Below are 67706 nucleotides of genomic sequence, written 5' to 3' on the forward strand. Positions count from 1 at the left end.
GATGAAAGGTTGAGATGCTCCCTTGTGACAACAATTTAGGTTAGGCTTCTGCCCATAAGACATGAGGTTTTTCTGTTACATAACTCAATCATATTTAGTAAGTTGCTCATCTGTTTCATTCCTAGAGACACTGATCAAAGATCCCTGCAAGCCAAGGGAATTTCCTGGCAGTCCAGTGGTTAGGAATCCACGCTTCCACTGCTGGGGGCCCGGGTTCGATCCCTGGTCAGAGAACAAAGATCCTGCAAGCTCTGCGGTGCTGCCAAAAAAAAAAAAAAAAAAATTCCCTGCAAGCCGACACATCCTGATTCTTACTTCATCCTGCCTCATGTTACAGTAAAGGCCCCCGCCTTGCCTCAGGCAGTTCAGCTGCTTGGCCTCTTCTCCTCTAGGACCCCATCATCCCCAGTGAAGTCAGGGAGCCCATCTCAACAGTGCCTCCTTCAATATCCAAACCACAGAGGACACCCACCATAAAATTTTTCAAGGATACTGATGCTGCTGTCACTAATGCTTATCTCAACACCTAGGTGAAGAATTATTCTCTGAGCCCTCTTGGGAATGTACTTGTTGGGAATAGGGAGTATATGCAATTTCATGTGCTAAATCTTCTCCAACATTCCTATCTTTTTAGACATCAGATACATTCACCAGGAGAATGCTGGTATCTCCACCTCACAGAATACAGGTCACGTTGAGTACTAGGTTCAGTCAATCGAACAAGCCAACTATGAGAGCTACTTTCAGCTGCAAAAGATAACATATTAAATCTAGACTCTCTTGTAAGGGCGCTCGTAACAATAAAATCAGTCTGATCCAGTGTTGTAGTCTTTCCTCCTTGACTCCACCCCAGCTCTACTCAATTAGATTCTCCAAGGAGGGAGGCCTGGCATCTGTCTTGTTAACAAGCATCCCAGGGAATTCCCTGATGGTCCAATGGTTAGGACTCAGAGCTTTCACTGCCAGGGAACTAAGGTTCCGCAAGTCGCCCAGCACAGCCAGAAAAAAAACATCCCAGGTAAACTTCATGTAGCCAACTGGAATCCACCCAAGGACCAGCTTTGGGGAACCACTGGTCTGATCCACTTTCCTCCTCTTAACAGATCAGAATCTGAGGGTGGAGAGAGAAAGTGACTTGCTCCAGACCAAAAGTGAGTTCATGTCCAAGTCAGGACCATAACTTTGGTCTCTTGACTCCTTATGGGAACTTCTGCTGCTCTTCCAGGCCAGCTTTACCACAAACCTGGAAATATCTGGTCAGCATACCTGAGAAATTAGTGTGGAGATGGGTTGGACTGGTGGGCAAACCAAGGCTGTACATGTTCAATGCTACAGGCACTGGGATGAAGGTGACCTAGTTTGGGAGAGAATGATGTGTTTCCTTCTGGTTGATCTTGGTTGTAAGGGACTAAAAAAATCAACCCAACAGGGTTAAGCCAAAAAGAAATGTACTGGCTTACCCGGTGTCAAGACCACGTGTAGGTTTTCTTCACACGTGATGAGATATGGAGGCTCCACTCATCCAGGTTGGTTTTCACTGTCTGTTCTCTGCTGACTCTGTCCTCGGGCAGGCTGTCCTCTCAGGGCTCTGTCTTCCCAGTTTCTTGCATAGCAGAGAACAGAGGGAAGCTTTGTCTCAGTCGTCACAGCAAAAGTCTCATCGGCTGTAATCAAGTTACATGTCCAGCTTTAAATGACGTACTGTAGCCAGAGAAATGTGATAGGCTTTTTGACCCACACTTAGGTCAAGTGCCCCACTGAGTCATGTTACCCCACTCTGGGAGCACAGGGACTGAGAGTGGGAGAAAAGTGGCCAAGATCAGGGTAAGAGTGCCAGAAGAAAGATGAGTAATTGCTGAAAGGTCAAAACTGCAGATGTTCCCAGTCCTAGGAACGATGGGGAACCTGACAACGGCCCTAGAGAAGGTGGCGGTTACAATCCGGTGGTGATGTTAAGGTGTTGGTTATAATGCTATGGTGGTGTGAGAGACGGTGGTTATAATGCCCACCTCTTGGGGTGTCCGCCTAGTCCTCAACCTCCACTTTCTCTGGGAATTGCCCTATTCACATATAAAAGGGTAGGTCCTCACCTTCGGGTATGTTCAGTGTGACACAACACCTCCGTGGCCATAGCTCAGTGCTACATTTACAAGTGACCAGAGAGGCTCCCACCCACAAAGGGCCCTTGATATAAAAAGTACCCCAAAAGTCATTTATTAAGGACCACATGGGCACCTGCCACTCAGGACACAGTGCTCAGCGCTGCACAGTATAAACTCAAACCCTCAGCATCTACTCAGCCCTGACACCATTCGGCCCCAGGGAAACAGATGCTTCTCCACACCTCTTGCCTCATCCTCCAAACAAAAGACGATTGCATCGCTCTGCCGGAAGGTTTCCACTGCTGCTGAAATTGCAGACAGCCACTGTTTGGAGTGTGGGGGAGACTGGGGAAAGCCCTTAGGTAAGAGAAAATGCAGATTAATTAACTGGTCAAATCTTTCCTCTCAGAGAGCATGAATGTGTAGATTCCTTCATAAGGGAGTATTGTTTCCCAGAAAATGCTAGCATCCATTTTCTTGCTTCACTTCGTGTTCCAGTGGGTAGCGTGGTATTTGCAATAGTAGCGTATGATGGCTGAGGAAGGTTCTGCAACATTAAACAATGCATTTTACACTTAAATTTGTAAATGAAGGTGAAGCATAATATGGAAGAAGTCTTCTTGCCAATCCTTTACTGTTATGAATCTAGACATTGCTTAATGAGATGGTAAAAGTCGTGATATAAGATATAGGGATTTATATGATGTCATTAAGATACATTGTAATATGTTCTGTGCCGATGATAATTTATCATATACACACCATTTAAATATTTGAACATGTTATGTAACACTTATAATTCATCTCTAAATTTAAGTATTAAGTATTAAGATTTTATTTTCAATTCTAACTGCTACTACCTCAGCAGAACAAAGTTTCCTCAAATTGAAATTTTAAAAACCTGAAAGAAAAATAACCAGACTAAGGAAAGGTGGTCTAATTAGACATTGCTATCAGCAGAATACAAATTATGTGAAAATTTAATTATAGCAACACAATTGGTAATTTTGCTGAAATCAAAGCAAGAAAACTAGGTTTTATGGAATGAAGATATAATAATTTATTAATTATTCACATCTTTGTTTTTTCACTCATCTACCATTGCTGACCCTCGTCTAACAAAACACCCCTGTATGCTCAATGATAATTAAATTCAATCATCTTTGGTACTTTGATGACTTTCTCTGTATAAAAAAACCAAAACATATTTTTCAGTGTGTCCTTATGAAAGTGTATTTGTCAAGGTAGGAGGATAGATTTCTTGCCATTGCTTTCTGTGAGAAGCCCCTGATTCCCTTCCACGTGTTCCTCTACGTTCCTTAGTGTAGACTGGATGCTTTTTGTTCCTTGTGCTCTATCTAAAGGCCACTCAGTGAAGACAGTGGTGGAAGGTGGAATGCTGGAGATGTTGTTGATAAAGATGGGATGATGCAAGTGTACGTGATAAGGCCTGGAGCACAATGCAGTTGGGGCTGACCTCCTTCCCATCCTTGCTTGGGTCCAGAAGACTTGAAGTCCTGCCCAGCCAACAGAAAAGCAAGGCAGAAGGGCCAGCGGGCAGGGAGAGCAGACTTGCTTGAGCCCCGCCTGAGGGGTAGAATCGAGGCAGGCTGTGCTGCTCAGTGGGTAAGAGCCGGCTCTGGAGTCCCAGCTCTACCATCTGCAAGCTGTGTGACCCTAGGTGAGTTACTTTGCCTCTCTCTGCCTCTGTTTGCTCACCACGTCACGTGGGGTTTTGTGAGGAGTAAGAGAGGTACTGAGAGTCAAGCACTTAGCAGAGCGCCTAGCACAGAGTAAACCCTCAGTAAATGCAGTTGGTTTTGTTCTAACTCTAGGTTGTAAGCCCCTGAGAGCAGAAATCCTATCTGTTTTATTTCCGTTGTTCGTTAGCATCTTGTAGGTGTTCCGGGGGAAAAATGTTTAAGGACACCCTCCTCCCCTCTTCGGCCGCCCCCGCGGCGAGTAGCGGGCAGCAGGCGGCGCCGGCTCTGCCCAGAAGCCACACCCCTCGGAGGGAGAGGGCGCGGGAGCCAGGCTATTGTTGTGGTCGAGATTCCTTCCGAAACGGAAAGCCCGGAATTAGGGGATAGCGGCTCTAATCTGTGCGGGGCTCACCCACGGCCGGCGCAGGAGGGGCTCCTCCTGTGGTGCCGGGCGTTACAGACCCCACCCTGAGCCCCTCCCTCTCTCTGAACTCTCCACCTCCCCCTGAACCCCAGTCCCCTGCCCTGAGGCCCCACCTCTCCTCTAAGCCCCCTTCTCTCACTGAGCCTGGCTTTGCTCGGTGTCCCCGTCGCCTCCCTGCACCCATCTCCTCACAGAAACCCCTCTCTTCCCTGCACCCCCTCTTCTCTCTCAGCCCTCTTGAGCACCGGCCCCCCTTCCCTCTCAGCAGCCGCCTTCCCTAGCCTCTTGCCCTCACTGAGACCCGGGTTCCTGCCGTCCCCTTAGCCTCTGCCGTCCCCTTAGCCTATTGCTCTCACCATCCCTTCCTCAACGACCCCCCACCCCCGGACCCTGCCCTCTACAGCCTCCCCTCCCTCCCATCCCACCCCCATCAGAAATCCCCCCCAGACCCAGATCTGATACCCCCTTCTCTTTGAAAGCTTCCCACCCCAGCCCAGGCAGAACAGATGCCCCCCATGTGCCCTGCTTTGTTCAGCTTTGTAACAGCAGCGCTGCTCACACTTGAGCTGTGATCAGTCCTTCACACTTCTGTTTCCCCCACCCCTGCAGCAGGGTGAGCTCCCTGAGAGCAAAAGCCAGGTCTGACCCATCTGCTTGCACAGGGCAGTGTTCAAAACGACTTGGTGATGTGGCTGAGAGTGAGACTGTGGGATTAGAAAAAAAGACTTAGGCCGTCAGTGTCGGGGAAGGCGCTGGAAGGCGGGACCTGAGAAGCCAAGACTCCTGAAATTTACAAGCACCTGAGGCACCAGGTGCTTTCTCAGGCACCGCTTCTTTGTGCCACACAAAAGCTGGTCTTACTCTCATTTTACACAGAAGGAAACTCAGAGAGGTTAAGTTCTTGCCTGAGGCCACAGAGCCAGTGACTGACTGACCAGGATTAGAATCAGAGGCACCAAGGTGTGGTTGCCTGTGGTGAGGGGGCAGTAGCTGGCTGGTGAGGGAAGTGACACATTTCTCCTCTGCGACAGTGTGGATCTGGCGCCTGAGGCTGGAGCTGAAGGGTCTCCTGACCTGTCCTCATCACTCCTGACACTGACCAGAGATGTGTCCCCATCCTCCCACCACCCTCTCCTGGAAGGAGCCAGTTCTGACTCAGCCATTCCCATCTACCCTCATCTTCAAGGTGATCCAGGAATGAGCTCGGAAATAGGAAGGAAACATCCCTCGGATTTGGCCTCCCCCCTCAACAAAGGTCCTGGCTCTAGGGCCAGAAGGAGTCACTTTAAGGCTCTCCCTGGGGACCCATGACCAGAAAGACAGATGATCCGATTCAAGTCAAGTGTGACCAAGAGACAGGCAGGGCAGGCAGCTGGATCTCTCATGATCTCCTCCACCTCCCACCTCTTTCAGGGCTGACTCCTTCAGGGCTCTCTCAGCCGAAAGCCAATCCATTCAAACCTCGCCCCCACGACTCTGCTCTCCAGGATGGTAGTATGTGTCTATTGACATCTTGGGATAGGGTACCGTCACCCCTCAGACTGGGAGCTCCTGAAAGCAGGGCTCTTTGACCAGTCCCCACCCCCAGACTCCTGAGGGCATGGCTGTGTCTGGCCCTTCTGACTGGGGACTCCCAGGGCTGGGGCTGTGTCTCCCTACTCTGAGCACTCCTGAGGGGAGGTGGGCTCACTTTTAGTCACCCTCATCGGACTGGGGGCTACCCCAGGGCAGCACCTGCATTGTACTCTGGATCCCCCTCTTTCTGTAGCCCAGTATCTGTCCGGAGCTGAGAAGGAGGCCCCTGCCTGCCCTGCCACCCAACCCGGATGCTCCTTTAAGACCAAAGGGATGGGGGTTGTATAAGAGTCAGACACAACAGCCCCATCCTCCCCCTCCTTCACAGGCCAGGTTTCCTGCCATTGACAGCATCCCAGCTGGGCCCTGCCCGGCCTCATGCTTAACCCCTTCATGACCAGATCTCAGGGCTACGGGCCTGCACCTGCAACCTTCATTTATAAAATTAGGAAAATAATTGGGTTGTTTTGAGGATTAAATGTGTTAATCATTGTGTGAAGTACTCAGAACAGTGCCCTAGGATATATTAGTCTCTCAATAAAAATTAGTTCTTCCTAACTGTGTGAGCTTGGGTGAGTCATTTCACATATCTGAGCCTCAGTCTCTTTAGCAGTCAAATGGAGGAAATAACAAACCTACTTCCGAAACATAGTCCTGGGGATGAATTGTGATAATGTATATGGGAGCATTTTGTAGAGTGCTGTAACAACACAATATGGAACTATCTATCGTGAACAACAAAAAAAATACTCCCTCTAACTAGGTAATAAAAATCTCTTACCAGGAGATGGGCCTTCTGGTTTTCAGACTTACTACCTTACTTGACAGGCAGAGGGTGCATTGGAAAGAGTGGATTTGGGGCTGGAATTAAGTACCCCCCTTTAATCCTGTTTCCTTACCCATAAAGTAGGGTGGTCACTCCTGCTGGGTCCTCTGTTTAGGGTCCTTGGGAGGGACAAAGGAGATCAGAGAGCACAGGTGTGAATGTGCTTTGCAAACATTAAAAAGTGCTAGAAGGGAGGGAAAGGGATTTGTGAAAAGTGGCCATGGGGTGGTGGTGCAGGAACCCCTTGGCAAGGACATTGGTCTTTGAGCTCTGGGTACTGCAGAGTTTACCCACTGGGGAGAGAAGAGGGGCTCTATTGGAACCAGCATTGTGGAGCCAGGGCTCCCCCTGAAGACATGAGGTGTCAAATAAGAAGCTGTGCTAGCTCTAGAATTTCCCAGTGGGGGCAGAGAAGGAAGGAGGTCCTTTACCCAGGCTTGGCCCCAGAATCATCCCTTCTTCACCCTCTTCCCAGACAATCCCATTTGCCATCAGAGGACCTTGAGCAGAGGCAGCTCCAATGGGCTCCCTTGTGACCTTCATGACAAGACTTGCTGGGAGGGGCTCACCCGGCACATCTGCAGCACCACTGCCCCCCGCCTTTAGGTTGCAGATTCCTGGCCTCACCCCTCAGGAGAGCAAGCTTGACACCATCCACACACCTGGACCAGGACAGGTCTAAACCTGCTACAGAGGGAAAAAGCTGGTTAACTAGAACCCTGCGCCTTCTCATCTGATTGAGGATGATCTGCCAAGGCCCAGCAGAGGGGGCTGACCCCACGTGAATCGCATGTCCCCACCCCAGGCCTCTGGAGGAAGCTTGGGAATCAGGAGACCTTGTTTGGGGTGCTGGTTGTGCCCCAAGCTCACTGTGCCTCTGTGCAAATCACTTCACCTGTCAGGGACCGTATGACCATCCCTAAAGTAAAGGAGCTGGACGTGGTCCAAAGGTCCTCTCCAGCACTGAGACTGTGACCAGGAAGGAGTTAACAGAGGCCAGGCTCCAGGTCAGGAAGGCAAGGGTTAACCTGGGGGGGTGGAGGCTCTCTTGGCTTTTCCTGTGTAGAGTGAGGTTTGGCTGCCACCAAAGTTACTTCCAGTCCCTGCTGTCCCTCCTGCCTTCAGTCTGGACCTGCCTGGGGACGCTGGCATTCAGCCCCACCATGCAGAGGTGAGTCCATCCTGAGCCCAGGGCTGGGGTGGGAGGGCACCCAGGGACCCAAGGGCAAGGAGGCTGGCACCAAGCCAGTGAGCACAGTCCCCTAGCCTGCATCGCTATCCAAAGCCAAATGCTTGGGCAAAGTTCGGACCCACCGACCCCAGTACCGTGAGAGGGTGGGCAAAGGGGTGGCGGGCGCAAAGATGTCTGCCAGGCTTCTAGGGTGGAACGTCTGTGGTTGGGCACCAAGGCAGCGCGGAAGGCAGGGAAGAGGCAGTGGACAGCAAACTATTTTGGTCCCTGTGTTTAGGAACATTTTATAGCCGCCTGCTCAGGGCTCGGAAGAGTAGGAGGGGACGGGAGGGTACCCTTGAGGTCAGACAAGCACAGTGCCCTCCTGGGACCTTGGAATCTGACCTATCGCCAAGTTTAGTCCTTGGGAGGCAGGAAGGAGGGCACTGCCAGGCTTTCCTTGTTGCCTGGTTTCCCAGTCACCAACTACCTATGGACTGACTTGCTAGACCCTAGATGGGTGTGTGTGTGTGTGTGTGTGTGTGTGTGTGTGTGTGTGTGTGTGTGTATACACACAGGCTGCCCTGGGGTGGGTAGGGTTGGCAGTCTCTGCCCCAAGGCCCCTTACCAAGGCTCCCCTTCCCCCATCCCTGGCAAGTTCTGTTCCTTTGTTGCCTGCAGACCTGAGGTCTCCTCAGCCCCCAGAACTGATGTGTCCCTCTCAGCTGAATGGAGGATGGGGGGAGCAGGGAAACAGGGATGGGGTAGAGTGTACTGAGCCGTGTGGGTGGCCCATTCTGTTACTGCCAGGGGAACTGTCAACTCTTGATTTACAACCCCTCCGGCCCCCCTTCCCCAGCAGAAGGGAGCTGGATGAGAAGGGTCACGGGGTTTTAGGACGAGGGACCCTGAGGGCAGGTTTCTGGGAGCGCAGGTTATTGGGAAGAATTAGTGGAAGGAAATTTTTAGTGAGATAAGGGGCCAATCTCTAGCAGAAAGTGCTTGGTTTTATAGCAGCAGGAATGGAAGCAAAACATAGAGGAAAGTTTTGATAGGCAAGTGAGATACTCATTTGGAACTAGTTCTGGACTGTAAAGCAAAGAGATCTGGGTTCCAGTTCTGGGCCCAAACTCTCAGTAAGACCTGAACAAGCCTCCTCCTCTCTGGGCCAGTTTTCTCTTCTATGAAATGGAAATGCAGAGGTAAACAAGGTGATGTATGCAGTTGGGCATTGTGGAATTCCCTTCGCAGGGGCACAGAGCAGGTGGCAGGTAGCTGGCTGAAGTGACCTGGTGACCACCTCCCTCTCTTTCCCTGATGGCCCTGCTGGGCCTGGGCAGGGCAGTTGGCTGCAATTACTGGAGGCTCCTACCCTGTGGTTATATCCCTGACCTCTGTGTTTGGGGGCGGGATGGGTGGGTCCTGCTGGAGCCAGCATGTGGCTGGGAAGCCTCCTTGTCTTGGACTCAGAGTTGCTAGGTTGGGAAGAGGTATTTTTTCCGGTTGAGGCTACTGTCGGGAATTGGGCAGGGACCAGCCCCATTTCCTTTTCCAAGTGTCCTGCTTGCCGATGCCTGCTTGGCATGGCCCTGTGGCCAGAATGGGGCACCCTCAAAGGGGCATATGTTTCTGGGTGGCCAGGGAGCCCCTGCCCATTGTCTCTGAGGGATGGGCGTGGGAGGGATACCTGAGCCTCTGCCCCCTGGGCATGGCACCTGGCTGACTTGGATGGGGGAGGGGTGGCTGGATGAGCCTATTCCCAGGAATGCCTGCAGGAGAGGGGCAGGGACATTTCCTATTCTCCCCCGACCATTCCTCTTTCTCCGCAGGTCCCAGGAGGCCCCAGCCAATTGCTCTCAGCTCCTCAACTATCTGCCTACCTCCAGTGGCTTATGGGGCACTGTCCTGCCCAGTTCTGCTAAGATGCTCCTGGCCTCTCCCTCCAACCCATCCAGGGGACGGACCCCCAGCGCTGTGGAGAGGCTGGAGGCCGACAAAGCCAAGTATGTCAAGACGCACCAGGTGATAGCGCGACGCCAGGAGCCAGCTCTGCGTGGGGGTCCCGGGCCGCTCACCCCGCACCCCTGCAACGAGCTGGGGCCCCCTCCATCGCCCAGGACGCCCAGACCTGCCCGCCGGGGCAGTGGCAGGCGGCTGCCAAGGCCTGATTCCCTCATATTCTACCGCCAGAAGCGCGAATGCAAGGCTTCAGTGAACAAAGAGAACGCCAAGGGCCAGGGGCTCGTGCGTCGCCTCTTCCTGGGCGCCCCCCGAGACGTCGCTTCAAGCAGCCCAGGCTCAACGGAGCGACCCGCGGCTCCTGGGGGTTGGGCCGCGCCCCAAGATGCCCCAGACGCAGCGGGAAAGCGGGCATTGTGCCCCACGTGCTCGCTGCCCCTGTCGGAGAAGGAGCGCTTCTTCAACTACTGCGGTCTGGAGCGCGCGCTGGTGGAGGTGCTGGGCGCCGAGCGCTTCTCTCCGCAGAGCTGGGGCGCCGACGCCAGCCCCCAGCCCGGAACGTCGCCGCCGCCCGGCTCTGGGGACGCCAGCGACTGGACGTCCAGCGACGGCGGCGCAGAACGCCGGGACCGTGCTGAGTGCGGCGGCTCGGAAGCGGCGGGCTCGGCGCGGGACGGGCGCCCCCAGGTGTCGGTGGTGGAGCGCAACGCGCGCGTCATCCAGTGGCTGTACGGCTGCCAGCGCGCCCGCGGCCCGCCGCGCGAGTCCGAGGTGTGACCGCCGCCGCTCGTGAGCAGGCTCTGGTGGAGTCCGGGGTCCGGGGAAGGGCAAGGGGTGAGCGCGGGGTTGGACCCAGGCACGGGCGGGGACACCCTGCCTCTCACGCGCCGGGTGCTTTTGGGCAAACCCTTCCCTTTGGATCTCGGTTTCCCCTCGTGAACCTTGGGAGGATGGGACAAAAAGATCCCGAAGGCCCTTCCCAGCGCAGGCGGCGGACGGGGAGGGGGCGGCCTCGTGGCCCCTGTGGAGGCCGGGAGGCTAGTGAAGACTGGAGGAGTGAAGACTGGGGTGGGAGATCAGAGAACCTGCTGAATAAAGTCAAAAAGTTATTTAAAGGAGGTCGAGAGGCTGGATTACAGAGCAGACGCGCGAGGGTTTTGGAGTGTGGGTTCCAGGCAGAATGTGCCTCTCGGGACCGCAGACACACCCCTCGGTGATCAAAGTATATTTGAAATGGTCACAAAGCGCTTGGCAAAGTTCCCGGCATATAGGAAGTGCTCAATAAACGAAGCCGCTATGACCACCACCGAATTAGCACTAACACTATTATGATCGTCTCCGCCACCGACCCCCCCCCCCCCCCCCGCCCCCAGGAGGGTCCAAATTAGAGCTGGGAGCCAGGAATCGCGCGTTTGGGGAGTTTTGTGGAGGGGTCTGCTCCAGAAATCTGGGGTTCACCAGCCCCTGAAGGCTCCCATTCCTGGAGCTTTGCTACTCATTTTGTTTACTAGATATGAAGGGCTGAGATGTGGAGGTTCCAGAATCGAGGACAATAAAGGACTCTTCAAACCAGGACTTTGCCAACCCGCAGCCTCACATCTTGTCACCGTCTTCCTTTCCCTCAAAGACAAACAAGGTCACCTGTTTCCTCACACGTTCACACCTGTAAGTCTTTGTTCACGCCCTTCTCCCTTTGCCTGGGTTACCTTCCCCTTTCTCTCCACTCATTCTTCTAAGATTACATATACGCATTCTCTCTCAGGAACTCCTGAATTTCCCAGCCGGGGTCATCTCCCCTGAGCTCCCAACTACAGCCTTATTTTTGTGCCTCAACTTATCACCTTGTGCGGGACCCGCTGGTAGTCTGGTTTCTCTTGTTAGTCACTGACCTTCCCCTAGTACAGGGATAGCCCACGTAGCAAGGCCACAAGAAACGTTTGTCGAACTAAAAGGGGCTGGACAGGGCGGCGGCACTTGTCCTTTAGGGTACCCCAGATTCCTGGAAAGTTGTACCCTAAATCGAACACAATCTACCCTGATACCTAAGAGGTCTCTGGTCATTTTATCCTTGTACGTTTGTGGGGGGAGAAGGCGAGGACCACTCCAGCTGGACCCTGCCCTGAGGTTGCCCACCCAAAAGCAGCCTTCCCCGCCGTATGGACAAAAGCACGCGGTCACACGGAGTGTCGGGCCAGGGTTTTTTTTTATCGTGGGAGGGGAGGAGCGGTCGCCCAGTTAGGCCGGCAGACTAGTCGCCCTTGGGCGCAGCTTTCATCCTCATCTCGGCCAGTTTGTGGGTGAGAAAGCCCCACTTGAAGCCGGCTGCGGGATCGGCTTCCCGCGGCTCGGGGCGCTCGGCGGCCTCGTCCCCGGCTTCAGGGTCCCGATCCGGAGTGGGTTCCGCGCCGCTAAGCATGGACGCTGCCGCCGCCTGCTGCTGCTGCTGCTGCCACCTGCTGGCGAACGCGTCCCAGAACCCGGTCCCGCGCGTCTCCGCCGCCGCCGCCTGAGAGGAGGGCTGCGCCGCCAGCGGGCTGCAGGAGAGAGGCGGGGTCAGGGGCTGGCCGAGAGGCCCCGGAGAGGACAAAGGACAGGAGGCGGGGTCAAGGGACCAGTAGTGGGGCCCGTGGGGCCCGGGTGAGGTCAAGGGCTGGAAGGGCCCGGGAGACTGGCGGCAGGGCCTGGAGGCAAGGGGAGGGCTCAGAGGCACTGGGAGAGGGGGCTGGGGTGGGACAGGGTCAGGGGATTAGGTGAGGGGTCTGGGAAGAGGTGACCAGGATCAGGATCCCTGGGGAGAGAGCTGGGGTCAGGGGTTTAGGGTAGAGGAGAGGGGCGAGGCCAGAGGCGCAGGGTCTGGGAAGGTGGAGGAGGAGGAGCCCTGAGAGAGGGGCGGGCGGAAGGATGCGAAGAGACTGTGGGACCCGAATGGGAACTTTAGATCCGGGGAGGGGGCGGGGTCAGACTCTGGGGGCGGTCGTTCCGGAACCCGAGGGCAGAGCCCTGGGGAAGGAGACGGGGCGGGGACAGGGTTCTGGCTCTGGGATGGAGGAAAAGAGGGTCCAGAAAAATGAGGGTCGCTGGGTAGAAGGATGGGTGGAGCGACCCCGAGGGAAGGAGAAAGGCCTAGATCAAAGGCTTACGGGAGAGGGGAACTAGGGAGGTAGCAAGTAGATGTGGGGGGAAGGGCAATCAAGGAGCAGCGATGAGGCTTGAGGTAGGGAGAGGGGGTGAGCGGGAGGGAGAAAAGGAACCCTGGGGTAGGAGAGATGGGTGGGTCAGGGGGAACCTAGGGAAGAAAGGAATAGGGGAATGCCAAAAGGGAAGTGTGACTGGGCTGGAGGAAAGGGCAGAGATGGAGTGTGTGCCAGAATAGAGCTAGGAGGAAGACAAGGCCCTGGGTCTGACCCTCTACGCCCCCAGCATCAAAGACCTGCTAAGACAGTGGTTCCTAAACTATTGTCCTCAAGTCTTCAGGGAGCTCGCTGAAAATATAGATACCAGGCCTCAGCCAACACCGGCTGAATCAAAATCTTTGAGGGAGGGTCTGGGAATTTGTGTTTGTCTCAAGTTCCCTGGGAGGATGAGGGTTTAGACCAATACTTGGGAACCACTGATCTGAACCACTCTCTGTTCCAAACACCTAAAACTTCTCTCCTGGGTTCCCTTCTTCTAGGGAGATGACCCCTCCCACATGGATGGGGAGAGAGAGCCCATAATACCTTTTAGCATCTCAATCCCAACAGCTGGTAAATTCCTCCTGAGATCTAACCTAATCTCCCAGATATGCTGATTGGGCCTCTTTCCTGCTGAGAGAAACAGAAACAGCCAGGGGCTGGCCCTCCCCAGTCTTCCGTAGTCAGAAAGAGGAAAGGACACGGGAGAAGGGGATCCCCGGGCCCATCCCAGACCCCCTCAACACACACACGTACTGGTCAGCACAGGGCTCTGGTGGCAGCAGCTTGTCCTCGTCTTCTTTGTTAAACAGAGACGACATTGTCAGCCAGCCTCTCACCCCAACCCCCTGAACCTGGGAGAGAGGGGCTGGGAGTCAAGGAGGGCCCCCAGCACTACCTCCCAGGACTCCACAGCAGCTTCTGCCAGGCTCCCCAGGGTTGGGGTGGAAGAAGGGAGAACTCACCCGGCGGGCCAGCTGTGACATGGGATTGAAGGCCTCTTCAGCTGGTTCTGCTGCCTCAGACTCCACTAACGCTGGGTTCTCCTTCTGGGACACAAGACCCCTACCCAGCATGAGAGAGGCCCCAGAGGAATATGACCTCCCTCCCCCACTGCTAGCCTGGTACACATAGACCTGGCACCTCCAAACCCCATGGAACAAGACGCACACCTAGGCCCCTGACACCCTCCAAAAATACACGCAGCTGTACCTCTACGCAAATCTACCTGTCACACATTTCCTGTACAGTCAATCCCCACAGACACCTTTGAGCTCACATACTGCCCACCCACAGACACATGCAAAACATGTGGACAAGGGCTTGCACGCCAGTGTAGACACACACCTGTACAGGAGCGTGCCTCCGCATGGCTACAACCCTTGCCCTGTACGTACACAGATATATGTGCTGTGAGGTACCTACACAAGGACACTTACACAGTTATACCATTCACACCTGTGCACTTCCACAACTGAAGACAGCTGCATGGAGGCCCACTCACAGCACACAAAACCTCTCCACTCATCCACAGACACCAAGACACAGATGTTCACACACACCCAAACACACATGCCATACAAACATAGTACCTGAGAATGCCTGCATGCCTCTATAGACTTCTGCCCCCAAAAAACACACCTGAAAACACCTGTAACCAGTTCACACCTGCACACACACCTTAAATGGGGATTCCACATGGATGCCAATCCCAATACTGACCCACAGATACTTCTACACAGGGCCAGCCCTAGACACCAACCTGTGTAGACAGACACGTGTTCACACTGACATACACACACCCCAGCACTAGTTCCTGCCTCTGCCATATCTGTTTGTGCAATTGCCATTTATCGCAGCCTCCAGAGGTAAGGCTGCTTTGGAGCCTTTTCAGTTTTTCTTTTTAAATGTCAGAATAAACATGGTCCAAGTATGGCTCTGTCCTGTTGCTGCTACAGTAACCCTCAGTGTACAAGTGCCACTTCCCCTACTTCCCGGGGGCTTGCTTCCTCTCAAGGTGAGTCATCCTGCTTTTGCTCAGCTCTGCCCATTAGAAAGTTGTGTCAAGCTGAGTGTATCTGTATGGGTACTGCGCATTGGTCCTAAAAGGATCCCTTCCGTGTGGCAGCCCTTGAGATCTTTGGAGAGAGTGACCACTCTTCCAGTGCCCCCCAAGTCTTTTCTTCCTTGGTTTTCTGGAACGTCCTGACTTCCTGACACTGCACCGTGCCATTGGTCATCCATGAATTACCAGTTGCTTCTGCACAAATCTCTCTTTCTCTCTCTCTCATAGCCAGTCCCTTGCCCTTCTTAGTATCTTTCACTCCTGCTGCCCCTCTGCCCATGCCCCATCCAGCAAGCAGGATATTACCCACCTCCTCTGCCAGGTCCTCCTCAGATTCCCCACTCAGGGTCTGTAGCACTTTGGACTTGTAGGTTTTCCAGAAGGTTTGGTTCATGGCTGCAGGGGAAATGGGCCTGGCACCCAGGCACGGGAAGCACCCAGTGTGTCTGGCTCCAGGAACTTGGTGAGGCTGAGCGCCTGTCCCAGGGATCAGGTGACCTCATTAAAGATGCACCAGCCTCCCCAGATGGCACAGTGCCCAGCAGGTGAACCTGATCCAAAGGAGTCTGTGGTGAGAGCCAGCTTCTGCCACTTCAGCCCCTCGTCTTGACCCATATTCGCCAAGAATAATGAAGACTCCCTCCACAGAAGCCTCCTTCCTGGGCCTAGGAGTTCTTGAATTTGATCATTTGGAATGGCTCCAGAAATATTCTCTTCCATTCACGAATTCCATTTACAAAGTCCTTGGGCTCAGGACCCACAGTGGTTCCCCCTGTGACTGTAGCCATACTAGCTGTGCCCTCAACAGGGCTCTGCCCTATGTCTGCACTCAGCCTCTGTGAACTGGAGTGGGAAGGTCCCAAGGCTCCCAGTCGGTGCCCTGGGCTTACATTTCACCGCTTTGTCTGGGCTGGAAACTGATTCCTCTCCCCAGGGATGCACGTGCTGGTCTCCTTGTTTCCTGGCAACAGGTTCCAAAGAACCAGAGCCCCTGAATTATTGCTGAGTTCCTCTGGTCAGCCTGGAAGGCACCAGGCTCTGGTGCATGGGAAAAGGCTCTCTGGCCCTCTCCCCACTCTGAGCACACAGCACCTGGGCTGTATCTCTCCCTTTGATGCCAGCCCACGCCTGGGAGTCCAGGGCTCAGAGAAGGGGCTCAAAGATGGAAGGTCCTTCTGTGAGCATCTCCTTTTCTTGTGAGAGAAGCCGACCCCTCTTGAGTCTGACAGTACGCCTAAGCACTGTGATCTCTGGGGAGGAATAACTGGGGAGGGGTGAGAAGTGGCGAGGGCTTTCTCAGGGACTAGAGGTATTTCTGTGGGGGCCGGGATCCCAAACTTATTCACTCTCGTTCATTTATTAATTTATTAACATCACAGACATTTTTCAGTGCCTCCCAAAGATGCAGCATCCCCCCCGACACGCGCAACGTGGAGTCTAAGATCTGGGAACCAGGAAGGGGTGATAAGGCCAGAGGACGGTGCTGTGGGCCAGGCGGGGCGGGCAGGGCAGCGGACGGGCCGGCATCCCCCCCCAGGGCACGCACCACCCAGCCCTTCCAGCGACGGAGGAGGACGCTTCTTGGGGCCCGGCCCCGAGCTCTGTCACTGACATCGACGGCCGCCTGGGGGCGCTCGAGGCGCGGCCCGCGCGAGTGACGTCATCAGAGGCGGTCTGGCAGAGCCTGATCATTCCCAGGGCGTCACAAGGCGTCATTGAGCAGTCCGGAAGCGCCCACGCGTGTTCTCCCAGCTCGGCTCTGGGACCCCTAGGCCTGCTGTCACCCGCCATGGGTCGCTCCCGCCGGACGGGCGCGCACCGAGCGCACTCCCTGGCCCGCCAGATGAAGGCGAAGCGGCGGCGGCCGGACCTGGATGAGATTCACCGCGATTTGCGGCTCCAGGTTGCCGCACGGCCCCGGCCAGACCCAAGCGCGGAACCCGATCCCGACCTGCCAGGGGGCGGCCTGCATCGCTGTCTGGCCTGCGCGTGAGTTACGGCCGGGCCCAGCCTGAGGAGGAGAAGGGTCCGCGGGACGGGACGGGGGTGTGAGATCCGGGTCCCGGGACGCGCAGGGTCTCTTCTCCTGGGACCAGTGGGTCTGCCGGCCTCCCATCCCTTCAAGCCCGGAGCCTAGCATCAGGGAATGAGCTAGGGTCAGGGAAATAGGCGTACCTGAGAGGCATCACCTTCTAACTATCCTCCTTACCCCCCCCCCCATCCCTACAGGAGGTACTTCATCGATTCTGCCAACCTGAAGACCCACTTCCGATCCAAAGACCACAAGAAAAGGTATGAAGTAGTAAGGAGAGGATTGATGGATGTGTCCCGGGCAGACAGGGCTTGCATCTGGTCAGCTCTCAACTCCTATTCTTTTTCCCAGGCTGAAGCAGCTGAGTGTGGAGCCCTACAGTCAGGAAGAAGCAGAGAGGGCAGCGGGTATGGGTTCCTATGTTCCTCCCCAAAGGCTGGCAGTGCCCACAGAAGTATCCACCGCGGTCCCTGAGATGGACACGTCTACCTGACATGGCCTGAGGATGCAAGGCAGAGGAGCTGCCCATGGACAGTGATGCAAGGGCCAGGCTGGGAGAGACTATGCCAGTCTCTTTTGGTTTGGGAAGTAGATGGCCTCTGCCGGGTGCCCTCCCTCCCAATAAAAGAACTGGATAAAGAGAGCTTGCCTCTGACTCACTAACCTCCAGGCCACTCCTCCAAATTCAAGCCCTGTAAGGGTTTCTCTCTACTCCTGTGTACAGGGCCCAGGGTGTTTGCTCCCTACTTGATTCAGCTTCAGAACCTGCATCCTTTCCTTCCCTCAGGGGTCCTAGCATCTGAGCTGAAGCCCCCCATTGCAGCCCAGGTGTGTGTGGGGGATGGGTAGGATCAGGTTTATACTACCTTGCTTCCAATGAGGGCAGGGAGTGACCCCCCCTCAGAAAAGAAGTAGGCTTCTGAGATTGTAGCCCCCGTGAGTCACCTACCCCCCAGGGCCCAGGTTAGAGGCTGCCTACTTCATCATGGAGCCTGTGGCGGCCGCCGCTGCCCCACCATCTTCCAGACAGCATAGCAGGAGCCGCCCAGCCCGAGGATAGCCAGCAGTGCAGCCACGATCCCCACCAGCGGACTCCGGGGCTCTGCCCTCAGGTCCCCGGCTATCTGCATCTGGAGGTGCACAGAGGGTCCACCTGAGGGGTCAGCTGAGACTTCTGGGAAGGTGGGGGGTGGAAAGGGGCTGAGAAGCTACAGCTGCGGCAAGGGAAAGGGGCTGAGAAGCTACAGCTGCGGCAAGGAGATATGGATACCATTGCTGCCCCAGGGAGATTCCACCCCAATCTCTCTCGCTCCACTGCCTATGTGGGCTATGTGGGCCCTGGCTGCTCAGGCGGCAGGGAACGTGACAGCCTGGCTGCTGGGTATCATCCCAGCCATGGTAGGGGGAGGAAGGGGTCGGTCCCAGAAGCCACCATTTGGGGTGCTTACCTGTAGCACTCGGAAGTAGCCAGGTGTCAGGCGTCGAAATCGCATGGTGGGTGCCGCTAGTCTTCCTGATGTCCTGTGGGATGGAAGCGGGAATGAGGACCAGTGGCGTTCATGGTACCAAGAAGCAGAAATCAGGACAGAGAGGATGCTCACCAGCGTCTGCCTTCCCAGATCTGGCAGGGGGCGGGGCAGCTAGACCTTTAAATCTGTCCCTTCCCCCTCCTGCCTGCCCTGCCAGCCTTAGGAGCAGCTGTCAGGAGAGATCAGCATCAGGCCTGAGCAGCACCTCCCCCACCCACCAGGGAGTCCAGGCCGGGTAGGCAGGAGAGGCCTTGCCTGGCAGTGTTGAGAAGTCTCAGGCCTGGACCAGGTATGGGAGGGCCTCCCAGCCCTGGTCGTGGCCCTAACCCTACCTCAGATGATTGGATGTCACCAGTCAGCTCTCAGCAAAGGAGGGGTTGGGTGCCTTATTAGCACTCCCTCCAAACAGGAATAGGCCTTTTTCACTTGGTTTCTGTTGGATCAACCACACCTACCTTGGGGGAAGGCACATTCCACCCCTTTCCCCAAGATGGAATTCCTGTAGGGACTTCCTTACCTCAGCTTGGGGACAATAATAAAAGATCTGCATCTTAAGAAAGCTGTCTGAGGGCTTCCCTGGTGGTGCAGTGGTTAAGAATCCGCCTGCCAATGCAGGAGACATGTGTTTGAGCCCTGGTCTGGGAAGATCCCACATGCCTCAGAGCAACTAAGCCTGTGCACCACGTCTACTGAGCCTGCGCTCTAGAGCCCGCGAGCCACAACTACTGAGCCCGTGTGACACAACTACTGAAGCCCGCATGCCTAGAGCCTGTGCTCCGCAACAAGAGAAGCCACCACAATGAGAAGCCTGCGAACCACAACGAAGAGTAGCCCCCGATCGCCGCAACTAGAGAAAGCCTGTGCACAGCAGCAAAGACCCAATGCAGCCAAAAATAAATAAATAAAAATAAATAATAATAACATTAAAAAAAAAGAAAGCTGTCTGAGGTGTGCTAAAAAATAGTAGCTGACTGGGAGTTCCCTGGTGGCCTAGTGGTTAGGATTCCAGGCTTTCACTGCCATGGCTTGGGTTCAATACCTGTATCCTGCAAGCCACGTGGTGTGGCCAAAAAAAAAATAGTAGTTGACTGTGCTGGGCATTATTCGTATGATTTCATTTGGTATTGATTAACTCATAAAAATGGGGGGATAAGCATATTTCCAGAATAGCATGTAGAGTATCTGCATATAGAGAGAATGGAGAACACCCAGAAAACTTAACAGTGGCCCAACCTGGGCAACAAGATGGGGACATGCTGGGGAAAGGGCACGTCCTCCTTCCACTTAATGACCTACTGTTATCGCTGAAATTTTTACAGCAAATAGATCCAAAGACCTTTCATAAACTCACAAAACTACCTTCAAAATAGAAGCTGCCATTTACTGTGCCCCTAACTGCCTAGCCCTGCCACGTGTTGGGGACCCAGAGTAAAGGCACTGGTGTGGTTGTTAGGACCCCAGTCCTTTACAGGGAGTATCTGAGTACACGTGGTGAGTTCTTGTTGGTTTCTCCCCTACAGGATTGTGAGTTCAGGGAGGGCAGAGGCTGGCTGGCTTCTCCCCTCTATCTTGTGCCGGCTCAGGGTAGGTGTTTGATGAAATCAGGATGGTGGAGATAGGTCTGTGTTTATTGGATTTCCCCAGAGTGCCACAGGGAGGCCAGTGTAAGAAGAGGCAAAATCATTAAAGGGAAAAGCACCGAGGAGTGTTAAAGGGACACACACAGTGCAGCATATGAGGACATGAGGCCAAGGACAAAGCCAGAGAGTTGAGGGCCAAATTGCAGATTGGGAGCCTACTGGTTCACAAATGAGGGAGCAAGTCCTATGCAGACCTGGTGAACTGCAGTCCCCTTGAAAGGAAGCAGCCGACGACGTGCACTCATGTTTGATGCCACGTGTGATGGTGGGATGGGGTGAACAGAGCTGGCCAAGTTTCAGAGAACTCAATTTGTATGTGAAATTGTTAAATGATGACAAAACACACACACCACATGGACGTCTGTGGGCCACATTCAGACTTCAGGTCTCTGGGTGACAATCAAGATCATGACAGGCTTTTGAGGCCAGGTATTGGGGCACTGGTAGAGATTCCAAGTTAGGTGACACAAAGGGGGCAGGCCTCCCAGGCCCCTCCCCACGGAATTAAAGCAATAATAACTCATATCTACCTCATATTACAGATTTCAAAATATTTAAAAGACATCCTCACAGAGCTAAGGTCTAGTCACACCCGCCCCCCAGCCCCTGGGTTTTAGAGAGGAAGAAACAGATTCAGAGAGATGTAAGGGGTGGGCTCAGTCACATAGCAAGTGGAACTGATTTTTTTTTTTTTTTTTTGGCTGCCCTGGGTCGTAGTTGAGGCACGCGGGATCTTTTTTAGTTGCAGCATGCGGACTCTTAGTTGCGGCGTGTGGAATCTAGTTCCCGGACCAGGGATCCAACCCAGGCCCCCTGAACTGGGAGCATGGAGTCTTACCCACTGGACCACCAGGGAAGTCCCGGAACTGATTTTTTTTTTAAATTGAGATGTAGTTAATTTACAAATGTTAGTTTCAGGTGTACAGCAAAGTGATTCAGTGATATATATATATATATATATAAATACATATTATATATTTTTTATTTTTTTATTTATTATTTTTTTGGCTGCACCACACGGCATGCAAAACTTCCCTGACCAGGGATCAAACCCGTGCCCCCTGCAGTGTAAGTGCAGCGTCTTAACCACTGGACCACCAGGGAAGTCCAAGAATATATATATATTCTCGCGTATATATTCAAATTCTTTTTCCTTATAGATTAGCACAAAATATTGAGCATAGTTCCCTGTGCTATATAGTAGGTCCTCGCTGGTTATCTATTTTATACATAACAGTGTGTATGTTCATCTCAAACAAGTGGAACTGATTCTGCCTGATTCCAAAGTCCTGGGAGTCCCCTGGCCTGGGATGATGATGATGGTAACTGCAGTTACGTAGTCTGTGTCAGACATTGCTCTAGAGGAAACTCTTAACCTGGGCTTCCCAACTCAGGGGGCCTATAAACTTGCATGGCAAAAAAAATTGTGTATTTATTTTCACTAACCTCTAACTAAAATTTACCATTTCCTTCTTTATGGATTGAAATATTAGCAGTATCTGTGGCTTTGTCACCAGTAGAAATCACAGATATTTTCATATCAAATTGTAGTTCTCACAAGTATCCCAAAGTATCACTTACGCTCATAACAATCTCAAAATGGTGACAGTTATTAACCCACTGCTAAATCACACTGTTCCAGACATTCCTGCAGCATAGCTGCCATTGATGGTGCCCAGTAGAGGGTCAGTGACCAAATGGTGAATCCATCTGCTCTCACATTGGTCACCCAGCTTATTTGTTACTCTCTTGCATCCCCTATCTGTAGGTGTTTGCTGATCAATAAGTGCAAGGCGGTGCGTCAGAGACCACCTCCACAGTTCGGTGTTATTCACGCTGAGTAACACCATGCCGATCATTAGAAAGGGAATTTAATTTGCCAGTCTTGTTATTTAATGCTGATAAATGCATGTTACTATATCATAAATTTGTGGTTCTTAATATATTTTGATAATAACTGTCCTCCTTGTAATCTTCAGCATTTTGCTTTATGCTTTCAAAAGCCTCATTCTAAGGGCTTCCCTGGTGGCGCAGTGGTTGAGAGTCCGCCTGCCGATGCAGAGGACATGGGTTCGTGCCCCGGTCGGGGAAGATCCCACATGCCGCAGAGTGGCTGGGCCCGTGAGCCATGGCCGCTGAGCCTGCGCGTCCGGAGCCTGTGCTCCGCAACGGGAGAGGCCACAACAGTGAGAGGCCCGCGTACCGCAAAAAAAAAAAAAAAAAAAAAAAAAAGTAGATTCAAAAGCCTCATTCTAAGAAACTGTCCAGGGTTTCCACCAGATTGCCAAAAGGGTCCACGGTGCAAAAAAAGAGGGGGCTAAAAACCAGTTCTAAAGGTTGTAGAGCTGTTAACACAGGTACTCTGCATAGCAGCCCTCTGAAGTAGGAACTATTATATCCATTTTACAGACAGGGAAAGTGATGCCTGGTGGGCAAGCTTAGCCCTTGGTCACACAACTAACAAGCTGCCAAGTCAAGATTTGCACCCAGGCTCTGGCTTCCTAACCTCTGCGCTTTGCTGCCGTGCTCACTGCTCACTTTTTGGCCCCTTTTTGAGGAGCCTTGAAGGTCAGGGTCGCACCCTGCCATTTGAGGCCAGTTTTGGGCGGAGATCCCAGGCCAGCTCTGAGGTCCCCTGGGTCACACATCAGTGGCACCACCCCCAGGTCTGGCAGCCCAGCTGCCCTAGGATGCCTGAAGGGCAGGGCAGGAGGTGGACAGGCAGTAGGCCAATGGCTGTCACAACACCTCACCTAGCCAGCTTTGTGGGCCCAGGTATGCTAGTGGCTCCGCCCCCAGCCCAGCCCAGCCTCTCCCCAGGTCAGAGCTCTGGGAGCGGAAATTCCTGCGCGGGCGAGACGGAGCACGGAGCGGGTGCGGATCCGAGAAGCCGAACTTGGCCATGGAGCCAGTAGCGACCTGGACCCCCGGGAAGGTGGCGGCTTGGCTGAGAGGTGGGTGGGGCTGGGGCAGTGTCGGGCTTGAGAGGTACTGGGACGGGGAGAGGAAAAGGACAAAGGACCTGCCGAGTTTGTCAGTTGGTTAGTCAGTCAACAAGTATTTACAGAGTGTCTGCCGTGAACCTGGCAGAAGGATTATGGACGTGACCCCGGGGGGGGCCCCCCCGAGGACCCAGAGGGGGTCTCCCATCCCCCCAGAAGCCCAAGAAGCCTCCAGGGTGGCAATGGGGAGGCAGTGGTTGTGTAAGGAACACAGACGGTGTCTCCCCAGCTGCCCACCCCCACTGTATCTCCTTCATCTTCCCTCTGCCCCAGGGCGCAGTGGGCTCTTATTAAACGTATTTTTCAGAAGCCGAAAACTACACACTGAGCCAGGAAGTGATTTGCTGAGGCTTTGGAATAGGGCCGGTGGGGTGTCTTTTCCCTTCCCCCCACCCCGAAGCTCGCAGTGAGAGCAGAAGCCCCGGCCTGACTGGAGGGGTCGGCACAGCCCCTCCCTAGGCCTCCAGTGGGGATGAGCCCAGTTGGGTGGGAAAGGTCCCAGACTGTCAGCCGACTCAGAGAAGTGAAGACCTTCTGACCTGCAGCTGGGAGCCGGGAGGTGAGTCAGGACACTCCTCCTACAGGGAGGAGCCAGAGTGGAGGGGGCTGCCGGAGTCCACTGAGGGCAGGCTCAGGGTGACCAGCCCCGGTGAAAGCAGGGATGCAGGGCTGGCATCAGACTCCTAGACTGAGTTCCAGGCCCAGCCCCTCCACTCACCGGTTCTGTGACCACAAGTCTCAGTTTCCCTATCCATAAAATGGGAAAGGCAACTCTGATCTCATGAAGTGAACCAAATAAGACAATCAGGTTGAGGGCCTGGCACGTGCAGTTCCACATCAGGGTCTGTTGGGAGGGAGGCAGCACAGCACATTTGCTGTGTGCACAGGAAGGGAGGTGCTCGAGGCCCCAGAGCCACGGAGCCACAGGTTCACGAACTCCTAGTCAAGTGCTCTTAATGTCACACAGGGAATGAGGGAGAGCTATTGATTACAAAAGACCCTGGCATGGAATGGCAGGGGTTCCTTCAAAGAGTGAGTAAAGCTAACTGTTAACCTCTATTTGTATGTTTTCCCACCTGTAAAATGAGGGTAACAGTATCTCTGCTTTCTAGATTCGGTGAGGATTAAATGTGTTAAATTTTTCCTAACACATAGTAAGCATTCACTAGATATTTTTCTTACTTGTGAGTGTCTACCTTGTAAGAGGCCTGGGCTGGAATTACAGATGAACACTTGTTTAAGGTCCAGTCCTTGAAGAGCTCGTGATCAAGTAGGAGAGGTTAGTGCTTTGATGCAGGGGTTTGTGGAGGTGCAAGGGGCAGTGAGAGCAGCAGAGGCCCCCAACCCAGCCTGGGGAGTTGTGGAAGGCTTTCTGGAAGGAGTAAGATGATGAAAAAGGACGTGAAGGAGCTGGAAGAGCACTCCAGGCAGAAGGAAGAGCACATCTGAGGACCCTGAGGCAAGACAGCATTCCAAGAGCTTCAGGGAGTTAGTGCTCTGGATCTGAAGTGTTGAGTTTGAGGGGCTGTGCGCCAAGAGATGACTGTAGAGGCAGGTGGTGGCCGGATCATACAGGGCCTTGGGGATCACGGTAAAGAGTCTGGCGATAATAATACGGAGGCTGTTACTGTCTACCATGAACCAAGGCAGCTGGCCAAGTGCTTGACATGTGTCATGTCATTTACTACACATGATTAGAAGGTAGGCGTTTTTATTTTCCCCATTTTATAGGTGAGGAAACTGAGGCACGGAGTAATTAATTAAGCTCAGTCGCTGTCACTCAGGTCTCCCTGACTCCAAAGCCCCATCAAGCATGACTTCGGCAGCATGAGAACACCCGGAGGATTTGTTAGAATGCAAATTGCTGGGCCCTGCCCCTGAGTTCTGATTCAGCAGATGTGAGAATTTGTTTGTTTTTGTTTTTTTGGCCATGCCGTGTGGCTTGCGGGATCTTCGTTCCCGGACCAGGGATTGAGCCTTGAGCCGGGGCCATGGCAGTGAAAGCCCAGAATCCTAACCATAGTCACCATGCTGTACATTACATCCCCCAAACTGACTTATAAATAGAAGTTTGTACCTTTGGACCACCTTCACCCATTTCCCCTACCCCCTCCTACCCTGCCTCTGGCAATCATCAGTCTGTTCTCTGTGTCTATGAATTTGGGTGTTTGGGATTCCACATGTAAGTGAGATAATACAGTATTCGTCTTTCTCTGATTTATTTCTCTTAGCATAATGCCCTCAAGGTCCATCCATGTTGCTGCAAATGGCAAGATTTCCTTCTTTATGCCTGAATAATATTCCCGTGTGTGTGTGTGTGTGTGTGTGTGGCATTTTCTTTATCCATTCATCTGTCAGTGGGCACTTAGGTTGTTTCCATGTTTTGGCTATTTCTCTTTTTTTTCTTTTTGGCCATGCCACACGGCTTGTGGGATCTTAGTTCCCCAACCAGGAATTGAACCCGGGCCACAGCTGTGAAAACACTGAGTCCTAACCACTGGACCACCAGGGATTTCCCAGAATTTGTATTTCTAACAAGTTTTCCAGTGAGGCTGCGGCTGCTGGTCTGGGGACCATCCTTTGAGAACCACTGCCCTATATGACCCTACTTCTCAACTCAGTAGGCTTATTTGTGAAATGGGCAGGGCAGAACACTGCCTGGGTCTCAGGGTCATTAGGAGAAGGACTTTTGCACTGACCAGAAAGGCCTTGACACCCCCTGGCTCCCCCACGCTGACCCTCGTTCTTCCACCAGGCCTCGATGATTCCCTGGAGGACTATCACTTTGAGGACTGGGAGCTGCCTGGCAAGTACCTGCTCCAGCTCTGCCCCCGAAGCCTGGAAGCTCTAACTGTGTGGCCTCTGGGCCACCAGGAGCTCATCCTGGAAGGGGTGGAACAGCTCCGGGCCTTGGTGAGTGAATGGCGGCCACACTGGCTGCAGCTTCCGCCCACCTTGGGGTGCTGATGGGGGGCTGGCCGCTGCCAGGAATTAACCTGCCCTTCTGTGGTACAGAGCTCCGGGCTACAGTCAGAGAACCTGCAGAGCCTGACAGAGGGGCTGCTGGAGGGGATCCGGGCATTCCAGAGCTTAGTCCAAGGTCGCTTGGGGGGCTGTGCTGAGCCTCCTGCAGATGTCCTCAGCGCGGCCATGGAGCTGGTGCATGAGGCCCGTTCCCTCCTCTTCTGGCTCAACAGGTACTTCGGTCTCCTCCTAGGGTCTGAGTAACTGGTGAGGGGACCCTTCTCATCCTTGGCTTCCTCTGGGACCTGGGAGAGAAAAATAGGGCTTTGCTCTTGTTCAGATATAATGGAACTGGGCAAAGAGGTTAATTGGTCTGTGTAGGGGCACTGGGTTGCCTGGGTTCCCACCCCACCTCCTGCTTGTAATCATGACAGTCACATCAACAGCATTATATATAAAGAGCTCTCTACCCCCTTCACTGGCCGCTGCTTGTCCCATAGGTCCCAGCTCTAATGTCACCTCCTCAGGGAAGCCTTTCCTGTTACACACTCTCAGAGCTCCCTACACTTCACAGCAGTAGAAGTTAAATCATTATTGATGTAATTAGATGTTTAATGTTGTCTCCCCAGTGCCTAGAACAGGGCCTGGCATTTATTAGGCACTTGACTAAGGTCTTTAGATGTATCAGTCATCTCCTTTACCCCAAATCAAAACCCATCAGAGTCTCAGATGTGTAGCCGGCGCAGGGTGGTTCAGTGGCTTGACTGTTAAGCTCAGTTCCCTAACCACTGCTCCATCCTTCCCTCTGCCAGGTACCTCTTCTCCCAATTAAATGACTTCTCATCCTGCCAGGAGATTGGGGAATTGTGCGGGGAGCTGGGCCAGGCCTTGCAGGAGGTAGGAGAACCAGAGGCCAGGCTTGGCCCAGGCTGTAGAGACCAAGTCAGGCTAGAGCTTTTTATAACTTGTGAATCAGCACAGGATCAGGTGTGAGAGCCGGAAGAGGCAAGGGCAGAAAGGGAGGAGGCCCGGCCACTGGGTTGGGGGTGATGGGGGCGTGGGAGCTCCTAACTGGCGAGGGCAGCACAGGAAGTCTGATTCTCAGGAGGGGGTGGAGCGGGGGAGGGCATGTGTGGTGACTTCTGGGGGCCTGACATCAGGGGGATGAGACCTTGGGGCGAAAGCTCTAAGGCCATGTAGTTCTGGGCAGGGGGCCAGGGTACGGGACGCCGGGAGGGACTGCAGGGAATCCCCCTGCCCTCAGGCGAAGGCAGTGCGCCCTGCTCAGGGCAGGCCCCTGCTCTCTCACTCTGCTTCCAGGACTGTCCAGCGGCTGAGAAGGAGAGCAAAGTCCTGAGGATTGTGAGTCTGGGGAGTGAGTGGGGTGTGGGGATGGGGTGGGACGGGGCTCAGGCTAGCCGTCCTGCTCTCCATCCGCCAGAGCAGCCACGTGGCCGGGATCTGCCACAACATCCTGAGCTGCAGCCCAGAGGAGCTGCTGGAGCAGAAGGCCGTGCTACAGCACGTCCCGCTGGACGATCCTTCGGTGAGCCCTCACCTCTCAACTCTCACCCCTGACCCCTCAGCAGCCTTGTCTGGGCCCTGAAATCTGGTTCTAGGATCCCACAGAATCCTGTACTGTCACAGCTGGAAGGCCCCATTTTTTTCTTTTTTTGGCCAAACCGCGTGGCATGTGGGATCTTAGTTCCCCCACCAGGGATCAAACTTGCGCCCCCTGCAGTGCAAGCGTAGAATCTTAACCACTGGACTTCCAGGGAATTTTTGTACAGATGTTAAAGGCCCAGGGCACTTCCCTGGGGTCTCACCGTCGTTCAGCCCCTTCTCCGGTCCTGAGGGGCTGCAGCTGGTGTGGTCTCAGGTGACACATCCCAGCCCTGGGACACGGACCTAGGGGAGAGGGGAGAGGACATGAACTTTTTTGCTTTAATCTTTGACCAGTTGGGAAAACCAGAGGCCCCAGCCCTGCCCTGTCCCGCTCCTGTCCCTGAGGTATGAGATTCTTCAGGAAAGTTGCTGAGAATCTCATACCTCAGAAGTCTGCAACCTGCTCCCCTCAGCCCTTAGGGGAGGAGGAGGCAGAGCCCAGAGAGGTGCAGCGGTGAGCCCAAAGTCACGTGGCAAGTCGAGCGGTGCCAAGCTGAGGCCAGCTCTCTCCCCCATTCCACTCACCTGTGAGTCCTGGTGCCTAGCAGGCGTCCTGGTCCGGCGGTCCCCACACCCTTAGTGACTGCAGCCTCTGCCCTGCAGGGCCTGGAGATCTACACCACCAGCAACTGCCTGCACTTTGTGTCTCGAGTGGGCACCCAGGTGAGGCTCCTACACCCTTCTCAGCCGCCCACCCCCGTGGCCCTCCAACCTGCCAGCCAGGCCCGCTTCCGGCCCCATGAGGGTGCACCCTCTGAATCCCACCGCCCACCAGGTCCCCACTGATTCCCGGCTGCAGATCCTGCCTGGAGACGAGATTGTCCAGATCAATGAGCAAGTGGTGGTGAGTGGGGGGAGGAGCGCGGTGGGAGGAAGGGGGTCCTGAGTAGAACTCAGGTCGGTGGGTGGGGAGGTTCCCCTGGGGAGACCAGGGCTGTGGGAGCTGCCTTCTGTGAGGCCAGCCAGCTCACACCGGTCAGAGAGGCTCGTGGAGGCTTCCTGGAGGAGGACGAGGTGAGGCTGAGCGGGAGGCTGAGGGAGTGCTCTGAGACCAAGGGCTGTCGGGTTGCCTCAGAGCCTCCTGCCCAGTTCAGTCCCGCCCAGCATCCCTGCCCTGCCCTCTGCCCTGTCCCCCAGGTGGGCTGGCCCCATAAAAACGTGGTGAGGGAGCTGCTCCGGGAGCCAGACGGGGTCAGCTTAGTGCTGAAGAAGGTCCCAGTGCCGGAGACACCCTCACAGGTACCTGCCGCCCACCCCTGCCCCCAGTCTGCTTTCAGACCCCTGTCTGTTGCCAGCTCCATCACCTGTTTCTAATTATTCCTCAGACCCCTCCTCAGGCCCCAGGCCCCCCACGCCCAGTGAGCCCATCGCTGGCTTCGGCCCTGCCGTCTCCCAGGTGACAGGCTCGGGCCCGGGTAGGTCTTGGCCCCGGGTAGGTCTTGGCAGGTGGGCCATGGCTCACCTCATCTCTCCCTGATCTCTCCAGGGCCCCATCGGAAGATGTCTTCGCCTCCGACCTGACTTCAAACCCAAGTCCAGGACCCAGCCCTGCTGCCTGGACAGGTAATTTCAAAGCCCCACCAGTCGGCAGATGCCCTGGACAAGGCATGTGGGCTGCCTGACCCTGGACTCTTACACCCCCACCCTACCACTGGGCCCGGGTCTGAGCTCAGGGACCCTCCCTCTCTCTCCTCTCTCCCTGACAGCCTCGACCTCCCTTGACCCGGAGCCCCTGCCCAGTCCCCCTGCACCCTCAGCCACACTCCTAGGTGGGGTAGCAGACGCTCCAGAGCCCCCAGAACACCCTGACAAGGTAAGCTCTGGGGCTTAGCAAGGAGGGGTGTGTGGCTTTGTACCCATATGCTTCTCTAACCTCCTGTGGTCCTTTCAGAGTCCTGTCCCTGGTCGCAAGAAATCAAAAGGTATGAAATGCACCTGACGGGGGAGGGGGGTGATGCCCTGATATGAGGAGCTCTTAGAAGTCTTTACAGTGCTGAGCCAGACGCCCCCCACCCCTACCAACACACACTTCACACACAGCCTCTCCTGGAAACAGCTCTGTTTCTGGGGTCAGACAGACCTATGCTCCCAGCCTGGGCCTCTCGCCAGCTCTGTGACTTCGGACAAACAGCTCGTCCTCTGATCTTCAGATTCCCTGTCTCTGAAATGGGAAGAGTCATCCCCACGTCAGAAGTGACACGTATCACATTCTGAGCCCAGAGCACGGGTTCAGAAATACCAGCTGGGGGTGCTCGTGGGGGGCAAGGGAGCAGGTTGGGGGTCCGGGACGCCCCGCCAGCCCCTCACTGACCAGCCGCGCTGTGCTGCTGCAGGCGTGGCGACACAGCTGAGCCGCCGGCGGGTGTCCTGCCGGGAGCTGGGCCGGCCTGACTGTGACGGCTGGCTCCTGCTACGCAAGGTGCCCGGGGGCTTCATGGGCCCGCGCTGGCGCCGCTGCTGGTTTGTGCTCAAGGGACACACGCTCTACTGGTACCGCCAGCCCCAGGTGAGACCCCATACACACACAGATAAGCAAGTGAGTCACCTCAGGGCCTCGGCTCTTGTCCCTCCTCCACGGTCCACTCCCACCTGTGGTCGCAGGTGTGCCCCAGTGTTCCTATGTGTAAAACGGGGACAGTCTTCAGAGAGAACTGAGCAGATGTGTGTATAAAAGCGGTCTGGAAAATGTATCATAGGCCGGGTAGAATCTCTTTGATTCCACCCGCCTTTCCTTCCTCTTCTGTTAATCTGTTCATCCTAGTTATGGGCCGTTCGAGCAATTGTTTATTCATTCAACTAACATTCAAGGTGCCTGCTGTACACCCAGCTGTGGGCTGGGCCCTGGGACACAGGGAAGAATTGGGCCGTTTCCGTTACTCAGGCCGGTGGGGAGAGGGATGAATACACACTCAGGGACAATATGGGAACACATACTATGATGGCAGAAGAGCCAGTGGTGGGTGGGAACCCAGCAAAGGTGGCCAGTCCACCTGAAGAGTGGTGAAGGCTTCCTGAAAAATCAATGCCTGAGGGTTAGTCAGATGGGAAGGAGAAAGAAAACCAGGCAAGGAAAGGAGCAAAGCAGCTTTGTCTGTGTCTGTGATGGAGCAAATGCAGGAAGGGGCTCCTCTTCCTTGGCTGTTTCTCTGGATATCTTTGGCTCCCCTTGCCAGGTTCAGAGGCACCCCTTGGTCACACCTCCTGACCCCACCCCAGCTTCCTGCCCTGAGCTCTGGGCACTGAGAGATGAGCGGTTAGAGAGCCCAGGAAATGCCCTCTCCCCTCCCCCGCCCTCAGGAGCCTGACTGGGCCTTGAGGGTATTGGGGCTTCAAGCTGACCCTCACACTATGATCTCCCCAGGATGAGAAGGCTGAGGGCCTCATCAATGTCTCCAACTACAGTCTGGAAAGTGGACAAGATCAGAAGAAAAAATAGTTAAGTCCTGAGGTGTGACAGGCTGGGGGTGGGGAGAGAAAGGGAGAGGTAGGTGACAGGAGGGGTGGGTGGGGGCGGCAGGTAGCTGGGATGCCCCGTCCAGCCTCTCTGTGTTCTGGATGGGCACCCCCAGGTGAGTGAGGCCCCTCTGCTCCCTGGCAGTGTGTTCCAGCTCACCCATAACGTGTACAAACCCTTCATCTTCGCTGCTGACACCCTGACGGACCTAAGCATGTGAGTGCCACCCCCTTCACCTCCACAGCTTGCATGGGCGTGCCCGGGGGCCTGGGCTCAGGAGCCTGGATTCAGAGCCCAGCTCTCTGATAGGGCTCATCAAGACACCCACTCCTCTAAGCCTCAGTTTCATCTTCTCTAAAACGGACTAGTAGGAATTCCTATCTCTCAGAGTTGCTCTGAGGATTAAATTAGAAGATGATATAGGCGAAAGCCTCTGGCATACAGTAAGTGGAAACTCCCTGAGACCCATTTGCCCCTCCACAGGTGGGTGCGCCATCTCATTACCTGCATTTCCAAGTACCGGTCTCCAGGCCGTGCCCCCTTGCCCCGAGAGGAAGGTGGGTGCCTCACAGGGCTGGGTCTCTCCCTGAGCCTCTGCCTTCCCTGGGATGGGGGCTGGGAGCTCAATTCCCCCGAGCCCACCTCCTGGCCTGCCCAAACCCTGTGAAGCTGAGTGGGTTCCCCGGCCACTCTTGTCCACCCCAGACTGCTACAGTGAGACGGAAGCGGAAGATCCCGACGATGAGGCTGGATCCTGCTCAGCCTCGGTGAGTGGGAGCTGACGCGGGGTGAAGAGCAGGGCATGGAACTCAGACTGATACCCTCCTCTCCTTCCACCCTGCCCCCAGCCCAGCCCGGCCCAAGCTGGGAGTTCCCTCCACGGAGACACATCACCTGTGGCCGCCCTCACGCAGGGCAGCCCACGGACCTCCTTCGGCTCTCCGACAGGTGCCAAGCCAAGCCGGGGGCGCGGGGGTGCTGGGAGCCGAGATGGAGGGCCAGGGCCGGGGGCAGGCACACGCTCACCCTGCTTCCCCTCTCACAGACAGCAGCGAAGGGGCCCTGGAAGGAATGGTACGGGGGCTGAGGCTGGGTGGCGTGTCCTTCCTGGGCAGGCCGCAGCCCCTCACTCACGAGCAATGGCGGAGCTCTTTCATGCGGCGCAACCGAGACCCCCAGCTGAATGAGCGAGTGCACCGCGTGCGGGCGCTGCAGAGCACGCTCAAGGTCGGCGGGCGCAGGGCACCATTAAGGGCTGGGCTCGGGGCTTTCGGCTCGGTTCCTGGCCCTCAGCCCTGGGCTCTGCTGTGGACTGGGCCGAGTTCTAGGTTCCTGGAACCAGGCTCTCGATTTGAGGATGGGGGCGGGGCCGGACCGGGCCAGGTGCTGGGTTCTAGGCCACTGGACTCCAGAGCTAGCTCTGGACCCAGGCTCTGCTCGCTCCCCGGGTGATCATGGCCCTAACCCCTACACCTATTCCAGGCAAAGCTGCAGGAGCTGCAGGCCCTGGAGGAGGTGCTAGGCGACCCCGAGCTCACTGGGGAGAAATTCCGCAGGTGGAAGGAGCAGAACCAGGAGCTCTACTCAGAGGGCCTGGGGGCCTGCGGAGTGGAGCGGGCCGAGGGCAGCTCCCAAGTCCAGAACTCTGACTCCAGGGAACCGTCTTCCCACCCCCCACCCTCTCAGCCTGGGGAGCCCTCCTGCCCCTGCCCCCTGACCCCAGAGAGTGACCTCTGACCTCCTGACTTCTAACTGGCCAGTACCCTAGTTCCTGACCTCTGGCCTTGAGGACCACCTCTGACACATCTAGGACAGAGCATCCCTGCATTCTGTTCCAGTTTGGAAGTAGTGCTTGTCCATGGTTCTGTCCCAAGCTGACTGCCTCTGCCTGAGCTGCTGCCATTTCTGCTCCTCCCTCCCCTGGAGTGGGGTGAAGTGAAGTGAGCTTTGTGCCAAGGAAGGAGCAAGAGGCGGGGCCGAAAGAACTCTCTCCTACCCTGTGCTCTGTGGGGTCACAGACCTGCCCCCTTGGCCCCGGGGCACTTCTGTTCGCCAAGCCAGTCTGTATGGGCGTTCTTCACTTTACCCAGGAGATGCTTTTCAACTAAATAAAGTCAATTTCTTTAACAGAAATCTCCATGTGCCTTTGACTTCTGTATTAGGATCTGGAATCTGTTTCCCGGAGGGGACTGGGATGAAAAGCTGTCAGAGGTGGGGTGAGCGCTTTTGGTAACTAACCCACTGTGTGGCCCACCAGCCTGGGCTCTGTACCTGAAGCCCCATGCCTTCCAGGGTGGTGGGGACTTCTACCCATGCCCGTCTCTCCCCAGCCCTTCAGAGACCGGAGTGCTCTCCTGCCCCATCTCCAGGGGCGAAAGGTGAAAAATAAGAGACCAGCCTTTCACTCTACAGCTGGGGAAACGTACCTTCCCTGGAAAGGCGGCCAGGGGGGCAGCCCTGGAGACTGGAGTGGCGGGATGGGGTAGCTGGTGGGCAGGGTTGCAGGCTGAGGTCTGCTAGGAGGAGGACCACAGAACGAAACACCTTTCTCCTCTTCTCTCCTTAGCCCAGTCCCACCTCCAGCTCCTAGATACAGAGCAGGGACCCGCCCCTGTGTCTCCATCCAGGCTGCACAGGAGACCTGACCTGCTCTTATCAGCCTCTGACCTCTGACCCCACCCAGCCCCTTGGTGTCCGTGGCCTCCTCTGTGGCATACTGAGGGGAGTCAGTGGGAAGAGCTTCTCTTGGTGTGAGAATTCCTTGGTGGAATGCGGACAGGTGGAGGTCACAGAGGCCTCTATGATATCACCACGAAGGGGGGCAGGACAGCTTGGAATGAAGTTTCTTTGAGGAGTGGGAGGGACACTGAGCAACTATGGCGCATAACCAGAGGACCTGGTGGCAGCACTGGACCGACACCACCTATATCAAGCCTTTGAACCGCATGGTAGGTGGTACCTGCCTGACTGCACTGCCCAAGCTGGGCATCCTGGGGCGAGACGGGGCACTGAAGGACCATACTGAGTCCGGAGGGGCAGTGGCTGCACTGATGGGCCCTCTCCTCACCCTTGCCGAAGGCCGCTCACGAGCCCTACCTCCGGCCAGAGGAGCAAGTGCTCATCAACCGCCGAGATATCACTAGCAGTAAGGTAAGGCCGAGGCCGGGCCTGCAGCCTGTTGGGGGGCCCGCAGCAATCCTCACCCCCACAGTGACCCTTGTGCAGCTGTGTCTATGGGGCAACCGGCCCTCAGGATACCTCTGCCCCTTCTGCCTTCTAAATGTCCCAGCTGTGATCCCTGCAGTGACCACCCCCGCCATGGTATGTTAGTAACCACCCGGCTGTGCCCCTACAGGAGCCCCTATATAATGACAGCCACTCCCCAGCAGAGACCCCAAAAGAGTCTCCCTTACAATGACCCCTACAAAGACCACCCAGCAGTGACCCGCTTTTAGTGGCCATTTCGGTAGTGACCTCTACATTGAGGCCCCTGTTCCATGATCCCTTCTCAGGCAACTTCTTTCCCAAGAGTGGCCCCCAAGGGTCCCTATTCACTGAGAGCAAACTTCCAGGCAGAGGCCTCCTACGGTGACACCTGCCTGAAGCAAGGTCCCCCGCCCTCTCCCAGGATGCCTGGGACATGCAGGAGTTCATCACTCGCATGTATGTCAAGAAGCTGCTCCGACACCCGGCCTTCCAGCTGCTGCTGGCCGTGCTCCTGGTGGTCAACGCCATCACCATTGCTCTCCGCACCAACTCCGTTCTTGGCCAGGTGGGACTCCAGCCTGACCTCTGACCCCACTGATCTAACAGGGGCCTGGGCAAGTCACTTCCCTCTCGGGGCCTCAGGCTCCTCATCCGTTCATGATGGTTGGATTGGATGCTCTTCAAGGGCCTGTCAGTGCTGACTTTCTTAAAGATCAAGGAAGACTTCGTGGTGGGGGGGACCCAGCTTTGAGAAAGGCATTGGATTTGCAGAGGAAGGACAAGAGAAAAATGGTGTGAGCAGAGGCAGGCAAATGGGTGCCTTGTGGGGAAGGGTATCCCATTTTAATCAATAGCCACTAAGAATCACTCTGTACCAGATACTGCACTCAGTGCCAGGTATGGACACAACAGACCCAGTTCTGTCTCGGATAGACAGACATATCATTCCAAATGCCTGGGTGTCACAGAGTATGTGGAAGCTCAAAGGAGGCATTGACCCTAATCTGGGGGCCAGGGAAGGCTTCCTGGAGAAAAGGACATTTAAGCAGGGAGCAAAGAATGAATAGGAGTTGGCCAGGCAGAGAGAGGTGGAGAAGAGTGTCTTGGGCAGAACAAACAGCATGGAAGTGAGTTCTGTGTGTCCAACTTGAAGTTTGCTATGGCTTGGGTCTTACCCTTGACGTTTTCATTTCTTACAAGGAATCTACCACATACATGAATTGTGCTATTGAAAAGCAGTATTTTTAAAATGTCCAGTATGGTGACTGATGAGTTCAGAGGGGTGGTCAGCAGCCAGATCACACAGGGTCTTGTTAAAGAGGATGGGTTTTATCCTATGTCATTGGAAAGCCAATGTTTATTTTACTTTACTTTTATTTTTTTAATTGAAGTATAGTTGATTAACAACGTTGAGTTAATTTCTGCTGTACAGCAAAGTGATTCAGTTATACATATATATATATATATATATATATATATATATATACATTCTTTTTTTTTTTTTTGCGGTACGCGGGCGTCTCACTGCTGTGGCCTCTCCCGCTGCGGAGCACAGGCTTCGGACGCGCAGGCCCAGCGGCCATGGCTCACGGACCCAGCCGCTCCGCGGCATGTGGGATCTTCCCGGACCGGGGCACGAACCTGCGTCCCCTGCATCGGCAGGCGGACTCCCAACCACTGCGCCACCAGGGAAGCCCTATACATTCTTTTTTAATATTCTTTTCCATTGTGGTTTATCATAGGATATTGACTGTGGTTTATCATAGGATATTGTATAGTTCCCTGTGCTATACAGTAGGACTTGTTGTTTATCCAGGAAAGCCAGGTTTTAAAGTATGGCAACATGAGAGACTGGCATCTAGGTGGATGGTTGCCGAAGCTCAAGGAATGGATGAGGTTGCCTGGAGAGAGTGCTGAGTGAGAAGAGGACCAAGACAGAGCTCTCAGGAGAGCCTCCAAGTAGAGGGCAGAAAATAGAGGAGGAGTGGCCAGAGGAGTGGGAGAAACCCCAGGAGAGCGCATTACCAAGGGAGCAGGCACAGGGTTAGATGTGGCTGGGAGACAAGGCAAGGAAAGGACTCTGAAGCATCCCTTGTTTAGCTCTTGTGACCTTGACACAAGCTGCCTGTGATGTGGTGGAGGCAGAAACCCAATTGCCAAGGTTTGCAGAATGCATAGACTACAGGGCAGATCAAAACCCATCAATGGCTCATGAAATGAGTTCAGAGTGTAGATAGCAGCATTTTGAAGTAGAATGAAATAAAATGAAAAAGAATGAAGTAGAAATTGTAGTGGGGGAGAGGGAGGGAGGGGAGGAGGGAGAGGGAGAGAAAGCATTATGGTGTAAAATGTAAAATATATTTGAGTCCCAGTCAAAAATGCTAAAATCCCTGGTATAGGATATGTGGCCATGAAGGTCAAATCCTAGAGACTTGTGAATGCCAGACTGGTTTTGAACCTCACCCTGCAGGCCATAGGGGGCCATGGAAGCTTTGTGGGTGGAGAAGGCAACTCTGATTTAGCCACAGATGTGCATGACTTGGAGAAGGCAGGGGGACTGTTTAGGAAGCTCTTTGAATAAATAGTAAGGAGAGCCTATTGCCACCAGTGACCAGTGGGGTAGAGCTGAAGGGAAAGATGAAGGGAAAGAAAGCCCTTCCTTTTTGTAGGCAGATGTCCCTGGCCCATGATGCCCTTTGGGAATTTGGAACAGGCTGGAAGCCCATAAACTTTAGCTCCCATCTGAGTTTCAGAAGCTCTGCCCAGAGAATTCCCTGGTGATCCAGTGGTTAGGACTCCACGCTTCCACTGCAGGGGGCCTGGGTTCGATCCCTGGTCAGGGAACTAAGATCCCGCATGCTGCGTGGTGTGGCCAAAAAAAAAAAAAAAAGAAGAAACTCTGCCCAGCCTCGCATTGGCTGGTGGATGGAGTTGGTGGCAAGGTGTGGGGAGCAAGAGGCTTGAAGCACTGAGTCTGTGGGTCATGGAGGTGAGGAAAGGGAGGAGTCCAGGTGACTTTGGTAACTGCCAGGGTGGAGTTGGGGGCTGGGAGCTGTTCATGTCCCAAACTATAGCAGAGTCACAGCTTAACAGGAGATTGCGTGAACATGAGTTGGGTTTTAAACAGAACTCAAAGTCATGGATCCATCCATCAATCCATCCACCCAGGAACATGTCTTGGACCCGTGAGTAGGGGGATACCCAGGAGTTTGGTCAGGCCTGGCTGGGGGGATTTGGGAGCTGGAGCAGCAGGAGTGGTTGGGACAATCAGAGAAGCAAGGATGGGGCTTGGTGTCCTCCATCTCAAGGGCCAGGTCTTTTCCTCCCAATCCTGGAGTCTGTTCTGCCTTTCTCCACCTCCCTTTTCCTACTCTAGAGGTTAAGAACAAGGGTTTGTAGTCAGACAACAGTCTTTATCATTAACTGTCTGACCTTGGGCACCTCTCTGAGGTTCCCATCAAGTGCAAGATGGAAATTAAACCTATTTCATAGGACGATGGTGATGGTAACATGAAATAATACATTTGTGGTCTTAGCAGGGTGCCTAGCACGTACATGGAAGGGGTGCTCTAAAGGGAGCTACAAAGATGCTGAGGATGAAGAGCAGTAAGAATCTGGGCTTCCCCTCCCCTGAAGACATGCTCTCTCCCTGCTCTTGCCACCCCCTACTCACCTCTCTGCCCTTCCTTTTCTCTATCTTCCATGTAGAAACACTATGAGTTGTTCTGTACCATAGATGACATTGTGCTGACTATCCTTATCTGTGAACTTCTCCTCGGCTGGTTAAATGGCTTCTGGATTTTCTGGAAGGTGAGATCCTGGGCCCTCCCTGCCATCACATCTATTCCTCCTTAGGGACAGCACCCCACCCCATCCCCATCCCCATCCCTGTGCACCTGGCCCTGCAAGGTGCACAGGGTGAGGGGTGTGTGTGCATGTGTGTGCATGTGTGCTCATGCAGAAGGAGAAACTAACTACTTCTGAGATGTCTGTGATGTGGCAGAAAGTAACTTGTACTAGAAGTGCAGCCTCCCGGGGTTCCAGTTCCTGACCCAGCCTTCCCTAGTTCTGCAATCTTGGGCAAACCTTGGTTTCCTTATCAGAGAAATACAGTTGAGAGTATCCACCTTAATTTACAGGATTCAAGAACAGGGGTCAGTAAAGATTTTCTGTAAAGGGTGTTGACCTTAAAAATAAAAGTTATTTTACCAGCAAAAAAGGGTTTATCTGGGAATAGCAGAGGAATCGCAAATCAGGACTAGCAAACTACAGCAAAAGCCATAGACTAGTCCAACAAACAATGGAGAGGAACGTTATTTTACAGAGAAAAAGGAGGAAGTTGGGAAGGGTTGTTTTGAACCAAAATCTACTGGTGAAAAGTGAGAGTTCAGGGTGATGATGGTCTCTCATTGGCTGAGTTGCTGGAATAGTTGATTTCTTGCAGGAGATGCAATGTACATCTTTTCCTGTTGGGGCCTGTAATTGATGATTCTTTCCCCTTTGGGATTTTTCTGTTCAAGTCTGTAATTGACAATTCTTCCTGTAATTGACATCTAGTCAATTACATCTCTGCGTGAGAGCTCCCCCTTTTGGCCTCCCAATTCTGTTGTAGTGAGGTTTCCCTTTATTAATTTTCACAAGGGCCAGATAAATATTTTAAGATTTGTGGACCATACAGTCTCTGTTGCAAACACTCACTTCTGCTGTGAGAGCACAAAAGCAGCCATAGACAGTACATAGACAAATGAGCATGGCTATGTTCCAAACCAGTTTTATTTGTGAATACGAAAATTTGAACTTTATGTAATTTTCACATGTCACAAAACATAAAACCAAAAAAAAAAAAAAAAATATATATATATATATATATAAACCATTCTAAACCTGAGGGTCTTTAAAAAGAGGGGCTGCTGGTCAATTTGGCCCTTGGGCTATAGTTTGCCTACCCCTCTTCTGGAGGGTATCAAAAAGCTGTCTGGGTGGGAACAGATCTTAACATTACTTAAAATGAGACAAAGACTCAATAATTTGTTTCAATAGGACTTATAGAATTAAGGGATTTCTGGAGTCAAGGGATTTATCTTGCCTTTGGGCATGTGCAAGAAGAGGCTTTAAAAAGAAACACCTATCAGATTTTTATACCTTTCATAAAAAGGAATCATCATTTAAATACCTTTACCAGGAAAACCAATTAGAATTACAAGCTTTCCAGGGGTTAGAGGTGTCACTTCATAGAACACAGAATGTAGAACCTAGAACAATATTTCTGAAGTCCAGATCTTTTTTCTTTTTTAATACATTTATTTATTTATTTATTGGCTGTGTTGGGTCTTCGTTGCTGCACACGGGCTTTCCCTAGTTGCTGCGAGCAGGGGCTACTCTTCGTTGCGGTGCACAGGCTTCTCATTGCGGTGGCTCCTCTTGTTGCAGAGCACGGGCTCTAGAGCACAGGCTCTAGAGCACAGGCTCAGTAGTTGTGGTGAACAGGCTTCATTGCTCTGCGGCATGTGGGATCTTCCCGGACCAGGGCTCGAACCCGTGTCCCCTGCATTGGCAGGCGGATTCTTAACCACTGTGCCACCAGGGAAGCCCCAGATGTCTTAAAGAATGCTTTGTGAAAACAACAATTGGGAGGATGTTTATTAACAGAAAATAGAATAGGATGGTGCATATTTACATGTCTCCACACTGGAGAGGAGAATAGGTACCATGCTTTTTGTGAACATTTCAATGCACCACTTTTTCAGAACTAGCTCTAGGTTACAGGCAGACATCTGTTGCATGAGAGAGAACATTTCTTCCTTCCTGTAGATGTGAGATTTCTTTTGCTACCGGCCAGGGTTCTTGGCCTCCTTAATTAATAGAAACTGATCAGAGGCCAGACACAAAATTGAGGCAAGGCTTTATTGGGGCCCCTGCTGTAGCAGGTGGGAGAAAGAACAAGTAACAAGTTCCCTTGCCCACTCTCTTCAGAGGGGGGATGAGCTTGTGGTTTGGGTGGTTTGCCCACCTCTTTGGTGATGTGTGCAAGGGGCATGCACAGTACCCTGCTTTTGATTCCAACCCCCTGCCTTTGCTCCCTGCTCTTCAGAAGTGGCATTTGGACCTTTTGTATCTTTTTGTCCATAATTTGCCCCAGCTGCTCATGCCTGCAGTTATTTTTAGTCCCTTATAGTTTCTTTGTATTTTGTTGCTCCAGGAGTCTTGTATCAGGTGCAGGCACTGCAGCCAAGGGTCCCAGGTCCCAGCCTGTCTCACTTTTAGCAGCAGTTAGGAAGGCCTGCACTTTCAAGGGGCCTGCACTTTCAAAGCTAAGCTCCGTTTCATTAGCACAAGAGAACTGGAGCAAGCCTGAGAATCTTCTGTTCTTCCAAGCCACTCTGCTTGTCCTCTCAAGGGCAAGATTTCTCAGCCTCGGCACAGTTGACATGTTGGCCTGGATAATTCTTTGTTGTCGGGGGACTGTCCTGTGCATTGTTTAGCAGCATTCCTGGCCTCTACCCATTAGATGCCATTAGCACCCTCCTACCTATGACAATTAAGGATGTCCCCAGACATTGCCAGATGTCCTCTGGAAGGCAAAACCACCCTCCAGAACTAATGGCTGAGAACTAATGTCCCAAACCCTAACCTTCATCTGGGGCTAGCCTCCCAGGGCCAAAAGCCAGGGCTTGTTAGAGGCCCTCTGCTGTCTCCTTCCCTACCCCCAGCCCCTCCCCTGGTCCCAGTGTACAAGGACTGCTCCCCGTTGAATGGGTAGATGGAAAGGGAGAATGCAGGGGAGGGAGGAAAGTCTGCAAGTTAATATCTCAAATATTACCCAGGCACGTGGGGATCCCCAGAGTTTTGACCCTAGTGCCCCCTTTTCTGTGGCCCTTGTGTGGCTCCTCCCTCTCCTTACCTCCATAGCCTATTAATTACTATTTCACCACCTAAATATTTCTCAGATTTCTTGCTGCCTCTGCACCTCTGCTATCCCTGTTCTAGCTCTTACCTTGTCTTCTCTCACCAGGATGTTGCTATGGCTTCCTGTGTACCCCACCTGCCATCAAAGTAATTTTCTGAAGGCCCAAGACAAAGTACCCTTAAACTACTCCAGTGGCTCCCTGTTGTTTATAGGATCAGGGCTAAATGCCTCACTGTGCTTAAGGCCTTCTGTGATGTGGCTCCTGCTTGCTTTTGCAGCCTCATCACTCCTGGCTTTACCCTTGGGTATTCCAGCTACATCAAGCTGCTTGTGGTGGCATTCCCCAACACACACTTTCAAGTGCATGCACACACACACACACACATACACACTGCTGTTTCTCACCTCATGCCCATGCTGACCCCTAGTCTATAAAATCTCTTTGCCACTTACTCACTTGCTTTCCTCCTACTTACAGCTCAAGACTCTTGCAGATGTTTTCTCTTCCAGGATGTCTTCCTGTCTCTCCCAGGCTAGGTTAGTTGTTGCTCTGTCTCCCTAATGCTTTATACTCACCTCTCACCTGGAGTTAAAACTTACTGTTTGGGGCTTCCCTGGTGGCGCAGTGGTTGAGAGTCCACCTGCCGATGCAGGGGACAGGGGTTTGTGCCCCGGTCCGGGAAGATCCCACATGCCGCGGAGCGGCTGGGCCCGTGAGCCATGGCGGCTGGGCCTGCGTGTCCAGAGCCTGTGCTCCGCAATGGGAGGCGCCACAACAGTGAGAGGCCCGCGTACCGCAAAAAAAAAAATTACTGTCTATTCACCTCCCTCAAAATAGTCTGTGAGCCAAGCAGGGCGAAATCCTGTATCTTCAGGATATGATTTGAGGTGTGGCATATAGTAGGAGCTTAATACTGAATGGATAGAGGGATGGATCTGTAGACAGGCAGACTTGTGTCTCCTTGTGTACGTTTAGGCACCGACACTTTGAATGTGAAACACAAGGAGGGCTTGTGTTTATTGGACTGCCTAATAAATTTAAGAACTTTTTCTCCATTAAAAATCATTTTCTTTTTGAATATTTAATGCAGCTACATAGGGCTTCCCTGGTGGCGCAGTGGTTGAGAGTCTGCCTGCCAATGCAGGGGACATGGGTTCGAGCCCTGGTCTGGGAAGATCCCACATGCCGCGGAGCAACTAGGCCCGTGAGCCACAACTACTGAGCCTGCGCGTCTGGAGCTTGTGCTCCACAACAAAAGAGGCCGCGATAGAGGCCCGCGCACCGCGATGAAGAGTGGCCCCCGCTTGCCACAACTAGAGAAAGCCCTCGCACAGAAACAAAGACCCAACACAGCCATAAATAAATAAATAAAATTAAAAACAAAAAAAAGTTCTCTTAATGCAGCTACATATTGGTCAAAACTGTATTGAGAGACTGTCATATAGGATGAAGTAAGAAAGAAAAAAACAAATATCATATATTAACACATATATGTGGAATCTAGAAAAATGGTATAAATGAACTTATTTGCAAAGCAGAAATAGAGACACGGACGTAGAGAACGAATGGATACCAAGGGGGGAAGGGGGGTGGTGGGATGGATTGGGAGATTGGGATTGACATATATATATACTACTATGTATAAAACAGATAACTAATGAGAACAGACTGTATGGCACAGGGAACTCTACTCGGTGCTCTGTGGTGACCTAAATGTGAAGGAAATCCGAGGAAGAGGGGATATATGTGTACGTGTGGCTGATTCACTTTGCTGTACAGCAGAAACCAACACAATACTGTAAAGCTACTATACTACAATTAAAAAAAAAAAACAAAGACTGTACTGAAAGGCACACACAGAATTCTTGTTCCCACTCCTGACCCTTCTTCCCTTTCCCTCACCCCCACCCTCTTCAGATAATCTTCGTTATTTATAATCTCTTGTTTATCCTCCTAGTGTTTATTTTGCAATCATAAGCAAATATGTACATACTTTTAGTCTTCCCTTTCCTAACAGTAGCATACTGTAAACACTGCTCTGCACTTTCCTTTTTGTCGCTTAGTGGATCTTTCTGTATCAGTACATGGAGACCTTCCTCATTATCCTATACTCCACTGAATGTGCAGTAGTTTATTCAACCAGTGTCCCAACTGCTGAACACTTGGGTTATTTTCAGCCTTCTACGAATGCCATTTTGTACTTGTACTAGAGTTTGTGTGGGTCGGATTTCGAGAAGTGGGATCACTGGTCAAAGGTAAATGCGGATTGTTTATTAGAGCAAATTCTCCTCTGTAGTGGTTGTGCTCAAATCTATCATACACACGAGCTTCCTTCCTCCATCCCCATTCTAAAAGAGTTTGTGCCATATTGGACAAAGGGCTTGCAAAATGTGCCTTTCTTCTGCAGTGAGAGTTAGTTCACCTCTGACCTGGCTATTGAAGCACTGTTCCTTAATGTTTTAATCAGTACTTATTTTCATTTTATTATTAATTGTAGTGTGTGTCATACAAAGCTGGAGCATCCAAACACTCTCAGGTCACCTAACTGCAGGGCAAGGCCATTGTCAGCAGCGCAGTAGCTTAGGAACTGGCTGTGTATATATGAGCGACTCCACTGTGTGCTTCAGACACTGCACTTGGCTATTGACACATGTATGAGACAGCGAGCGCATGCATGTTTTGTGGCGTGTTTGGGGCGACAGCAGGATGAGTAACAGCAGTGGATGGCAGATGACTGGCCCTGCTTTGAGAGGACCACTGAGTCCCCCATCCTTGGGGTGTACGGAGGGCAGACCCAGGATGAACCCATGGGCTGGGCCTGACAGACCCTGCTGGGGCTGGCCCACCCCCCAGGACGGCTGGAACATCCTCAACTTCCTTATCGTCTTTATCTTGCTCCTGGGGTTCTTCGTTAATGAACTCAGTGCCATCTCTATCACCTACACCCTCAGGTAAGCTGGGAACTCTGAGAAAAGGAGGGACCTGTCTGGACCCTGGGAAAGAGAGGAAGGGGTTGTTACCAGGTGGGGATCAGCTCTGCCTTTCTGGGCTGGTGGGGGGATGGTGAGGAGGAGGGGTCTGGGAAGGGCCGAGGGGCACCCCTGAGAGGCTCTGCCACAGGGCACTTCGTCTGGTGCACCTGTGCATGGCAGTGGAGCCCCTGGCCCGGATCATCCGTGTCATCCTGCAGTCAGTGCCCGACATGGCCAACATCATGGCGCTCATCCTCTTCTTCATGCTGGTCAGTGCCCTCCCCTGCCCCCGGCTACTCCCCTTCCCTGAACAGGCCCCTAGGTCCCTGGGGATACAGGGTGTCTGGAGAAGAGGAGAGGCTATGGGCCTGAAGCCCTGTGACTCCCCTGGCAGCTCATTTGCATGGCCTGTCCCTAAGGCCCTCTGATGAAGTCCGGGCGGGTCTCTGGTCTCTCTGGCAGGTGTTCTCAGTATTCGGGGTCACTCTCTTCGGTGCATTCGTGCCCATGCATTTCCAGAACATGCAGGTTGCCCTGTATACCCTCTTCATCTGCATCACCCAGGATGGCTGGGTGGACATCTACAGTAACTTTCAGTGAGTGCCCATGGGGCTTCCAGGGGAGGTGGGTGGGGCCCAGTCCAGGCAAGCTAGGCAGGGAGGGGCTGGGCTCCCAGGGGCAAAAAACTGACTGGGGAGGGAGACAGGCTCTTGGGTGGGAGTGCGGCTCCAGGGCTTGGGATGAGGATGGCTCAGCAGGAGGGGGATGCCTGGGGCTTTAAACTGGAGAAAAGCAGACTCCCTGGAGCTGAGGGCTGTGGGTTTGTAGTCTACTTGAAGAGTCGTCCCAATGAAACTCCACCCATTCAGGGTCCCACTGCAGGCTATTCAGGGAGATTTCTCCCATTATGCTCAGCAGCTGGGCAGCTAGGCCTTGGGCAAGGGAGCAGGTCTGTGGTTGCATCTAGCGTTCCAAGGCAGCCTCCCAGCCCACACTGGAGCCCACCAAACTGCCTGGACTCCTGAGAACTTAGGGTCTCATTTATTCATTCTGACACCCACTGCCCAGGGTCATTATTGGCCACAGATGGCTGCCTGGGTTCTGTTCTTTACCTCTTTCCCATTACGCCTAAACTCTATTTGTTTCCAGTCCCCTCCAGGGAGTGGGTCCCCCTGCCTGATTTTCTTTTTATCTCCTTTGTGTGAGAGCAGAAGCCCAGTTGGTAAAGGGGCTTCTGCACTCATTACCCATTATGATGTAGGCAGTAGAAAAATCATGGAGTGTGCATTAAAGGTGGCCTGGGGTTCTGAGTCTGCTCCACTGCACTAGCCACGCAGCCGTCTGAGCCTCCGTTTCCTCATCTGTCAACTGGGGATTATAATACATTATCAACCATGTCATGGATTGCTGTGAGAATTAGTAGAGACTGGCACTGTGTGCACACACACGCATAGCAAGAGAGAGAAAACTATTATTTGGGAAAATATTTTATGGGAGATTTATAATAGGTATTAACAGTGGGTGGGATTTTTTTTCCTGTATATTTTCCTTCTGATCTTTCTATAATGAGCTTGAATGACTTTTTATAATAAGAACGACACGACTAGAGAATATAACCAATAGATTAAACTCGATAATGCTGACGTACAAATCCCCACCTTACAGGGCTGGCTTGGGGACCGCCCACTGTCTGGCAGTACAGCTGGCGCTCAGTAAAGAGCAGCTGCGGGAACAATTAGGAGTAAGGCATTAGAGCTCCACAGCAGCAGTGAGGCAGCGGAAGTCCCAGTGGGCCTTGAGATAATTTCCCCATCTCATAGATGAGGAAACTGAGGCCCAAAGGGCCAGGGAGGTGATAGGGCCCCTGACTGCCATCTCCAGGATGGAGACAAGGGAGTACGCAGTGGAGATTGGGGGCGCCATCTACTTTGCCATCTTCATCACCGTCAGTGCCTTCATTGGCATCAACCTGTTGGTCGTCGTGGTCACCACCAATCTGGAGCAAATGATAAAGGCAGGCGAACAGGGGCAACAGCATCAAATAGCCTTCAGTGAGGTGAGTGAGATGGGGAGGGCAGAGGGGGGTGAGGCAGAGTGTACATGAGTGCCGAATTGAGCATGTGTGTTTGTGCGCGCGCACACTCGAGGGCCTGAAGAAAGCCAAGCCTGAGGTGCGGAGGCAGCATTGCCCACGGCCAACTCACCAACGGGGGCTTCTGAGGAGTGTGGAGTTCCTAGGTGTCTTGTTCTATGGCAACTAAAACCTAAGCAGCTGAGGACCTTAGGGCGTTTAACCAATCTAAGCCTCAATTTCTTCTCCTGTAAAATGAAAATAATTATAGTACTTCATAGGGCTATTATGATAATTTCATGGGTAAACGAACAATACTTGGCACATACTAAGAACTCAATAAATATTAGCTATAGTGTTATTCATTCAGGGGTAGAGCTTCCGAAAGGCTGGAGAGTGTAGGGTGGAGTATTGCTTAAAGTGTTGAGGGGCTGTGGGCTGTGTGACTTGAGAGTAGATAGGGTTTCAGAAGTTTGCTGGGTAGGATTTATCAGGAGTGAAATGGTGGGGGAAGCACTAGGTTTTGAAAAGGGGTGAGAATTTCCAAAAAGGTGAGGGATGGGCTCGCGCATTTCAAGTTAAGCTCCCACAGCAAAGGAGAGAGCCTAAGATTGGTTAGAGCTGAAACAAGGGGCATTAGAACTCTGGTGTCCTGAGACTCATCCTCCCTGAAGCCAAGCAGGAAGGGGCAAGGGGAGGGGGTGCCGGCTGAGCTGTCCTTCCCTCTCCATTTCCCCCTCCCCAGACAGGCAGCGAGGAGGGAAATGGGAATAACGAGCTGCCGCTGGTGCACTGTGTGGTCGCCCGTTTGGAGACATCTGGCGTCCCCCAGGAGCCGTTTATGGGGGGCCTCCCGACGAACCTCTCAGAAAACACATTCGACAACTTCTGCTTGGTGCTCGAGGCAATACAGGAGAACCTGATGCAGTACAAGGAGATCCGAGATGAGCTCAACACGTAGGGCGGGTACTGGGGGTACCCTCGAGTCTCGTGAGTCAGGGTTGAGTGGAGCCTCAGATTCTTCTGGCCTCACGCCCTCACCATTTTTTTCCTTTGCGGTACGCGGGCCTCTCACTGTTGCGGCCTCCCGTTGCGGAGCACAGGCTCCGAACGCGCAGGTTCAGCGGCATGGCTCATGGGCCCAGCCGCTCCGCGGCATGTGGGATCTTCCCGGACCGGGGCACGAACCCGCGTCCCCTGCATCGGCAGGCGGACTCTCAACCACTGCGCCACCAGGGAAGCCCACGCCCTCACCATTTTATCATGCGGACCCTGGGGCCCAGAGAGGTTAAGTGAATTGTCCAGGTTTCCCCAGCCTGTCGGTGAGGGAACTGGAATCCAGACCTCCCGGTTCCTCGCATCTCACAAGAGCCTTAAGCCTCGGCCTGGGTCTCTCTCAGAGTAAAGGGAGAGGGCGAAGGGGGCTGGACACCAGGGAAAAGATGGGAGGGCAGCCTTCCAACCCTCTCCCTCGGAACGCACTCACCTCTCCGCCCTCAGGATAGTGGACGAAGTACGCTCCATCCGCTTCAACCAGGAACAGGAGGAGGAGCTGATGCACAGGCACTTGTCGTGGAGCCCGTCGAGGGGGAGCGGGTTCTCCATAGCCACCCGTGAGATGACTTGCCAGCAAGACTTGATCACTGCGCTCGTCAACAGGGAAAAGGTGCAGCTTCCCTCTCCCACCCAATGGGTACTCAGCTCGCCACGCCACCCAGCTCAGCCTCAACCCCATTAGTCAAGGTCTCTGTCTATTCCAAGATCTGGTCCGCCCCCAAGACTCCCAAGCACCCCAGCAGTCACCGCCAATCTGGTTAGGTTCCAACTTTTCCTTCTTCGGGAGGCCCCGCCCCTCTCCTAGGGCTCCAACCACTGAGCCATCTTGGTCTTCAGCACCGTCAAACCTACCCTTTCTTAGTGAGACTTGAGCGGTTCAGTTCCTGCTTAGTGGCAGATACTCAGGCCCACTGGGGGCATAGGACCCCCAGGTCCTGTCTAGGGTGCATAAGAGGAGCAGCCTCCTGAGGGAGGAAGATTCTATGGAGAAAAAGTCACACTTCCACATTATTTAGTTTCTTTCTGCTTCCCACACTATCAGACTGGGAACCTTGTGAAGGTCCACGGCCTGAGCTCCCACAGTCGGAGAGCAGACTCGGCAGGCTAGAGTTAGACGTGAAGGACTTCCTGCCAGGCCTGGATGAACAGCTCTTGAGCTGAAGGAGGGGAGTAAGGGGGCATCTGCCATGTCAGGGTGGGGGCATTGACAAGAAGACCTCTTGGTTTGCAGGTTCAGGAATCCAACACAAATGTACTCCTTAACAAACACAAGTCCAGCCGCTGAGAGGGCAGGACGGGAGCCAACGGGCATGAGCACATACACCCAGCCACTGCATCTTTGGCATCACTAGCATGACTTGGCACGTTCTGGTCTGAACCCATCCTCTCCCTTACCCCTCGGACAGATGCCTGGGGATGGAAGGGGGCAGCATCTCTAGGGCTTGTGCCTGTGAGCCCCAGGTCCAGAGGAGCCGGGATGGAGAAGGATGCTGAATGAGAGTGGGAGCCCTACCACAAGGATGAGCACAGAAGGGGGTGCTGGTCAAGGCAGCCAGGATTTGCCCTAAGGATGGGCATCCCTGGTATCCTGCTAGACCAGAACTAGATGGAGTCTAAGTGGGCCCAAGCACCAAGAGAAGAAAGGTGAGGCCAGTGGGGCCAGGTATCTGTATCAGCAATAAACTTTTGTGTTGGGACCAATGTATCTGACTGGTGGATCTCCAAACCCTTGAGGCAGCCTTGCCCCTCAAAAGCCTGTTTGTCCAATGGGAGAGTCACTGACTGTCCTCCAGAGCTTCCAGTCTAATGGGAGAGAAAATCCACACCCTGAAAAATTTTGACTTAATGGTAGAGATATAATCCCTGCCCTTAGGGTCCTAAATTCTGGGGGTGAAAATCTGGTCCTCACAGTTCCTCACAGTTGGGAGTGCCTCTCTTATGAAGGAGACTCCCTACCCTCTCTCTGTGTCTGAAGGTGTAGGAGACTGGTCCTCATTCTGGGGAGTTCTAGTCTGATGGGGTCACCATCGACCAAGTCATGCAGGTACAGGAAGCTCTATCCTGGATCAATGGAGAATGGCTGGGCAAAGTGTGGGTCCTGGCAGGCTCTCTGGGGAAGAAGAGCACTGAAGCTTCCTGGAAGGCATCAGGAGGAATTTGAGGGTCAGGCGAATGAAGTCCGGTGGAGAACTTAGGACCTGTGAGACCTCTTTGGGAGCTTCATACCAAAGACCATCGAGAGCCACAGCAGGTCCTGAGCTAGGCAATGCAGAGTCTGAGAAAGCTGTGGCAGTCGTGGGCACTATGAAGAGCTGCCTCGGGGGATTCTCATCCTTGGGCAAATCACTGGGCCTCATCTTCCCCATCTGTGCAATCGGGAGAGGATAAGATTGAGCACCAGCTCTAAAATCAAACGGCCAGCACTCAGCCCCAGAGCTGGGAGGCTGATGAGATCAGCTGTACGGCTGAGACTCAGGTTCCCTGATGTTGTGTGAAGGGAAGGCTGGAAGAGATGCTGTGTGAGAGTTCTGCCCAGCTGTTCAGCAAAGACTGACAACTAGGGGCCTTGGGGATATTCACCAGTTGGAATGGGAATCCCCAGAGGCCCACTGATTGCAGGTGATGGGAAACTCTACCCTTCATCCCCTCCCACTGGCATTGCTTCCAGCCCTGAAAAGCCCCCTGGGGCCTGCTGGGAAGGAGTCTGGACAACTGGGGCAGGGGTGGTGCGCTCAGCAGGCAGGTGAGAGGTGGCACCCCAGCAGTGCTTCACTGTCTTGGAGTGCTATCTGCTCCCCTGTTTGGGCCAAGACTCCAGGACCATCAACCAGCAGAACGATAGGCAGCCAGTGGCTTTTGCTGCTTCTGCTGCAATTTATTGGGAATGGAGCCCTCAATCTGCCTGGTGAGTAGCCGCATACACCCTTTCCATCCATCCTTCTCTGGGGGCTCTCACAGCCTTCTTCTGGCTCACCAGGGAGGGGAAGAAGGTGGTGGAAGATCAAGTAGTATCCCCAGGAAGATCTCATGTGAGCACAGCCATTCCCCAACCCACCCCTAAATTGTCTGAAAGGCTTGGGGCACCAATGAGCTCGGGGGAAGGAACATGATGGGATGACCAAAGAGCTTCTGGCTTTGCCCATCCATCCTCATCCAAGATGCTATATTTGTCTGTCTATTCCCTCCATTCTGTCTGTCATCTCAGCTGTCTCCCCTTTTCTGTCTGTCCTTTCCATCTGGGCTGGGCCAATAGCTTGGGGTTTCAGTAGGCTAGTTCCCTCTCAATCTGGCCCAGAACTGAGGGCCCAGGGGCTTGGACCCCTGCTGCCCTCCCCTGCCCTACTCCATCAAAGATCAGCCGCCACCCCCAATGCCTCACTGAGCCCGATGGAGGAGTGCAGCCCTGGATCCTGAGCTCCTAGGACGATATAGGGGAAGATATTGGGAGGTGGCAGGAAATTGCATGTCTTAGCAATCCCATGAGTCATGACTTTTTCCAAGGCCAGGAGTATCCTTGGCAAAACACCCAGGAAGCAGATAGCAGTTTTGGTGAGAGGCACAGAAGGGGATAATTATTATCAATAGCAGTTTCTACTTATTGAGCACCTACTGTATGCTAGGCACTGTGCTAAGTGCTTCACATGCATTATCTCATTTAATCCTCATGACCACCAGTGAGGTAGGTATTGTTTTCACTCCTGTCTTACAGTTAAGGAAACCTAGACTCAGAGACATAAAGTGATTTGTCCCCTCATCAGAGCTGGGAGTCTGTCCCAGGTCTGACTTTAGAGTTCAGGCCACATTCCATTGCTTCTCAAAGGAGCTGCTGTCGGCAGGAAACTTCAATATCATATAAATGTCAGTTCTTACCAAATCTTTAATTGTGACACACTTCCAATCAAAATCCTAACAGGGTTTTTTGTAGAAGTTGATACGCGGATTCTAATACACATAAGGGAGAACAAAAGGCCAGCAATAGCCAAGATAACTTTGAAGAGCAAGATGGGAGACTCACTCTACCAGATACTAAGACTTACATTAAAGTAAGATCATGTGGTGGTGTTGCAACAATAGACAAGCAAACCAATGGAATAAAAGAGCAGGGAAATCAGTCTGGATGCGTAATAACAGGTAGCATGACAAATTGATCAGTGGGAAAAGGATGGATTTTTCCATAAGGGGGCAGGGACAACTGGTTAACCACATGGAAAAAACATGAAATCAGATCCAGTGGAAACATCTCTTCCTGCACATAAAAACTCAAGACTCCCGTAGCAAGACATCTGTTCATTTCAGCCTGGAATTTTGTTGCAGACAGACCCACGGATCACTAGAGTTTAGAGGACTCTTGCGATATTAAGCCCAAGTCCCTCACTGTGCTGAGGGGGATGTAGAAGCACTGAGAGTGGTGGGGGTCTTCCCCAAGACTACACAGCAAGTCAGTAATAGAGCCAGGTCTAGAGCCTAGATCCCCCACTCTTTCCGTGCATCCTGGCCAGCACTCTTGCCCTATTGTGACCCCTTAGCTCTATTCAGGGCTAGAAGAAAGTGGGAGGTGGAAGGAGCAGATGCCAGATGGGGGCGGGGTCAGGGAGAAGGATCAGTGCCTCTTTGGAGCTAGGCTGTAGGAAGGACAAGCCCATCACCTCTAGTTTTCTGAATTAGTCCTTTGACAAAGACCAAGGTTGCAATGACAGGGCATCAGGTGATGTGCCTATTTCTGCCCATTGCCCAGGGGGAAGAGGAAGGTTTTCAAGGGATCCAGCTCAGTGTAGCTGATTTGGGCCTTTTTCTCTAGAGAGAGTGGCTGGCTCGGACGTGAGAATGAAGCAATGTCTTTGTGAGGCAATGCAGCGTGGTTGGGAAGACATTGGGCTCTGGGATCTGATGGATCTGATTTCAAATCCAGTGCCACCACTTCCTGGCTGTGTGACCTTGAACAGATGCCTTCACCTGTCTGAGCCTCAGTTTCTTCATCTGATAAATAGAAATAATTTTCCTTACTTCAGGGTGGATGTGAGGATTCAGTGCACCAACACCTGCACATTGGAACAGCACCTTACTCAGACAAGGTGAAAAACCAAAGGTTGTCGAAATTATCTTTGACTGCTCTTGCGCTAAATGAAGCACTTGGCTTTTGATTAGGGGTCACGTTGTAGAAAAAAATTGTGTATCTTTAAATATTAGAATCGTATTCAATGCAGTAGGAAACACATCAAAAAAGCCATCGAGAATCAAAGAGCAAGTGTGATAATAGATTTCCATCTTTTTCTGACTCTGTCTCTGTAATAATTCTTGAGTGGAATGAGACATAGTTGCCTGAATTAGTTAAATTCGCTCTCCCTGGAATGCATCAGCTGAGATCTATTAGCACAGAGCTGGCACGTAAATGAATGCGCGCCAGTAATAATGTAGTTGGTGTTTTGTTTTTTGTTTTTGTTTTTGGCTGCGTTGGGTCTTTGTTGCTGTACGCAGGCTGTCTCTAATTGCAGTGAATGGGGGCTACTCTTCATTGCGGTGCACGGGCTTCTCATTGCAGTGGCTTCTCTTGTGGAGCACGGGCTCTAGACGCGCAGGCTTCAGCAGTTGTGGCACATGGATTCAGTAGTTGTGGCTCGCAGGCTCTAGAGCGCAAGCTCAGTAGTTGTGGCTCACAGGCTTAGCTGCTCCACATCATGTGGGATCTTCCCAGACCAGGGCTCAAACCCGTATCCCTTGCATTGGCAGGTGGTTTCTTAACCTCTGCGTCACCAGGGAAGTCCCATGTAGTTGGTGTTGATATCATTTTTTTTTAATCTTCCAATAAGGATATTTGATAAAGTGAGAACATCTGAGAAGAACTCTGGATTGGTGGAGGGAATGGGTATATAGGTTTCTTTTTGTTTGTTTTACAGGCATTATGACAACCTGGGGTCAGCTACAACATCTTCCACTAAAGACTCTGTGTTCTTCCACAATTTCATCTCCATCCAACAATGGGAGAGACAATGGCCCTGCAGTTCCACCTAACACCTCACCAACAACTGGCAGGACAGAACCGTCTGAGTCCCAGCAGCATATCACATCAGCTGCTCCTCCAGTTTCACTTCCAGCCAGCAGCTCTGCTGGGTCCACTGAGCAGACAACCCCAGCACATGAGACTCAAGAGGAGAGATTAAATACAGTTATCACCACAACCTCTGAGGGCACAACGCTGCCAAATTCCATGGTGACTTCTACATTGAAGGACCAGGGAGGGACAACCAGAAGCACAGCCTCATCCAGCATGGCCACCTCAGCAAACCCCTCAAAACAGAACCAGTGTGCTCCAGCTGCAACCCCACTCGCATCCAGTTCCGGAGCCAATGGATCGGAGTCATCAGTGGTCGCTGACTCTCCAAAGGTCAGCCACGATCACAGCTCTAACGGCCTTAAACACACCAGGCAATGACGTCACATCATCGGGGGCCATGAGAACCACTGTCTCTGAGAGGTCAGCTACAACGCTATCCCCCGCAACACTGGACGAAATCACTGATGTGAAAGAATCTTTACCTGTGACAAGCAGTGCAGTTATACCGCTTCGCTAACCATGACCACCTGGGGACAGACATGCCTGGCACTCAGGCAGGGGTAACTACCGCTGCACCCCCAACCCCAATAACAGCCCCCATGATGAGCATGCTGTCCAGAAGACATCACAACACCATCACACAAGCACCTTCCCATCCAGTGGAATCAGCCCCCAGTGCTGGCACTGCAATGGCCCAGTCACCTGAGACAACAGCTGCTCATTCAACAACCCTTATTCCCAGCTCCTCGGGGATGACAAAATCTGCTGCCAGCACTGGAGCCAGTCAAGACTCCCCTAAACACACCAAGAACAGTAGTCCTGGAGCAGGAGTCTGTACTTCAGATGAATACCCGGCGGACAGGAGAGCTTGTATGTACAATAACAGCTACTATGCCCATCAGGTAAGTCTGAGGAACTCATGTCAGTACGGCGAAGAACTCTTCACAACTCTCTTCACATCTGAAGGCCCAGATGAACACATGTCCAAAGGGTGTGGGAGGGCCAGTGAGGTTTGGTCAGACATTGACATCTAAAGAGTCCATCTGGGCAGAGGTGATTTCTAGTGAGAGGAACGGTAGCTGAGCGTATGAATTTGTCTTAGTCAATTCAGGCTGCTATAACAAAATACCATGCACTGGGTGGCTTATGAACAGCAGAAACATTTCTCACATTTCTGGAGGCTGGAAGTTCAAGATCAAGGCACCGGTAGGTTTGCTATTAGGTGAGGGCCCACGTCCTGGTTCACAGAGAGCTGTTCTCTTGCTGTGTCCTCACATGATGGAAGGACCAAGGGAGCTCTCTGGGGTCTCTTTTATAAGGGCACTAATCCCATTCATAAGGGCTCCACCCTCATGACCTAATCACCTCCCAAAGGCCCCACCTCCTAATACTGTCACATTGGGCATTAGGATTTAACATATGGATTTGGGGTGGGGGTGTGTGCAAATATTCAGTATATAGCAGAGGTAGAATGGACAATTCATCAACCCCCAGCCCCCAGAATTCTAATTACTGACTAGAGATTAAGCCTTCCTGGGGGGAGTAGATGATGATCCACCAAAGAAAAAGGCTGTAGCCCCAACACAGGCCTGGAGGGCTAGACAGGGAAACGGAGGCAAAAATCTTGTTGAGGCAAGACCAGTGTGGCTGGGTTCACAGGGTCTCCCTGTGTTAGTAGCAGTACAACTAACTCCCAGGCTCACCCTCTGGCAGGGCAGAAGCTGGGTCCTGGGAACCAAAAAAGATGATGGTGTCCCCCAAACATATGCCTCCTACAGTTGAAATAAATCTAACCCCCCCCCCCAAAATTTCAAGTTAGCAAAATTCTGATTTTCCTAAAATGACTAGCCTGTTTTTTTTTTTTTTTTCTTCTTTTGGCTGTGTTGGGTCTTTGTTGCTGCATGGGCTTTCTCTAGTTGCAGCGAGCGGGGGCTACTCTTCGTTGCTGTGTGCAGGCTTCTCAATGCAGTAGCTTCTCTTGTTGCGGAGCACAGGCTTCACTACTTGTGGCTCGTGGGCTCTAGAGCACAGGCTCAGTAGTTGCGGCGCATGGGCTTAGTTGCTCTGTGGCATGTGGGATCTTCCTGGACCAGGGATCGAACCTGTCTCCCCTGCATTGGCAGGTGGATTCTTAACCACTGCACCACTAGGGAAGTCCTACCCTGCTTTTTAAAATATCAAATTTCTTCAAAAAATATTTCCTTGGCATTCCTGCTTTGGTCTATTGGATAATCCGGCCTTAGGATGAAGCTCCTATTACATTTAAAACTAGGCAGTGCTTAACTTATGGACCAGTATTTTCCAAAATGTATTTTGTGGGACACCAATGCTATGGGATTTCAATAGACATTACACTAAAACAAAAGGGTTGTACTGTCAAGTATATTTTGGAAATACTGGATTAAACAAAACTGTTTTTTGACTGCAGGACTTTTCAGAGCCTTTAATATTTAGTATTCCACTGTTCACTGTGACTCCTTTCAAAGTCAGATTTTTAAAACAGATTATGGTATGCATTTTCCAAGAGTGTCCCCAGAAACCTCATTCTTAGGAACATATAAGCAGTACCTTGGAATATACCCTGTTGCCAACGAGGGAGTTCAGATGAGAGTTGAGCAGGCTGGGCAAGGTAGAAGTGACCAGGATGACAAGTCTGACCCAGGGGGGCTTTAGTCAAACTCTGGCTCATTAGAGGTTTGTCCCCATGTCAACAAACTCTCCTGGGGAGACCAGGGTTATGTACCCACTTGTACAATGCAACATGTGTCCCTCCACAGAATATAGGAAGTATATCATTGTGTTTTCACACATTGAGAATGAGACACCTTTTCTTTTCGTGTTAACTTTCTTCCCTGTGAGTAAGAACATGGACTCTGCAAGATAGACTGTCTGGGTTTGAATCATGACTCATTTTCTTCTGCTGGAGATAATATGATCACATTAACTTCCGGGCATCAGATTTTGAGTGTTAGCTATTACTGATATTATTATTTGTCATTCCATATCACAATATACTATTGATTGCAATAGCAGAAAGTTATGTGACTGACTTATACTGCTCCCCTTCCACCAACTCAGGTTGGTACAAAACATCTGCTCTTTTTTTTTTGGGTGGAGAAACTTCCCCCACCAGGGACTGAACCTGGGCCACAGCAGTGAAAGCCTGGAATCCTAACCACTAGGCCACCAGGGAACTCCCAAAGCACCTGCTCTTATATTACAGCCCATCCCTCTGACCAAACATGCCTTCCAGGATAGAATCAGTGAGCTTTTAAAAAAAAGGAAAGGAAAACAAAATCTTTAAATTCAAAGTAATAAAACAAGTCCAGAAATATTTAGTATTTCCATAACATTTTACTTTTTAATGACTAACTATAAGCAGTTCATCCCAAATTCAACAGCAAGTGTGGAAAGAGCAGACATAGAAAGAGGGAGGGGTTAAATATTGATATTAGCTTCTCCTTCATCACCCGAAACCACTGGTGCCTGACATGTATCAGGGCACCATGTGGTGCCAGGGGCAGAAAATCAACACTAACTGGCTTGAGGAAAATTAATTAATTAATTAATTTTAAAAATTGAAAACATTAAACAAAATAAAGCAAAATTTGTTGCCTCATGAAACTAAGAAAAATTGAGGTGGTCCTGAGCAGCTGCTTCCTGAAGACTCGCCACTGGATCCTGGAAGAAGGTGCCTTTTCAGGATGCTCCAGTGTCAGTAAGACAGAGGAGGGTCTTAGTGTCCAGGTCTTCACAATGGAGAAGAAGGAGGGTACCTGTGGACTCCGCCTCTCTGTGAGCAATCTGGGAGGGGCCCTCTGATAGGAAGTTGGGCTGTATGTGTGTTTTGGGGGAGGGACTGGGAAATGAATGATTGGGCACCAGTTGTGACTTTATTTCCGTTTAACCGAAGAATAATTATCTGGAATGGAGTCCAGTCTTAGCAGTCAGACCAGTCTTTTTGGGGAAGAGACCAAGTTGTCCCCCATCAGATTGGGAATGCCTTTAAAAATGGTGCCATGATTGATGGACTGGGAAATCGGTTTCCAAACTTGTCAGCCACAGAATCCTTTAAAATAATAACTACCACAACCACAACCAATATTTATAAATTTCTTACCGTGTACCATGTGCTGTGGGTCAAATTCTTTTTTACGTGCACTATCTTACTAAACCTTCACAATAATCCGGTGAGGTTCCCATTTTACAGATGAGCAATCTAAGGCTCAGAGAAGTTGAGGGATTTTCCCAAGTCACACAGCTAGTTATTAACAGAGCTGGTTTGTGCTCCTAACTGCTCACTGTGCTGTCACCTCCTTTCCTTGGAAGGGATCTTACATAAAAGCCAAGTATAAAAATACATATATAAAAGCAGGGCAGGTCTGATTGAATGGAGTGGGAGGAAGAGTGCCCTGCTGGGTCAGCTTCCCCCTAGCACATAGGTGGGCTTTAATGCCCCTTCAAAGAGGCTCTGGAGCTCCCCAGGCTCACTTTGAAAACTAGAGTTCACTCTAACGGCAGGGTGGAGTGGGTGATTTAGTTCCTCCAGTGTCTTGTTCTGCCACCCACAGAGTCATGGTTTCTCTTGCCTAAGTCATAGAACAGAATCGGTAGTTTCAACATGTAATAGCTAAGTCCTTGGCTCTGCCCCTAGAATTCTCTATCAGTGTTCTTTTTTTAATAAACTGCTTGATTTATAGCAATAAAACAAATCATTTTGATTCCTTTTTTAAAATACTATGGAAACAATGAAATACCAAAAAGATATCTGAATCTTGGGATAAGGACCAGGACTTGGCAATTTTAACAAGCCCCACAGTGATTTATTTTTTTCCAAGAGATTCTAAAATGCACATTGAAATTTGAGAACCACTGGCACGGAGTTTAAGAACATGGGCTCTGGGATCAGAGAGATGTTGAATTCTGGCTTTGTTAGTTGCTTTGGGCAAATCTTTTAACTTTCTAAGCCTCAGTTTACTGTTCAGGGAATTCCATGGCGGTCCAGTGGTTAGGACTCTGCGCTTTCACTGCTGAGGGCCCGGGTTCAATCCCTGGTCGGGGAACTAAGATCCCGCAAGCCGCATGGCACGGACAAAAAACAAACAAACAAACTTCAGTTTACTCTTCTGTAAAATGGGACTAATAACAGAACCCTCCTCAGAGAGTAGTGGTCAGGCCACAGTGCCTGGAATACAACCCAGGCTCAGTAAACTTTAGTCATTACTCTTATTTAAATCAACAACTTGAAGCAAATGATGATGGGAGAAAGTGATTCCCCTGGAGATCTGAGAGTAATGGCTGCCTCCCTGTGTCTTCTAGAACAACAACAGCCATGCCCTTTATTCTCTGGAGGCGCAGCTTCTGCAGGTTCACCCTGACTATACCAATACTGGTTCCACAATGCTCAACTTCAGCTGCACGTACCCTCTGGTGGTAAATGTCGGCCAGACCCACCCCTACCCGGTGGTCTTCTTCCTGTGAGTTCTTTTCTGTCAGCTGCCTCTTGGGCTGGGCCCTGTGGAGGCTTCTCGAGTTCCCACTGCTACCTATAATCCAGGCAAAAGGAGTCAACACCCTCAGGATGTTGCCCCGCCACGCCCACCCATCATAGGTACCTCTTAGATTGAGACTCGGAGTATTACTGGAAGAAAAAGATGTTCTGTGAAGTAATGCACTATGGGTTGTTTATGTAAATTACCTTGAGGTAGGATGGTGCAGATGGCTTCAAGGGTCCTGGGGTCTGGGGATCTGTGATGAGGCCCCTCACTTTTTAGGAGGTCCAGGAGGAAAGTTGGAAGATTTGCTCCTTCCCTCCCCTAGTTCTCTATGGCTACCAGTGCTCAGTGACCTAGGGTGCAAGGTAGAATGCAAGTGATGCCCCTACCTCTAGGGTTTTGTGGTGAGGGTCTCATTCCCATCCCTCTCCAGATATATCACTATCCGTATTATGGGCACTGGGAACACCATTGTCATCCTGGGCATCTTCACAGACCCTCAGCTCTCATCTCCACTTGAGAACAGACCAGTTCCCCTAGGCAAGCCTCTCTACGTGGTCCTCAGAGCCACAAGCAGTGACCCAGTCAGATTTGCCCTGGTGGCCAATGAGGTCTTTACCAGCAGCAACATCTTCAGGACAGGTGCTGTTAAGGCCGCCTACTACTTTGTGAAGGAGAGGTAAGTACCTGTTGGACTCTGGTAACCGCTTTTCAGTGCCACACTAGCTCTTGGACTGTAGCTTGTGCTGGATGGTTTTGTACCTATGAGCACAGATCCTGCCACTCTTCTCTGTATCACTGGTACATAGACAGTGGGAGAAAGTTAAGTGCTGGGTGAATGTTTGTTGAAAAATATTCAAGCATTATTACCATTCCCATTTCTCAGATGAGTAAATTAAGGCGTTGGGAGATTAAGGTCTGTCCAACATTACAGCCAATTAATGACACTCATTCCTTGTATTCTTTCCTCAAACAATTACCGAGGACCTACAGTGATAAAAGTAAAAAAACAAAAACAAAACTAACATTTCAGGGTGCTATACACTATGTATATATATTTGATATTTACTCCATGCCCGACCCTGTTCAAATCACTTCACATATATTAACCCACTTAAGCCTCACAACACACTCTATGAGATAGGTATATTTTTGTTCCCATTTTATAGATAGAGAAACTTAGGCTCAGTTCACACAACTCGAAGTAGGAGATCTTGCTAAGTTCTGGGCCAAGTCCTTACCCTCAACAGCTCATGGTCTAGGGAAGGAGCTGTGTCTCCTGTCTTCTGGTTGTATTTCATTAATATTAACAAGTCTTCGCAGAACACAGTGAATCATTCATTACCTCATCTATACCTGTAAACAACACTGTGAAGTATTATTTCCCCCACTTTAAAGATGAGGGGATTAGAGAGGGTACAGAGTTTAATGACTAGACCAAGGACATAATGCTGGTCTACTCATGCTCCAGAGTCCCGGTTCTGAAATACCTCAAAAACAGTCCTAGCGTGCAATTCTTCCTTTGTCAGGAGGAAAGAGAACCTAGTGATTAAGGGTATGGGAGGGCACTGCAGCCAGGCTGCTACCTGAAGAAACTTGGACAACCTACTTAACTTCTCTGAGCCTCAGTTTCCTCATCTTTAAAAAATAAAAAGACCATCAAGGGGGGAAACTAGAATGGACTTATTGATGGTGAGTTTGATTCCTGGAATAAAGATCACAGGGTAAAAAAGACTAAATGGGCTTCAGGAAGCACAAGAGACAGAGTTCAGAGGTGACTCCCTAATGCCCACAGGAGGTAGCGTCTGTGTGTCTGGTAACTCAGTGGGAAGATAATTTGCTGTCCCTTAGGCTTTTGCATTGGATGTTTTCTCTTCCTGGAACCCTCAACTCCCTGATACCCATATGGCAAATTCTCATCTCCTTAGTCTTTGCTAAAATGGTACCATTTCAATGAAACCTACCCTGTCCATGCTATGTAAAATTGCAACTACCCTGCACTCATCTAGTCTAGATCCCTATTTCTTTCTTCTATCTACTTATCACCTCCTATCATACTACATTACATGAGATCTTTTTTTAATTAAGTTATTTATTGTCTGTCTCCCCTCACCCACAAGAGAATAGGAGGTTTGGTCTGTTTTGTTCACTCAGTTTTCTAATTCTCCCAAGCACCTAGAACAGGGCCTATGTATAATAAGACTTTCTTTCTGCCCGTGGACTCTACACCACAGGTCTATCCAAATACTACCAGTTATAGTGAAAGGGTTACATCTAGGTTATTGTTACCTCAAAAAAAGTCACCATGACAATAACGTGAACAGTTCAAGCCTACCTCCGAATCTCTTAGCTCAGAATTTTCTGTGTCTACCAGAGTTTGCCACCAGTAACTAAAGTTTCCTTTTTTAATGTGGAGAAGTTACTGCTAATAAGTGATCACTGATAAGCTATGCCCAGTCAAGAAGCAAACTTTATCGAAGGGGAGAGCCTTAGAAAAACAAACAAGAAAATTAAAGGTCATCTTGTCATGATTTACTACCACCACACCATCAAAATAATAATAGAAGAGGGGAAGGAGAAGAAAGGAAAAGACAGAGGGAGAGAAAATGTGTTAGGGGAAAAAAAGGAAGGAAGGATAGAGAAAGAAAGAAAAAAGGGAGGGAGAGAGGGAGAGAGAGGGAAGGAAAGAGGGAAAGAGGGAAGGAAAGGAGAGAGGAAGGAAAGAAAAAGAAAAAAGGGAGGGAGGGAGAGAGAGAGGGAAGGAAAGAGGGAAGGAGGGAAGGAAGGGAGAGAAAGGAAGGAAGGAAGGAAGGGAGAGAGAGGGAGGGAGGGAGGAAGAAAGGAAGAAAGAGGACGGGGGCAAAACTGTCTTCCTGCTAGCACTGATGTGAGGATGAAATGAAATAATGCATGCAAATTTTCATTATGAGACCCAGCATCTTCACCCACAGGACAAGCAAAAAATGGGAAATCAGTGTTTGCCGGGGTTCCTAGCAGTGGGTGACGCTGCCTCTCCCCACAGCTGCCCAGTCAGCAACAGGCTGCTCGTGGGGCCTGCGGGCCAACGGGGCCTCCCTGGAGGTGACGCTGGCCTTCAACCTGTTCCGCTTCTCGACTAGCGATACGCTCTACCTGCAGAGCCAAGTGACCCTGTGTGACAAGCGGGCGGGACGCCCGTGTCCGCCGGTGAGCAAACAGACAGCCCTAGAGGGTCCGGGCAGTCGCTGCAGCCTCCGCCGGCCGCAGCTCCGGGTGGCTAGCTGAGGAGCCGGACTTCAAGCAATGCAGTCGGGTAGGGACTAAGGAGGGGCCTGCAGGGACTAAGGAGAGGGGGACCAATAAGGGCCTGACTAAGGAGGGGCCTGGAGGGCGGTGGTGCTGGGGATTGGCCTATCCCGCCGGGGGCGGGGCTGAAGGCGGGGCCGAGGGCGAGGGGCTTGTGGATTGACATAAAGGGCAAGATTTTGGAGAACTCACTGGGGCTACCTGGGGGTCTCGGACAAAGGCCCGCCCAGGCTGGGGCGGGAAGAGACCTCGCTACCCTTCTGTTGTGTCCCTGCAGACCTGTAGTGAGAAGACTGCTCCTGGGAGGAATCGAGCCTGGGAGATCTCAGCTCGGGAGGGTCTGGAGAGCGGCGCTGGCTGGATGGTGTTCGGGCCCATTAGATCAAGTGGTAACTGGATCATATGGGGGGCCTCCTTGACTCCTCTTCCAGATTTTCCCACTGACCTGCTCTGAGACCCCGACCCTTCACTGAGCCTCCTTCTACCTGTGTGTCCTCAGACTCCTCCCTCAATTCTAGTCCATGTCCTCCCCAAGCCCATATCCTCCTCGGCTCCTCCTTTGCTCTGGAGAGGTCTCCTCCCCTCACCCGGTCCCGGTTCCATTCTCACTCATTAAGCTTCTCTCCACCCATTCTCATCTTTCCTGCTACACCAGACCAATCTTCTACCAGTCTGTTTGTCCCTTGTGCCAGTATGCTCTTTGTAAATCCTCTTTGCTGGTCTGAAACCATCTCTCCTTTCTCTCTATTCCCTGACAACCTTCCAAAGCTCTGACCCTTGCGGGAAAGCCTATCTTCTTAGTAACTCCATTCTTTAGAGGCAGAAGGTTCATCATCACACCCTTCTGAGTCCCTGCTTCAACAAAGGGTTCTTTTTGCCCAATCTTTCAGTGATGGGAGTGTGCTGACCTGGTACTATCAGGATGCCTCCTTAAGCTTAATCTTTCTTCCTTTGTGGTTTCAGAGCCCAATGCCTCCAGTAGCAGGAGTTTGGCAGGTTGGTACACAGCGATTGCTGTGATAAAGTTCTGATGACTGCGCCAGGGTCTGGGGGTGCACACTGGCTTCTGGAGGGTGCTGGTCTTGGATCTCGTCCCTGCTTAACAGTATGTGACTTGGGAGAGGTCAGTTACTGTACATGGTACAGTACATGTACATGGTAAAGTTGTCATTGTGGGGTTGTTCGTAGTCATAGTTAGACTTTTATCCCTCATCAGAACCTGAGGCTTTCCAGAAATGATTTAGGGTAGGGGTTGAAACTTCAAGATACAGGGCCATGAAGGGCCATGAAGATAACAACAGGTGAGAGGGGTTGAGTGGGGTCCACACTGAGATAGAGAGTTCACCTCTGTGTCTCCAACCGCCTCCCCCCAAATCTAACAGAGGAACTGGCACATGGTGAGTCCCAGGAAGGCTTTGTTGAAAGAATGCATGAATGACTTACAAAACAATCCCCAAAGTGGAGTATCTAAGCCTAAAAAGTTTCCCAGGCTCTCAAAGCCACCTAATTCTGCTTTATAATCATTTCTTTCTTTCCTGCAGTATCCTGGATAACCATCTTTCTTCTGATGGCAATAGGCTGGATGCTAGGATAAAATCCTGCCCAGACACCTCCCCCAACTCTAGTCCTTAGCCTTTACTTTAGTTGCCTGAGGCAAGGGTAGGGTGGAGGAAGATTTAGGGAGAGGTAAGTAGTCTGTCCTCTTGTTAGGGACCAGAGAAGTTGAGGGTGAAGATGGAATCCATGTGTGACCCAACTACTGTCTGGTTAGGAGTGGGACCACTGAGCCTTGGGCAGTGCTTCCTCATCCCACCTTCCCTTCCCATCTCTGGAACTCTTCCAATGGTGGGATTGGGCAGCTCAATATGATAAGGGGCAGGGCAGATATGGCCAATAAACAGCAGGGAACTTTCCTACTTTGTCTGACTCCTTTTCTGTGTTATCAGACCACAAAGCTTCAAGGCTTTATGAGAAATGGTGTGTGTGTGTGTGTGTGTGTGTGTGTGTGTGTGTGTGTGTGTGTGTGTGCATGTGTGCATGTGAGAAGTCGCTTTGTTCTCTATGGGTCTCAGTTCCCCCATTTGTAAAACGAAAGAATTTGACCAGATGATCTCTGCTTCAACATGGGGACTCCATGACTCTCATTTTAGGGTAAGTTGTTGGGCCTTGGTCAACTGGTTCCAAATCTCCTTTCTTCGGCAGAATGGGTAAGAGCTATTTAATTTCAGAATTAGGATTAAATGTGTCCATATAATATTGTTCTGACCATTAATTATTTCCAACTTCATTAACTCCTGTTTCCTAATAAAGGGTGGATACAGGCAACAGTATGCTATCATTTATTCATTCAGAAACAGGTTGGAATCTACTATGTTAGGCCCTGGAGATTCAATATTACACAAGACACAGGCTTGGACCTTACAGAGAGGACAGTTGAGTTCAGGAAGCAGGTGGTGTGGATTGGGAAGCAGGACAGGCTTTAGAAGTTGACAGAGGTGGCACTTTCACAAAATCACAAGAAGGCCCTGTGCCTCTTTTTGTTGTTTCATTTTTGAAATACTACTTTTATTGATATCTATGATCATTTAGAAATTAATTTCTTGGGAAAATATGTTGTTCCAAGCAACAAAATCAATATTAAATTTAACAGTCAACATTTAATTTACAAAATCTCTTCTTGTCATTTAATGGTTTAATAGCTCCAGAAAAAATTAAGTCAAATGATTAATCCATATTATTTTTTCATGTACATAAAAATCACACACTTATTAAATCAGTACAATTAATTACATTTCATTGGGAATTCATATTCTATAAGTCTGGAGTAGAAACTGTTTAAATATCCCTCTTGACAAAGGCATTAACCCTTGCCTGTATTTAAAATAGATCCTAAAGGATAAGGGGAAAATATCATTTACTATATTATGCTTAAATATCTCAAAAAGAAAATAGAATGAAACAAAATGAAGTTAACAAGGAAGCTATTGAACTTAAACTATATTTAGTTGACCATGTTAAAGAAGCCTCTGTGCTGTGTAACAATAGATGCTTATAAAATAATCCACCAGACAACACTTAATGCATGTGAAAGTAGCTCTAATTACATGATTACGAAGATGCAGTTAATTTTCTCACTTTTCTTGGTTAAATTAGGGTGGGTCATAACTGGCCAACTCTAGTCTTTTTTCAGTCATGTCAGGTGATAGTTCCATTCATATATCTTACTGAAATATGCAAGTGTTTTTTCTTTTTCGAATTTTATTTTATTTATTTTTTATACAGCAGGTTCTTATTAGTTATCCATTTTATACATATTAGTGTGTATATGTCAATCCCAATCTCCCAATTCATCACCCCCCACCCCCTGCTGCCACTTTCCCCCCTTGGTGTCCATATGTTTGTTCTCTACATATGTGTCTCTATTTCTGCCCTGCAAACTGGTTCATCTGTACCATTTTTCTAGGTTCCACATATATGTGTTAATATACGATATTTGTTTTTCTCTTTCTGACTTACTTCACTCTGTATGACAGTCTCTAGATCCATGCACGTCTCTACAAATGACCCAATTTCGTTCCTTTTTATGGCCGAGTAATATTCCACTGTATATATGTACCACATCTTCTGTATCCATTCGTCTGTCGATGGGCATTTAGGTTGCCTCCATGACCTGGCTACTGTAAATAGTGTGCAGCAAGTGTTTTAAAATAATAAAGTAACTGAAGATTTACTATGTCATAACTAAAAATTGTGAATGTTCTCTGAAATTAGTGCCAAAATTTTTCGTTAAAATATAAATGAGGAGTCATTCACATTTGAAAATTGGTATTATAATACTGGAGTTACTTTTTTTTTTTTTTTTTGTGGTACGCGGGCCTCTCACCGTTGCGGCCTCCCCTTGGGGAGCACAGGCTCCGGACGCACAGGCTCAGCGGCCATGGCTCATGGGCCTAGCCGCTCCGCGGCATGTGGGATCTTCCCGGACCGGGGCACGAACCTGTGTCCCCTGCATCGGCAGGCAGACTCTACACCACTGCGCCACCAGGGAAGCCCTGGAGTTACTTTTAAAATATAGATACCCATTGAAGAAAACTGTACAAATGTACTGTTTGCCAATTGTAAATTTAAATCTCAGCAGTTCCACTGTTCCCAGTCTGGTTTCTCTTCCATTCTCTGCATCAGCTTTTCAAATCTTCCCCATTCTTCTCAGCCCTCTACATGCCTCTGTTCCCTCCCTCCTTACAGTTGCTTTTCACCAAAGAAATAGAAGCCATCAAGTGGGTGTTCCCACCACCCACCAGCCCACAAATTTACTCATTTACACACCTATCCTTACCATTTATATTTTAATAAAAGACTTCTGGTCTTAATTTCAGAGAATACTCCCTAAATTCATCATATCATACCCAGATTCATTATCAATTAAATCTTATTTTCTGCCATCTATATTCTTACCTTAAAACACTATAAGAGAGGGCAAGTGATAGAACCCCAGAGCCCTTCCTTTAGAGTGAATTTGGTCTGGTAATTAACTCTTTATGTCTGGTTCTTCAAAGTTAAGAAATCACACAACTTTTATTTTTCTTTTGTTGAGTTATAGTTGGCATACAGCACTGTATAAGCTTAAAGTGTACAGCATAATGACGACTTATACATCATGAAATTATTATCACATTAAGTTTAGTGAACATCCATCATCTCATACAGATGCAAAAGTAAAGAAATAAAAAAGAATATTTTTTCCTTGTGATGAGAACTCAGAATTTACTTTCATGTATAAAATACAGCACCGTTAATTATATTTATCATGTTGTATCACACAACTTTTTAATGCCTCTCTCCCTCCCAAGTCGAGTTTTCCAGATACCTGGAATTTTACTGTACTTTGGCTGATGGCTTTGTTCCTCCTTTTAAACAATTTCAGTCTGATTTTTCAAGTATGTATTAATGCAAATAAATTTAGTTCCTTTTCCTAGGGAGCGAGTTTGAGTAGGGAGGCAAGATTGATCCCTTACCCTTCAACCTGTGTCCTGATCACAGATTGACCACTGACTCTGATCCAGACCAAGCCCTGACCCTGATAAGACAGTGACTCTGGCCACACCCTAACTCCTGGTCACAACGTCACCCCTTGCTTCAAGTGGGAGTACTATAGATGGTGAGGAATGGGAGGAGGGTGGGCAGGTTAGGAGGGATCCCGGAATGAGTTGCGCTGGCTGCCAGCTTCTCAATCTGCACAGGCCAAGCAGGCCACTTCAGGCCGGGGTGAACAGGGCTCCGCCCAGAGGCGAGACCCGCCAAGGGGTAGAGGCAACGGCAGAGAGCGGGGGCGGGCTCATGCGCAGAGAGATCCGTCGGTTCTCTGCGCCGAGTGCG

The 67706-nt window shown here is 51.4% G+C and overlaps 6 protein-coding genes and 1 non-coding gene across 9 annotated transcripts; 4 read left to right on the forward strand and 3 right to left on the reverse strand.

The window, feature by feature from the left end:
• Positions 1 to 7716: 7716 nt before the first annotated feature.
• FAM110D (family with sequence similarity 110 member D) lies at positions 7717 to 10870 on the forward strand. 2 transcript variants are annotated; one of them, XM_065886024.1, is made up of 3 exons: positions 7717 to 7801; positions 8816 to 9003; positions 9631 to 10870. In XM_065886024.1, exons 2-3 carry the CDS (start codon positions 8990 to 8992, stop codon positions 10535 to 10537), a joined length of 921 nt encoding a protein of 306 aa, XP_065742096.1. In that variant the 5' UTR covers positions 7717 to 7801; positions 8816 to 8989; the 3' UTR covers positions 10538 to 10870. The 2 variants fall into 2 exon arrangements, with proteins under 2 accessions (XP_065742096.1, XP_065742106.1); XM_065886034.1 differs by lacking the exon at positions 8816 to 9003 and having other exon boundaries at positions 7722 to 7801.
• Positions 10871 to 12008: 1138 nt separating this feature from the next.
• On the reverse strand, positions 12009 to 15392 carry C1H1orf232 (chromosome 1 C1orf232 homolog). Its single transcript, XM_065898085.1, has 4 exons — positions 15309 to 15392; positions 13899 to 13982; positions 13690 to 13787; positions 12009 to 12294 (listed from the first exon to the last, which is right to left on the reverse strand). Exons 1-4 carry the CDS (start codon positions 15390 to 15392, stop codon positions 12009 to 12011), a joined length of 552 nt encoding a protein of 183 aa, XP_065754157.1.
• A 1209-nt stretch (positions 15393 to 16601) lies between these two features.
• Positions 16602 to 17672, forward strand: ZNF593 (zinc finger protein 593). The gene is made up of 3 exons (XM_065896298.1): positions 16602 to 16987; positions 17228 to 17290; positions 17382 to 17672. Exons 1-3 carry the CDS (start codon positions 16788 to 16790, stop codon positions 17521 to 17523), a joined length of 405 nt encoding a protein of 134 aa, XP_065752370.1. The 5' UTR covers positions 16602 to 16787; the 3' UTR covers positions 17524 to 17672.
• A 341-nt stretch (positions 17673 to 18013) lies between these two features.
• ZNF593OS (ZNF593 opposite strand) lies at positions 18014 to 18523 on the reverse strand. Its single transcript, XM_065898203.1, has 2 exons — positions 18479 to 18523; positions 18014 to 18160 (listed from the first exon to the last, which is right to left on the reverse strand). Exons 1-2 carry the CDS (start codon positions 18521 to 18523, stop codon positions 18014 to 18016), a joined length of 192 nt encoding a protein of 63 aa, XP_065754275.1.
• Positions 18524 to 21230: 2707 nt separating this feature from the next.
• TRNAV-UAC (transfer RNA valine (anticodon UAC)) lies at positions 21231 to 21303 on the reverse strand. The gene has a single exon. It is a non-coding gene; the product is annotated as a tRNA-Val (tRNA).
• Positions 21304 to 23101: 1798 nt separating this feature from the next.
• On the forward strand, positions 23102 to 33021 carry CNKSR1 (connector enhancer of kinase suppressor of Ras 1). Of its 2 annotated transcripts, none has more exons than XM_065885492.1 (21): positions 23102 to 23153; positions 25957 to 26114; positions 26217 to 26398; positions 26978 to 27062; positions 27486 to 27527; positions 27607 to 27711; positions 28434 to 28493; positions 28606 to 28695; positions 28968 to 29069; positions 29156 to 29226; positions 29317 to 29393; positions 29537 to 29643; positions 29722 to 29752; positions 30164 to 30336; positions 31192 to 31265; positions 31429 to 31500; positions 31768 to 31841; positions 31990 to 32051; positions 32133 to 32232; positions 32330 to 32511; positions 32767 to 33021. In XM_065885492.1, the coding sequence occupies exons 1-21, from the start codon at positions 23102 to 23104 to the stop codon at positions 33019 to 33021; spliced, it is 2154 nt and encodes a 717-aa protein (XP_065741564.1). The 2 variants fall into 2 exon arrangements, with proteins under 2 accessions (XP_065741564.1, XP_065741571.1); XM_065885499.1 differs by having other exon boundaries at positions 28606 to 28674.
• A 1139-nt stretch (positions 33022 to 34160) lies between these two features.
• Positions 34161 to 48783, forward strand: CATSPER4 (cation channel sperm associated 4). The gene is made up of 11 exons (XM_065896336.1): positions 34161 to 34253; positions 34363 to 34434; positions 34913 to 35056; positions 38200 to 38301; positions 44253 to 44350; positions 44520 to 44640; positions 44834 to 44967; positions 46253 to 46427; positions 47188 to 47399; positions 47943 to 48108; positions 48730 to 48783. Exons 1-11 carry the CDS (start codon positions 34161 to 34163, stop codon positions 48781 to 48783), a joined length of 1371 nt encoding a protein of 456 aa, XP_065752408.1.
• The last annotated feature ends 18923 nt before the right edge of the window (positions 48784 to 67706 follow it).

The sequence above is a fragment of the Phocoena phocoena genome, chromosome 1 (assembly GCF_963924675.1).
Source record: "Phocoena phocoena chromosome 1, mPhoPho1.1, whole genome shotgun sequence".
Lineage (NCBI taxonomy): Eukaryota > Metazoa > Chordata > Mammalia > Artiodactyla > Phocoenidae > Phocoena > Phocoena phocoena.

Bases quoted from the DNA above. Each gene is read 5' to 3' on its own strand.
- C1H1orf232 (XM_065898085.1), bottom strand. From the start codon at position 15,392: ATGAACCAAACCTTCTGGAAAACCTACAAGTCCAAAGTGCTACAGACC. The intron at 13,788-13,898 runs GTGAGTTCTCCC...CCTCTCTCCCAG, and splicing joins TGTCACAGCTGGCCCGCCGG to GTTCAGGGGGTTGGGGTGAG. The intron at 12,295-13,689 runs GTACGTGTGTGT...TCTCTCCTGCAG, and splicing joins CCAGAGCCCTGTGCTGACCA to CCCGCTGGCGGCGCAGCCCT.
- ZNF593 (XM_065896298.1), top strand. From the start codon at position 16,788: ATGGGTCGCTCCCGCCGGACGGGCGCGCACCGAGCGCACTCCCTGGCC. The intron at 16,988-17,227 runs GTGAGTTACGGC...CCATCCCTACAG, and splicing joins CATCGCTGTCTGGCCTGCGC to GAGGTACTTCATCGATTCTG. The intron at 17,291-17,381 runs GTATGAAGTAGT...TCTTTTTCCCAG, and splicing joins TCCAAAGACCACAAGAAAAG to GCTGAAGCAGCTGAGTGTGG.
- ZNF593OS (XM_065898203.1), bottom strand. From the start codon at position 18,523: ATGCGATTTCGACGCCTGACACCTGGCTACTTCCGAGTGCTACAG. The intron at 18,161-18,478 runs GTAAGCACCCCA...GTGCACCTCCAG, and splicing joins GCTACTTCCGAGTGCTACAG to ATGCAGATAGCCGGGGACCT.
- CNKSR1 (XM_065885492.1), top strand. From the start codon at position 23,102: ATGGAGCCAGTAGCGACCTGGACCCCCGGGAAGGTGGCGGCTTGGCTG. The intron at 29,227-29,316 runs GTGACAGGCTCG...TGATCTCTCCAG, and splicing joins TCGGCCCTGCCGTCTCCCAG to GGCCCCATCGGAAGATGTCT. The intron at 29,753-30,163 runs GTATGAAATGCA...GTGCTGCTGCAG, and splicing joins TGGTCGCAAGAAATCAAAAG to GCGTGGCGACACAGCTGAGC.
- CATSPER4 (XM_065896336.1), top strand. From the start codon at position 34,161: ATGGCGCATAACCAGAGGACCTGGTGGCAGCACTGGACCGACACCACC. The intron at 35,057-38,199 runs GTGGGACTCCAG...TCTTCCATGTAG, and splicing joins CCAACTCCGTTCTTGGCCAG to AAACACTATGAGTTGTTCTG. The intron at 47,400-47,942 runs GTAGGGCGGGTA...CTCCGCCCTCAG, and splicing joins ATCCGAGATGAGCTCAACAC to GATAGTGGACGAAGTACGCT.